General features: G+C 40.2%; 1 protein-coding gene and 1 long non-coding RNA gene across 2 annotated transcripts; both read left to right on the top strand.

Annotated features, from left to right (window-relative positions):
• The first annotated feature begins 12,164 nt into the window (after positions 1-12,164).
• On the top strand, positions 12,165-18,590 carry LOC311253750 (uncharacterized protein). The gene is made up of 5 exons (XM_084384231.1): positions 12,165-12,706; positions 14,418-14,551; positions 14,752-14,899; positions 16,683-16,950; positions 17,439-18,590. The coding sequence occupies exons 1-5, from the start codon at positions 12,477-12,479 to the stop codon at positions 17,634-17,636; spliced, it is 978 nt and encodes a 325-aa protein (XP_084240357.1). The 5' UTR covers positions 12,165-12,476; the 3' UTR covers positions 17,637-18,590.
• Positions 18,591-37,482: 18,892 nt separating this feature from the next.
• LOC311253746 lies at positions 37,483-40,584 on the top strand. The gene is made up of 3 exons (XR_014621859.1): positions 37,483-37,606; positions 38,733-38,882; positions 40,167-40,584. It is a non-coding gene; the product is annotated as an uncharacterized lncRNA (long non-coding RNA).
• Positions 40,585-72,089: the final 31,505 nt, after the last annotated feature.

Raw genomic sequence — 72,089 nt, 5'->3', positions numbered from 1 at the left:
TTTTGAAATTTTGTCCATGAAAATGTGTGGGAACCCTGTATAGCGCTTTTCCAGTCCTCTTGGACAGCTCAAAGTGCTTTACAACACATGCCACATTCACACACACACATTCATACAATGATGCCGGAGGCTGCTATGCAAGGTACCAGCTGCTCATCAGGAGCAATTTGGGGTTTAGTATCTTGCTCAAGGATACTTTGACATGTAACTCGGGGGAGCTGGGATTCGAACCAGTGACCTTCCGATCACTAGACGACTTGCTCTACCTCCTGAGCTACAGCCGCCCCTACAGGCATCAAAAATAGCTTGACAATAGTCGGAAAATAGCCGATCTACAAGTTTACAACGCGTTGGTCACTATCAAAGCATAATGGGCTTCTAGAACACCTCAGCAGTACCACAGGCTGATCAGTTCCGTACCACACCCAGTGATGCAGTAATTTTTTATAAAACAGGCCTCAACAAAGTATTGAGTGCAAAAATGAACATATTTATCAGAAGGTTGACACTTTTGTATTTTAACCCATTTGGACCTGATTCTATGAGGTTGACTCTAAAGAAGTCTTCTAAATCTACAAAGCATTTGCGGCCCACCTATCTGACCACCTAACCTGGCCTGACCTAACCTGGCTGCCTATCGGCCAGATAGGATGGTCAGATAGGTGGGCCGCAGGCATTTTCAGAGCATGTTTATTATAATGATAAATCATCAATCGATTTGTGGCTTCTTAGGTCAGTTCAGGTCTGAATCCTTTTTTAAATTGTTTTCTGTAATGTGAGCTATATGCCATAACCATCCAGACTTAAACAAAAAAGGTTTGGAATATTTCGTGATGTGCAATGAAAGGTAGACTATTAAAGTTCAACTTTTTGAATTAGAGATGCACTGAATCTTTTCCAAATTGTAAACCTAACTAGACTTTATCATAAAACAATCATTTCTCTAGTGAGGACCAGGAAAAAGGTCCTCACAATGCCTATTTTTTAATTCTACTATACAAGTTGGTAGACATTTGTTCCTTACTCACTCACACTCTCTCACTTGCTCTCTTGCATTCTTTCTTTGTTTCTTTTTTAGCCTGGAACAAACATGGTGGAGTACCTCCATGAGGCCAAGGCATCCAGACCATACCCCTACATCCTAACACTGGGAAATGACAATCATAATACATCTCAGGCCTTTGTCATTGTTGCTGGACAGGCTTTGGAATACGACGCACTGCTTCAGGCCATCGATGTCAGCTTCAAGGCATTCTTTATCTTCGATATTAAATACCCGAAGCAGTGTGAACATGTGTGGGAATTCATACAGAACGTAGTCTATGAAATGCCAGGAGGGGAGTCCAAACTAGTAAAGTTTCTTGAAACTAGAATACTTGCTTGCAAGTAGAGCTAATGGCGTCAAGGACAGCTTTTTTCTAGCTTTTATTTGAAGAATGTACTATAGGCCTGTTGACTGTTAGTCAATGTGAGAACAATTTAACTATTGTGGATATTTTCTATTAATACATTTTTTCAAAGATTCCAATATTGTTTTAAGTGTTTCAGGCCATCGATGTCAGCTTCAAGGCATTTTTTTTCTTCGATATTAAATACCCGAAGCAGTGTGAACATGTGTGGAATTCAAACAGAGCATAGTCTATGAAATTCCAGGAGGGGAGTCCAAACTAGTAAAGTTTCTTGAAACTAGAATACTTGCATGCAAGTAGAGCTAATGGCATCAAGGGCAGCTTTTTTCTAGCTTTTACTTGAAAAATGTACTATAGGCATGTTGACTGTTGACTGTCAATGTGAGAACAATTTAACTATTGTGGATATTTTCTATTAATACATTTTTTCAAAGATTCCAATATTGTTTTAAGTGTTTATTGCATAATATAAGCTTTGCATGACCAAATCTAGCATGTATTTTGTTATAGGTTTGGAGTTTAACAGTTTTATAGCTATGGGTAGTCTATCGCAATTTACTTTCTTATAGATTGTACTGTAATGTGTTAGAATTAATCTGGCATATTGGTTAATTTGACCCAGCATTTGGATAGATTACTGAACAAATGTGTAGTTGAATGAACCCAGAATTGTAGTTAATTTGACCCAGCATTTGGGTAGAGTATATGACACATATATGTAGTTGAAACAACCCAGAATTGTACTATACTGTCTTACACACACTATTATAGTCATACACACACACTATTATACTCATACGCACACTATTATAGTCATACGCACACACTATTATACTCTTACACACACTACTATACTCATATGCACACACTAGTATACTCATACACACTACTATACTCATGCACACACTAGTATACTCATACACAGTATAGTGGTGTGTGTGCTTGAGTATACTAGTGTGTGTAAGAGAGTATACTAGTGTGTGCGTATGAGTATACTGGTGTGTGTAAGAGAGTATAGTGGTGTGTGCGCGTGTGTATGAGTATAGTGGTGTGTGTGAGAGCAAATATGAATAATTTCCTAAACGGCCTGTCATGTATTTCTACTGTGATCTATATCTCTACTGTGTATTTCTATTGTGATGTGTATTTCTATTGTGTATTTCTATTGTGATGTGTATTTGTGTATTTCTATTGTGATGTGTCTTTATGCGCATGCGCCGCAGTGTATGCAGCCTGTTCCAGTCGCTCCTGCTAACTTTAACTTTGTGTTCAACTTTCTCCTTTTTTCTTTATCTTACTTGTTCTGTTGAACAATGGGGGAATAAGATGGACGAACTTTCAGCGCTAACCCGGAATCATCAGGAATACCGGGAATGTAGTCTGATGATTTTCTCGGAGTCATGGCTATACACGGATGTTCATGACCACAATGTTTCCATGGAGGGTTTCCACACTGTCTGGGCTGACAGGGACTGCACTATGAGCGGTAAGCGCATAGGATGGGGGCTTGCTGTTTATGTGAACAACAGGTGGTGCAATCCTGGTCACATCACTATCAAAGACCCCATCTGCAGCCCGGATATTGAACTGTTAGCTGTGGGTCTCCGTCCCTACTATGTAGGCTACCCGGTGAATTCTCACATGCTATTGTCGTGGCTTCAGACCCCCCCCAACTTCTTGAGCACCTCACACCCATCCCCCACTCCTCACACCTCCTCTGGCTCCCATGCTACCTGGCCTCCTCTCATTATGGACTCCAACTCTCCCCCTCCTCGACCTGCACTGTTTACACCGCTTCATGTCAGGAGACAGCTGAGCAAACTCCCCACCGGTAAGGTTGCAGGCCCTGACGGTGTCAGCCCACGGGTTCTCAGAGCCTGCGCCGAACAGCTCTGTGGAGTGCTTTATCGTGTCTTCAACATGAGCCTTAGCCTCTAGAAAGTCCCTGTGATATGGAAGACGTCCTGCCTCGTTCCAGTGCCAAAGACGCCGTAGCCCAGTGGTTTCTCGGACTACCGACCGGTGGTACTGACGTCACATATCATGAAGACCCTTGAGAGACTCGTCCTGGAGCAGCTCAGGCCTATGGTCAGGCCGCACCTGGATCCCCTCCAGTTCGCCTACCAGCCCCGGATTGGAGTCGAGGATGCCATTATCTTCCTGCTGAACCGTGTCTACGCCCACCTGGACAAGCCGGGGAGCACTGTGAGGGTCACGTTCTTTGACTTCTCCAGTGCTTTCAATACCATCAGGCCTGCTCTACTGGGTGACAAGCTGACGGCCATGCTGGTGGATCCCCCCCGTGTCCTGGATTGTGGATTACCTCACTGGCCGACCACAGTACGTGCGCTTGCGGCACTGTGTGTCAGATGCTGTGGTCACCAACACCGGGGCCCCACAAGGGACTGTCCTCTCTCCTTTCCTCTTCACCCTTTACACCACGGACTTCAGCTACCAGACAGAGTCGTGCCATCTTCAGAAGTTTTCTGATGACTCTGCTGTTGTTGGATGTACCAGCAAGGCTGAATACAGGACTGTGGTGGACAACTTTGTCACATGGTGTGAGCTGAACCACCTGCAGCTCAACACAACAAAGACTAAAGAGCTGGTGGTGGATCTGAGGAGAACCAGGAAACCAGTGACCCCAGTTTCCATCCTGGGGCTTATGCCACATTATTGTGGACATTGTTGAACACTACAAATATCTGGGGGTGTTCATAGACAATAAACTGGACTGGACTAAGAACACTGATGCCCTTTTCAAGAAGGGACAGAGCCGCCTATATTTTCTGAGGAGGCTCGCTCCTTTAACATCTGCCGGACTATGCTGAGGATGTTCTATGAGTCTGTGGTGGCCAGTGCTATTCTGTTTGCTGTTGTGTGCTGGGGCAGCAGGCTGAGAATAGCAGACGCCAACAGACTCAACAAGCTGATCAGGAAGGCCAGTGACGTTGTGGGAGCATCTTCAGCGAGAGACTAATTGCTCCAAAGTGCACCACTGAGCGCCACAGGAAGTCATTCCTACCTGTGGCCATTAAACTTTACAACTCCTCCCTCTGATCGGACTCAAATGGCTATGTATATATATATATATATATATATATATATATATATATATATATATATATATTTATATATGTATATATATGTGTATCTATGTATATTTCACATATGCCATATTTTTTATTGCACTGTATATATGTACATACTTGGAGTGGTCATTGTACACTTGAGATTGAGATTGTCTACTATATTTTTCTATTTTATTTTATTTTATTTGTTGTCTACTTTACTATTGCATTTATATCTATCTCTTGTTCCATTCATGCTGTATTTTATCTCTGCTTTGCATGGAGCATCTGGAACTACAACAATTTCCCCCCAGGGATTAATAAAGTATTCTGATTCTGATTTCTACTGTGATTTGTATTTCTACTGTGTATTTCTATTGTAATGTGTATTTCTACTGAGATGTGTATTTCTACTGTGTATTTCTATCGTCTGCTCTTTATTTCTACTGTGTATTTTGACTGTGTGCTATGTGTTTCTTTTGTTTTTGCACTGTGTGCTGTGTATTTCTACTGTGATGTGTATTTGAACTGTGATGTGTATTTCTACTGTGTATTTCTATTGTGATGTGTATTGCTACTGTGTATTTATCTTGTCTGCTCTGTATTTCTACTGTGTATTTCGACTGTGTGCTATGTATTTCTAGTGTATTTGTACTGTGTGCTGTGTATTTCTACTGTGTATATCTACTGTGATGTGTATTTCTATTGTGATGTGTATTTCTACTGTGTATTTCTATTGTCTGCTCTGTATTTCTAAAGTGTATTTTGACTTTGTGCTGTGTATTTCTACTGTGATCTATATCTACTGTATATTTCTACTGTGATGTGTATTTCTAGTGTATTTCTACTGTGTGCTCTATTTCTACTGTGTATTTCCACTGTGTGCTATGTATTTCTAGTGTATTTGTACTGTGTGCTGTGTATTTCTACTGTGTATTTCTACTGTGTATTTCGATTGTGATGTGTATTTCTACTCTGTATTTCGACTGTGTGCTATGTATGTCTAGTGTATTTTGACTGTTCTATGTATTTCTAGTGTATTTGTACTGTGTGTTGTGTATTTCTACTGTGTATTTCTATTGTGATGTTTATTTCTATTGTGAAGTGTATTTCTACTGTGTATTTCTATTGTGATGTGTATTTCTACTGTGATTTGTATTTCTACTGTGTATTCCTATTGTGATGTGTATTTCTACTGAGATGTGTATTTCTACTGTGTATTTCTATTGTCTGCTCTTTATTTCTACTGTGCACAATAGACATACACAGTAGAAATACACATCACAGTAGAAATACACAGTAGAAATACACAGCACACAGTACAAATACACTAGAAATACATAGCACACAGTCGAAATACACAGTAGAAATACAGAGCCAACAATATAAATGCACAGTAGAAATACACAGCACAGAGTCAAAATACACTTTAGAAATACAGAGCAGACAACAGATATACACAGTGGAAATACACATCACAGTATAAATACAGAGCAGACAATAGAAATACACAGTAGAAATACACAGCACACAGTACAAATACACTAGAAATACATAGCACACAGTCGAAATACACAGTAGAAATACACATCACAGTAGAAATCCATTGTAGAAATACACAGTAGAAATAAACATCACACAGTGGAAATATACAGTAGAAATACACATCACAATAGAAATACACAGTAGAAATACATAGCACACAGTCGAAATACACAGTAGAAATACACATCACAGTAGAAACACACATCACAATAGAAATACACATCACAATAGAAATACACAGTAGAAATATACAGTAGAAATACACATCACAGTAGAAATAGACATCACAATAGAAATACACATCACAATAGAAACACACATTAGAAATACACGGCAAACAGTACAGATACACAATAAATACATAGCAAAGAGTCGAAATACACTGTAAAAAAACACATCACAATAGAAATACACAGTAGTAATACACATCACAATAGAAATACACGGTAGAAATACACATCACAATAGAAATACAGAGCCAACAATAGAAATACACAGTAGAAATACACATCACAATAGAAATACACAGTAGAAATAAACAGCACAATGGAAATACACATCACAGTAGAAATACATTGTAGAAATACACATTACACAGTAGAAATACACACTAGCTGTGCATAGCACACAGTGGAAATATACAGTAGAAATACACTTCACAATAGAAATACACAGCCAAAATACACAGCACACAGTACAAATACACTAGAAATACATAGCACACAGTAGAAATACACATCACAGTAGAAATACACATCACAATAGAAATACACAGTATAAATATACAGTAGAAATACACATCACAGTAGAAATAGACATCACAATAGAAATACACATCACAATAGAAACACACATTAGAAATACACGGCAAACAGTACAGGTACACAATAAATACATAGCAAACAGTCGAAATACACTGTAGAAAAACACATCACAATAGAAATACACAGTAGAAATACACTGCACACAGTACAAATACACTAGAAATACATAGCACACAGTCGAAATGCACAGTAGAAATACAGAGCAGACAAGAGAAATACACAGTAGAAATACAGAGCCAACAATAGAACTACACAGTAGAAATACACATCACAATAGAAATACAGAGCCAACAATAGAAATACGCAGTAGAAATACACATCACAATAGAAATACACAGTAGAAATAAATAGCACACAGTGCAAATACACTAGAAATACATAGCACACAGTTGAAATACACAGTAGAAATACACATCACAATGGAAATACACATCACAGTAGAAATACATTGTAGAAATACACAATAGCTGTGCATAGCACACAGCAGAAAAAAACAGTAGAAATACACAGTAGGAATAAACATCACACAGTGGAAATATACAGTAGAAATACATATCACAATAGAAATACACAGTAGAAATACACAGCACACAGTACAAATACACTAGAAACACATAGCACACAGTCGAAATACACAGTATAAATACACATCACAGTAGAAATACACAACAATAGAAATACACAGTAGAAATATACAGTAGAAATACACAGTAGAAATATACAGTAGAAATACACATCACAGTAGAAATAGACATCACAATAGAAATACACATCACAATAGAAACACACATTAGAAATACACGGCACACAATACAGATACACAAGAAATACATAGCAAACAGTCGAAATACACAGTAGAAAAACACATCACAATAGAAATACACAGCAGAAATACACCGCACACAGTACAAATACACTAGAAATACATAGCACACAGTCGAAATACACAGTAGAAATACAGAGCAGACAAGAGAAATACACAGTAGAAATACAGAGCCAACAATAGAAATACACAGTAGAAATACACATCACAATAGAAATACACAGTAGAAATAAACAGCACACAGTGCAAATACACTAGAAATACATAGCACACAATCGAAATACACAGTAGAAATACACATCAAAATGGAAATACACATCACAGTAGAAATACATTGTACAACTTGTTTGAAAAACCTTTATTCATTGAAATACAACATAGTCTACTTCACAGTTCAAAAACACACGTCTCTCGCTCTGAAATGCTCAAAGTTGACAGAAGTGAGTTTTCACCATAATTGCCATGATATTTATCCAAATTCAACTATTCCTGACAAAGAAAAATCCTTGAAAACAGTCCCTGTATGGTCCATGTCAGGCCCGTGCAGAGACCTTTGGAGGGGCAGATGCTCAAGAAAAAAAAAGGCATAAAAACTATATATATATATATATATATATATATATATACATATATAGCAGTAATCATCATGATGATGAGAAAAGAAAAGACATTAACTTACAGTAAGGTACTACCTATGCTGAGGATGAATTTACTTGCTGAGGGAGCTACTCTATCAGGTGAGCTATAGGCCTACATCAGCCATAATGCTGCGCCGTGTCTACCGTTTTAAGAGTTGTCTGCGGTAAAAAAGCTGGCCCCAACCGACTTTTAGCTTTATCACATCAGCTATGGAGGACTAAACATGACTTAAGTATAAATAAATAAATAAATGCATGAAGAAATGTATACATAAATGTTGAAATAAATACATAAATAAATAAATGCAGGAATAAATAAATACATGCATAAATAAATAAATGAATAAATAAATAAATGCTGAAATAAATGAATAAATAAATAAATGCTGAAATAAATGTGTCAATAAATAAAAAAATAAAAGAATAAATAAATAAATGCTTTATATTTATTTCTACATTTCTGTACACCTACATTTATTTATTTCTGTATTTCTGTGTCCATATGTTAATGAGGTAGGAGGTCCTAACCTCAGTCAGCAGCATGATTGGTTACAGGAGTGTGCTCGATGCGGTCGACTACTTCTGCCTTACTAGCAGCGCTGATGTTGTTGGCTACCAGCCCGCCCGCTCAGCTAACCCTTAGCTGCAGTTCTGATTTAGTTATGGCAGTTTTTGTACGAGCAATTGCGAATGAATTGCGATCATTAGCGAACCATGCAATCAACGACTATGTTCAGTTTCGTCTGGATAGATTGATGGATGACTTGGCTCAGCTCAACGCCGGTACCCAGCAAACATTTTCTCGACCTGCGTCTAGATGAAGACGTCCAGTCAACGTCGCGTCACGTCGTGACTTTAATTCGACTGTTTTTCAACATCATAAAATAATATCATGGCAAATATGACCTGATTAAATATGCATTTTAGAGCGGTTTAACTGAATAAACACTGCCAGAAAACGCTTTCTCGACCTGCGTCTAGATGTAGACGTCCAATCGACGTCGCGTCACGACGTGACTTTAATTCGACTTTTTTTTGACATGTTAACATTAGGGGGAATACGATCTCAAAGAAAACATATTTAACTGAAACAACACTGTCAAGAATGATTTCCTCTATCTACTGCTGTGTCGAGATGCAGATATCCAATCATGTCGGGACGTCTGATTAACGTCGGGCAGGCAGGTTGATGTGACGTCTATCTGAGGGGCTGAAATGACCAACGTCATTTAGACGTTGTTTCAACGACCTATCAACGCACGAATGTTAAAAACTATTCGAAATAATGGAAATATGTTCGTGAATTTAAGAAAATAATGTAGTATCATATTGGCAATGTGGGCTGAAATGTTTGTGATTCTAGCATCCATCTAGGAACTATTTTTCCTCGCGTAGTCAGCGCACCTAGTGGTTTCCTACGCATGCGCAAGAAGAACTTTGCAGTGTCAGTTGACGAGGAGGAGACACAGACACCTGTGAAAGGTGAGTTACTAAAAGTACTGTAATTTAAAATGAAACCGTGTTTGGTAAGACATTATACGTTTATCAGTTGCATGTTAGAGTTTTGATTTTGTTGCTGCATCGTGTATTGTTACAGATAGCTGGTTTTTTTTTGCTTTTATTCGTAACCGAGCGACGGCTAGCAGCCGAGTTAGCTGCCGTGTGAAACTAGCCCTGAGTTAGCTCACAGGCTACGTGAGGTGCTCGATGCTAAACCGAGCCGAACATCTGTGCAACTCTCGGTTTAGCATCGTTACAGAACCAAAACACTTTAAGGGGCCGTCCAGACGGGCGAAAACGTTATTTTTTCTCCGTCTTCCTCGGCATTGTTTCAAGAATATTTGCATCTAGACGGATCAACCGAAAACGTTGTAGTTCATATGCCAGGCCTATAGGTGTCGCTTGACATACACCAAAAACGGGACGGACCATACGGTCCATACCAGCTCCCGAAAACTATCTGGTCCACGGACATTGATATGTGGCCAGAAATCGTCTTATAACCGGGGTCTAACCGTTGACACATGCTGATAGTTGTCTGGTGTCGCTACACGACCGCAACGGCAGAGGGCGCCATCTTATTGTAGAGACGTGACTGACAGTGTGGCCGGTCACAGCGTAGGTGTAGAATGGTCATACTTTGTGCCATCTTCTTCAAATTTGAAACAAGTGTTCACTGATAGTGTGGCTACAGCCCCATAATGCCATTGACATGCTCAGATGAAGCCACAAGCAGTTATTCATCCTTACAGTTTTTTTTTATTTTAGGCGTACTAAAATTTTTACATTTTTATTGACTTCAGAGGTTAATCAATGTCACTATCTCTCTACATATAAAAGTAATCTATTTGTGTGTCTCTGTCCCTTGCATAGGCCTGTTTTGATAACTATTTGTCCAATTTACCTCACTTCACAGGTTTATTGTGAGACGCACACCAGGTGAGATACACACACACACACACACACTTGAATGGGGGGGCTTGAATGAATATGAATATTTGGATACAGCCTCAGAGCCGTCCGCCACTGTTTTATGCTGTTGTGATGATGCTTGGACAGAGGTGCTAATGCATAACAGCAGCAACAGTGAGGAATATCTTCAAATTCATTCTTTTAGAGTAAATGTATTCCGAAACTGTAGCACGTTTGAAATGAAATGGAATTGTCCTTTAAAAGAAAACCTCTAATGTGCTATTGTGCTCCCTGTGTGAACAGCCAGGCACCTGCATGAAAGAGAAGTTATGCTTAGTGTTGCATCTCTGTGTTGTGCCTTTTAAAGCCACAAAGATGTTCCATGTCATCAAGTGTAAGAAACTAAGATTGATATAATTGAAATTACTGAATGGGCTTCATGTGCATGTGGCTATCCTGGGCTAAGCTGGGCTACCATAGCACAGACTGTTAATGCCTACTGGCTTTATTAGGAACCATCAGATTCAGGCTACTGAGTGGCTCTAAGAAGTGGTTCTTTCATTACTCTTTCAACTCCCAAACCAATTTGTTCTTGCCATCTATAAAGTGCATTTAACATCTGAATAGGCGCTCTGTAAAAATGTTTATTTTTTTCTTATGCCCTCTCTCCAGCTGCTGTGAAGAGATGGAGTCCAAAGGCCACAGATGCAGAAATAGAGAGTGTGATTCAGAACCAACTTAAACATGCCCCACCAAGAAGCGGGGGCAAGGGGCAGACCCCCAAAGGACTGCAATAAAAAGAAAGTCAATAAAACATTTGTTCCCATAAACATGTTCGTTTTTTATTCAATTATTCAATATATAGATAACTCGTTACATATATCTGGTCCTGAATGCTGTCTTTTTTTTCTTTCTTTTTTTTCTTTACCTGAGATTTGTCCATGTACTACTTGTATTTTACAGTATGGGTGAACATTATTCGAGTATTTTTAACTTTATCACAGCTGAGTTTATTTACTATGAAAGTTTTAACCAGGTTCACCATTCCTGTGATATTTTAAGTTGGCAAATGTGAAATTTGCTGGTGTTGTCTATTGGACTTTTTGACCTCTTTGCATTTTAAGGATTTTTTTGCTGAAATTGATAAATTAATTTAAATAGTTGCAGATTAGAGCATTGAGAATTGCACATGTAGACTACAGGCTACAGCACAAGAGCTGTGCTTGTAATAGAATGTATGGATGTGGTAATGCCAGTTATGTAGGCACTAGTTGAAACTCGATTTAGGTAAACATATTTTTAAATGCAATACATTACATGTGTATTTTGACAAAGGTTGATATGCCGTCAAAACGACGTTGAAACGACGTGAATTGATGCCGTCTTAGAGCCGTCGAAATGACGTCGGTCATGAAAACGACGTCAGAAAAACTTTCATTTCAGCACCTCTGCTAGACGTCGAATCGACCTGCCTGACCGACGTTGATTAGACGTCAGATAGACGTCACGTAGAGACGTTGAAAAGTCGTCTATACGACGTAATAATGACATTGATTGAAGTAGCCTGCTCTGTGAGCCGTTGATATGTCGTTGAAACGACGTGAATTGATGCGGTCTAATAACGGTCGAAATGTGGTCGGTCATAAGACCGACGTCAGAAAAACTTTCATTTCAGCACCTCTGCTAGACGTCGAATCGACCTGCCTGACCGACGTTGATTAGACGTCAAATAGACGTCAAAATGTTTGCTGGGTATGGATGTGCAAACTGAGCTATCAGTGTTAGACGGTCTGGAAGAAGTCGCCCGCCAACTTTACATCCTGTCAGAGACAGAAGAAGGGACCCTTGGACGTCCGTCGTACAATATACCCCCCACTTTAATCGAAGCACACCTTCTCTGGGGGCACACCGCTAAGGAAATAGCACAGGTGTTCGGAGTGTGCGAGAGAACAATTCGTCGGAGGATGGCACAGTACGGAATAAGGTACTCCGGATTGTCTTTTTGTCTGGTTTCCCGTTTAGCTTCTTTTAAAGGTGGCAATATATGTGTGCAAATTCACAGAGATATTTAACTAGCTAGTGTTTATTGATGGTAAAGTTGCTCACCTTATCTCCAAATACCACTGGGAAATATACTGTGTTTATCTTATATAGTCTAACATTAGGTGCCAGTTGAGCATAAAATGTGTGTTAGTCTAAGCTTTTAGTATAAATTGTTCATGATATTGTAGCGTCCCTAAATGAGAAGCTACGACACGTTCATATGGGTTTTCTTTTCCTTTATTTGTCACTTGAACACAGGCTACTGTGGGCCGTAGCCAACGCCAAAACAATAAAACTCGCTGCCTCAAAAGTGCACACACACGCTAACATCGCTCCTTCCTGCATTCACCCGCAGACCTCTCAAACAACCCTGACCTCTCTCACTCTCAGCCAATCACAGACAAGCTATCTCACACACTCCCTGTCATAGGTAGCTGAAAATGACTGACAGGCTTCACAGTTTCTAAACGCGGAACACGTTTACTGACATTAAGGAAAACTCAGTAACTGCCTCAACAAACCTTGGTTTAACACACAGTATCACACAGTGACCTACACATCACTTTATCAACCCAGTCCGTTACAGTATTATAGAACATTTATCCCTACAATAATGTCTCCTTGCACTGCTCTGTAATCTGAGTTTAAGTTAACTAAAAATTAACTAACGTTACTGATATTAACTTACATTAATATGCACTGGGAGTAGGTCTAACAATACTTGATGATATAGGCCTATATGCTTTGGTTTTCAATGACAGATGGACTGGTGACTAACATGCTTATATTACTGACAAACTTAGTGTAGGAGCCAAAATGGGTTTGGCCTGTATTATTAATTGTTTATCCTGCACATGCTCTTTGGTTACTATTATTTCCGGCAATTAACACCTGGGTGTAGATTCACGGCATTTTACCTGTTTCAGTTGCACGGCGGTTCTGGTTAGACAAAGAGGGTGAGTGGGGCTCGATATTTTCTGTTGACCGTTTCGTTTTATTTCCATAACGTATCGTTTTGTTTCCATATACTTATATCATTTTTTGTGTCAATAAACACTTTAAAAAAGTCACTTTGAGTCAAGAATGGATTTATTCGAGCGTGTCGCAGACAAGACCCCACTGAGTCTCTTAGCGGCCTTTTAAATTGGACAATTAGTCGCTACACTTAGTTTATCATATGTACTCCTTACAGGTAGTGGATTTGTGCTGCTGCATTTGTTGATACTGTACATGGGTGCCATTAATTAACATCTTCAGTTTGTCGGATAATCTGTAACCCTATTTCTGGAGGAAAAGTGAACAGAGTCAGATGTGACATTTCAGCACAATTGCATTAGTTTGATACATGATAGTGTTGCATTTATAAACTCATACAATATGAAAGATTTTAACTTAAATTATAAATAAAATTAATAAACTGATAGGTATTTAGGTTATTTCTACAGGACACAGCAGCTGAGTTTAGACTAAACAGGAATGAGGTTTGTTTTAGGTGACATCGATTTAAAATAATCTAAACCTTTCACTGCAGCTAACGACAGAGCAACAGACTCCTTGTGATCATTGTTTTGTTTGTACTGTGAGATAGGTGACATTACTTTTTTGCCTCTTGTGACTTTTTTCTTTCATTTCATTTCATTTTTGATGATCAGAGTCCACAATCTATTAACTCCAATAGAGGACAACAGTCTGGATGAAACTGTGACCCAAATTCTGCAGCAGCATCCCATGTCTGGATACAAAATGATGGTTGGGCACCTGAATGCACAAGGCATACGCATACAAAGTAAGGAATTGTATTTATTACCCATTCATTTGTTCGGGGGTTATTTTATGTTGGGATTTGGCCTACCTGCTGATTTACTCACAATGTGAGGAAACTGCTTTATTTAGTGCTAGTCTGGATTTGTGAATTCACTGCCAGATTGGGGAATGCTTTTTTTTTTTTCAGTACACCATATCTGTGCATTGTTTTGCCTATTATAGGACAGCGTGTCCAGGAATCCATGCGGCGAGTGGATCCTGGTGGAGTTTTGATGCGCACCCTTCAGCTGAACCCAAGAAGGCATAGGAAGTATTCTGTTAGAGCACCGAACAGTTTATGGCACATCGATGGAAATCACAAACTGATAAGGTATCAAAAAAACATTCCATCTAAAAAAAAAACATCTCAAGCATCCACTTTATTGTAGATTGTACTAATGTAAGATACTTACTACCCAGTTTAGTGTATATCCAGAGCAGTTTCAAAAGCCCATCTATCTATTTTAATTAACCTACCAGTGTCACTGAAAGCCAGACTAGGATTTATCAATGGTGGATGGATCAAATTATTTAATTCATCAATGTTCTTGTGCATGCAAATCAGTTTTACTGACTTCTGCCAGCACCAAAATTAAGAGTTACGCTGGTTGGTTCTTTTAACTTTTCACAGTACTCCATTGTAGATTGTACAATGTAGAAATTGTAATCTGACAGGGGCTAAAATGGCTACGACTCCCACACTGTGCACCCAGTATTGATGTCAATATTCCCAAATTAAAGTTGCACTCAACAGTTTAACCTCAGCCATTGTCTTCTTTGAAATCTAATATGATGGAGTACAGTGCTAAAAACAGAAAATGTCAGTGACCAAAGACTAAAAGCTCTACAACATGCAGCTGGCCTCAAAGGCTATTTTTAATCTAAATACTCACCAGAACCTTGTATAAATTCACTTTGCCATGTGTGGGTGTAAATTTTGTGAGCTGGAAATAAATACAAAGAAATGTTGACCTAGAAGTATATCAGGATTTTTATTTATGCTTGTGTGTTAAAGATTTCAGATAGAGAAGTTCTGTTCAAATAGGCTTATACAGTATGCTCTGTGTAAATCTGGCCTAAACTTGCACATAAAGAGATGCATGATGCACGTAGTGGTATTGATCTTAGTCTGTTCTCATACGTATCTATTTCAGATGGCATATTGTTGTGCATGGTGGTATTGACGGCTTTAGTCGTTTGATTGTATACTTGAGTGCCGCCACCAACAATCGTGCAGCAACGGTCCAATAAAGCTTTCTGGAAGCTGTCGGTGTCTATAGTGTGCCATCACATGTGAGGTCAGATAAAGGCAGGGAAAATGTTGATGTTGCACGCTACATGGTGATTAATAGAGGACTGAACAGGAATTCACACATTGCTGGCAGGAGTGTCCATAACCAAAGGTAGCATAATCTTCCATTCAAACATTTATCAAAATAACACTTTGTAAAAGATGGCCATATAAACTGACTTAACCTGTCTCCTCAAGTCTATCTTAATACAATCAAGCTTTGTGGCAGCAGATTATGAGCTTTTCAACATTAACGTTAGTGTAAATATTGAAAGAGTTGTTCTCCTATTGTCTCTCTGTAATCTATTCTGACCAGGAGAAGATTACTATTCTAGTGTGATTCCAATGTAAGTGATGACAAATCTACAGTCCTCATTCTGTAGTTCAGCTGAACTTCATTCTGAAGCTAATATGAGGCTTCAGCAGTCACAGAACAAGGCGACCCATCACTTACAATAGAATGGTTAGCATTAGATTTTCCACAGCCAGTATAGATGGACAGAGGAACAACTACAGCGACCAGAAACTCTTTCATCATACATGTGGGCATGTGAGCATTGTTTGAAGACAAACTTAAAAAAAAATCAACTTATCCTTTTAAGAGATTAAAATTAAACTTTGTCATTAACTGTTATTTAGACTGAATATTGAATACATCACTTATTACCTATTTAATTCAGTTCTAATTTACTGTGCTTATCATTGATGGGAGTGTTGTCATACACCAACAGTAGGTAAAAGTATTGGGTAAAGGTATTTTCCTGTATGTTGTGTCTTTGTTCATTGTAGGTAGAATTAACAGTTTTTCCTTTATACCCATCAGAATTGAAAGGCTCTGGAGAGACGTTTATGTGGGAGTTCTTGATCTCTTCTACACCATCTTTACCAACCTTGAGAGAGAAGGCCTTCTCAATCCTGACAATGAAATGCATCTCTATGCTCTGCACTGGTGCTTCGTGCCCCACATACAGAAGCACCTTCAGTTTTTCCAGCATGGCTGGAAAGGCCACAGACTACGCACTGAGGGCAACCACTCACCGCTGCAACTGTGGACTCGCCATGAGCATGAGGCGCAGCAGGGCCCCATACAGGTTTGAATTTATTCAGTAATTCTGTTTTACTTTAACTTTTAACTTCCTACATGGGATATTGTCAACATTATCTCCACTTTATGTCCATTATAAAGTGCATGTATCAGTAGCAAAATGTAACTAATCGTGGCTTGTTGTTCAGGAACTAAATGTGATGGATTTATATTGCCTATCATTGGCACTTTCAACACAATAAGGTATTGCTACAATGTTGTGGTCAAACAAGGAGCAGTGATTTAGAGAGAAAATAATACATATTAGCTCTCAAAATTAATGTATTGGCTCTTGGAAATCGTAGTCAAGCTCTTTCTGATGCCATAGCTGTTTTTGGGGCATATACAGAATCCCAGATGATAAACAAGTGATATTTTAAACTAGGTTCTGTAAAATGAATGAATATGGCTTACAGTCCTGTAGACATATTTACCATAAAAATCTTTAAGACTTTGATTTTGATTGACCCTTAACCTCAGCTCTCGCAATTGCAGGTTGACATGGAGTTTGGAGTTGACTGGACTGGACCGAGTGGTCACCGTCAGCCTGGTGTTGTGGTCCCTGAAGTTCAGCTGCAGCGCTCACTGACTGACCAGGAAGTTGCAAGTCTACCAGACCCTGATGTCCCTCTGTCCAATGTGATGGATGCGTATGTACAAAGTGTGAGCTTATTGTCAGAAATGCTCCAGTAAATCCATATTGCTCAAGTTCTGATAAAGAAGCCGGTATTGTGGTTTAGCAGTTCTGATATTTGTGTTGAATCGCATTCTTATTTGCCAAAAACATCTTTGTTTCAAGTGTCTAAAATGATTTTTTTTTTTTTTAAGTAAAAAGAATGGTAATGACAGCATTTTTATTTTATACCAGATGTCAAAACTTACATTGTACAATATGACTGCAAACAAACACTTTTTGCAATAAGCAATTTTTTTTAACCATTAAGTTTAAAGCAATAGTTCACCCTTAAAACGAAATTCAGTCATTATCGACTCACCCACATGCTGATTACAAATCCGGTGTAGTTTTTTATTCCTCAAAGTCCAGTTGGAGCACGGCGCTGGTACCCTCCGGCAGTAAACATGGATGTAACGGCTGCAAAAGGCGCCCGAGAGAAAAGGTCCATAAAACTACACAACAACGTCGTACACGTTAGTACACTTTTATAGCCTAAGCCGTCGTTTCGAGTAAACTCTGGATGTCGCCACTTCAGGACACTTGGATTGCAGCGGACGAGCAGTATGGAGGAATATTACAACGTTTTTGTGTAGTTTTATGGACCTTTTCTCTCGGGCGCCTTTTGCAGCCGTTACATCCATGTTTACTGCTGGAGGGTACCAGCGCCGTGCTCCAACTGGACTTTGAGGAATAAAAAACTACACCGGATTTGTAATCAGCATGTGGATGAGTCGATAATGACTGAATTTCGTTTTAGAGTGAACTATTCCTTTAAACATTGAAAACCATTATGATTATGTAACAGAGCCTTGTACGACAAACTGTCCTGTAGTTATCAAAATAACTTGTTTTTAAGTATTCATTTCACATGTGATTGGAGACTAACAGTCTCTGAATCAGAAGGCTCAAGAAACTGCAACATGTATCCTGTTTCAGAACAATTCCACAAATAAAGAACAGCAACAACTCAATTTGTCTCTGTAACTGTCTCCTGAGCTTTAAAACAATTATTAACAGTGAGATTAAACCTAAAAGACAATGGTATAGACATGAAACAAATAACAAATATGCTTCACCACATCACAAGCATGCAGACCTTTTTACTGCACCAGTGTCACACACACTGGCAGAACTAGGCACTAGTTGCTATCACTCTTTCAAATGCTTTTATGCTGCAATCCAAATTTTGTTGCTGGCCAAGCAAGACAACAAATGTACACTAAGGTATACAGTGATATATTGATGTGTCCTTAGACCATTCCAAACCCAGTGTCAGTGCTACAAATAGCAGCAAGAATGTCTCTTTCAAAGTTAGAGTACTCTTTGTAATGTCCTGGAAGTTTAAGCAGGTGGAAGCAGGTAGAAGAACTGGGAAAGTTGCTCTCCACCACGTTAACATCCAAGTGTCGGGGCAGCACATTCCACCCTATCCAGAACTGCAGGATGTTTCCCAAGGACGCTTGGGATGCTACCAAAATAGAGAAGAAAGTCAACATTTATTTTATTGCCTGAAATGATTTTGTATCATCAATCATAAATGAAGTTGAAAAAATAACGTAATTTTACTTAATTTGTGCTTTGGGTTATTCATGTAGCTGATAATCCACGGGTAATAAAAAAGTGGAGGAAGCAAAGACTTGTGTTTTTGACCAACATTCATTCATTTGCACCCAATACGGACTTTCAGTTAAATAACCTGAGGAACTGTTAAAAGTACATATTTACCGTTCTCAATAAATGTGCGAAGGAATCCTGTGATCCTACATGTATCCTCCAAAGAGACATCACTGTCTTCATCCTCATCCTGTGTTGGCCAGTTTATCTTTTCCAAGACTATCTGACAGATAATTTTTTCAAATCAGTTAACACTTCCCAACAGCCCAGAGAATATAAAGCGCAATAAACCAAAGAACAGAAGATATGAGAAATTGTCAATCCTAATAATCCAAATTGTAATGTGGTTAGGGCATGGTTGTAGTCAGTTTTAAGAACCATAGTAGAGTACTTTCCAGTCCTGTTGAGCATTTTCTAAATCATCCATCAGTTTTTTGATTGGTTTCCTTCTTTTAAGGCAGCAATTAGTATCAGTTCATGTCATTTGAAAATCAACTTGCAAGGACTTAAGGACAACCATGTTTTTCCAGTAGCTAATCACTCGTGCAGTGATATGATGTAGGATTAACTTTAAAAAAGAAAAAGTGATCAAATGCTGACTGGTTATTTGCAAAAGGTTTCCATCTCTCCAGGTTAATGTTTGTTTTGGAAAATAAACATAATTTCTGGGAAGGTAATTCTTATGAGTTAGGAGGAGTGTTTTTTACTTGGCAGCATGAGTCACTTACCCTTGGTGTGCACTGTAAATCAGATGCTCTTGGAAAGAGAAGGGGAATTGTGTCTTTCCTCTAAGTTAGCAAAGGCCAGATCAGTGTCTCTTTGAAACCCCTTCGTAACTGTTTGACTTGTCTGGAGGTTCTTCCAAGTACCTGCAAAATATTTGCATCAAAATAGAAAAGCCAAGCAGCATTACAAATCTTCTACAGATAGCCATATTAGTATTAATAACCTCATCAACATCCATCTGTGAAAAGCAGCCATCTCCAGTTCTCAGATGTGACTAGAGGCAAATCCCAGGACAGTGCCAACTCATTGATGATGGACTTTTCTTCTGATGATAATTCTGCTGTACCCTCAAGCTAAAAATGACAATTAGAATTAATTATAATTAAAAGTTTTGACTTCATTACTAGCATAAGTATTCATATATGATACAACAAACAGGGATAGGACAAGTTATTGATAATTAGCAATCATGCAGTTGACACCACCAACTGGTCTGGTACAGGGGGTTGCTGCATAGACTGTAAAAGTCAGGCCAAAACATTTGGATCGCCTCGTAGTGGTACAGTATAGTACATAAGCCCCACCCCCTCCATGTTAGCAGATGGGACATGGACCAAACCAAAAAATCAAAGTACATGTCAAAAAAAGATGCCAAAGATGGTTTCTGTCATTTTTAGGTATAATTTTATCACACTGATGTTTGTTCAAGTGTTCATTTTTCTGACAAGTTTGTTTTTTATTAGTTATTTTATGCTATAAAAACAGACTGAAATGTCATGATTGACAGCTGTGATTGACTCACTACTGCACAGACTCTGGCTCCAAATTGACAAGATGGCTGCGCTCATATCTGTAATATTTAGGCTTCACTTTTGTACAGTGGGAGTATCTATAAAGTTGATCAAGTTGAATTATCAGTATTTAAATTGAATGAATTAATTACAAAAATATATTTATTTTTTTCCCTGACATCATCTATTATTTTTGTAGCACACTTGAATGATCCACAGTGTGTTTGGAGTTGTATGTTTTTTTTATTTCCTCCTGCAAACATAAACGTGATGCAGCATTGTAAATCATGCACTGCTCTCTGAGCTTCATCTGAACAACACAATGCATGTATTGACCTGCCTTGACAAAGAGCGACCCTAAACCACAAACTCCCTCTTGTGGTGAAACTCTGGAATTACAATGCCTTACTCTTGTCCTTTGAGCCACAACTATTACCAAACAGTCCATGTCAAAACAAATAAACAAATATATAGGGGGTGTCCTTTTAAGCCACTGTCCCACATTTCTATCGTCCTAGCCCCAATTTGTATCAATAAAATCATACTTGAAAAATCGTACCAACTTGATTTTCTCACGAATATCAAGGTCAGCACAGTCCTTAATATCGATTGTGGCTTCTTCTGGGGATCCACCAAAGAGCACATGCAGGATAGCTGGGCTCAGTCCACCAAAGCATGGCCCATCATGTAGAAATGAATGACCGATCATTCGACCAGCAACAACAAAGAAGTCACTCTCCAAAAGCAGATGGGAAGTGGAGGGAATCCGATGATCTTGTTCCCCTCAAAAAGAAGAGTTCCCCCTGGCACTTGAATACAAAGAGAAAAGCAAAGCATATAGACAGTAATGTAAAGGACATAGATATTTAACTATCATACAGAATTAGTTAAGGAAATATCAATCAGCCACTGAAGATTCTGGTTGATCCTGTAGAAACCTAAAGGTTCACAGCAGTGACATTCACATTTACGAAAAAGGTTAGTATTCTCTGGGTATACGTAAAGGTCTGGGAAGACAGATCTGTTTTCAGTCTGGAACTGGTACCAACCAAACACCAAAGTGAATATTTACTTACCAAAATTTATCTCAAACCCATACTGAACATTTTTGACATGATGGTTGCAAAGAAATGGTGAGTCACACCATCACCAATTGCTGGATCTCCTGAAAAAGCAGAACACACGGTACAGACATCAGTTAAATGAAAACTGTAAAAAAAAAATATATTTTTTATCTTTAGTTTTGTATGTGTAAGCAATTTACCCTTAAGTGTGCATGTCAAGGGGCAAGCCCACTCAACATAAGCCATCTTATAAAAAGAAAGGAGTGCCCTTTCCCTGTCCACTGCACTGTCTCGAAGATCCATGGTAAGACTTAAACATTTTCCAGTTGCGTGCTGACTTAAAATGGCTTCTTTGAATCTCTTTGCTGACTCTGTAGGATTTGGTGCAATTTGCCAATCTAAAAGTAGTTGTTCAAATGCTCAAATTAATACTGGATCAATTAATTTACAGAGTGCAACAAGTTATTGAAATAAATTATGTAATATTTAATAACGTAACAAACCAGGGAAGCCTCTCTCTTCAGTGGGATCTAGATCAACCATCTCAGGAGCAGGCACACAACCCTGAGGTGGCACCGAGTAGTTTGAGTTGTTGGCCCTTGATGTCTCCCTCACCTGTGGTCTCGTCAACATGCTGACAAATCTACCTTCACTTCAGGAGGAGTTGGCACTTTCTGTGGAAACCTCAACCTCTACCTCACCACTGCTCTGTGATGGTCTTGAGTAAAAAGAGGTAATTTTTGTTAGTTTGGCTAGTATATTTTATATTGCATAACACACTCACAAAAACACTGCAATCTAGTAAAACTAAAGTTTAAAAGTAGAAAAGGATGGCCATATATATATAATCAATCAAACTCAAGACTTTCCCTCAAGACCAATATCCAGGATCTATATCCTCCACATTTGGATGCACAACAATGTATGTACAATATGGCTTTTCAGAGGGATTGTTGGCATCAAAATAACTAATATTTGGGCCCACAATAATGAAACATTAGATGTGCGGATCTGTCATGTCTGCCCTGCACTTAGACATGTATAGTTACAATTGTTTAACACACACACACACACACACACACACACACACACACACACACACACACACATACACTCACTCAAAATGCTTTACACCTTATGGCTGACTACACATGCAGCATGATTTACAAATGTGATATTTTAGTTATGTAGAGCATACCTCATGCATTCATCACTATGAGCTTTTATGCGTGAAAAAGGGAACTCCTCTCCACACCCGACACATTTCTGAGGTGGTCCAATTAGCTCATTACTACAGTCTGGTCGACTGTCCTATAAACAAGATCATTTTAAAAATCATCAAAAGCAATAACTATGTGACTGTCATTCACAGTCTGCATTTTTAAAATGGGAACACCAGTCAAAAAGTGAGGAACTTACAGGGTCCAGATTCAGGTTCCTTTGGAGTGGTCGTATGAAAAGAGTGGCATGACCAATCTGGGTTTGGGGATCTTTCAGGTGTCTTACATGATAACCCTCATTGGGACAGGGAATGAGGATCAGGTGGCGACTGCGTGTTGTTCCAGAGATTTTGAGCAACTCAAATCCACCCCCTAGTTTTGGATAGGCTTTATACAGAAATTCTTTAAATTCGTTTGCATCTGTATGGCTACCTGAAAAGAGAAGATAATAATAAAATAACAGGTCTAGAAATTACTTATTTTTAAAAAAAAAACCTTTAGCATTTGGAGCATTATTAAGACAAGTTTTTGACAAGCATGTCATGGCTGATACCAACGGATTCCTTAGATTTTCTAATTTCATGACATAACAATATCCTCATGCTAGCTTTAAAATTGAGCCCTCTACAGCCTCTGAAAGACAAAATGCCGGACGAGGAAGAGGCAGGCAATCTCAATTCGAATTAATTCAGTTTGAATCCCAAATTCATATAGGCTACACTACCCAGCAAACATTTTCTCGACCTGCGTCTAGATGAAGACGTCCAGTCAACGTCGCGTCACGTCGTGACTTTAATTCGACTGTTTTTCAACATCAAAAAATAATATCATGGCAAATATGACCTAATTTAAATATGCATTTTAGAGCGGTTTAACTGAATAAACACTGCCAGAAAACGTTTTCTCGACCTGCGTCTAGATAAAGACGTCCAATCGAAGTCGCGTCACGACGTGACTTTAATTCGACTTTTTTTCGACATGATAACATTAGGGGGAATACGATCTCAAAGAAAACATATTTAACTGAAAAAACACTGTCAAGAATGATTTCCTCTATCTAGCCTACTGCTGTGTCTAGATGCAGATATCCAATCATGTCGGGACGTCTGATTAACGTCGGGCAGGCAGGTTGATTTGACGTCTATCTGAGGGGCTGAAATGACCAACGTCATTTAGACGTTGTTTCAACTACATATCAACGCACGAATGTTAAAAACTATTCGAAATAATGGAAATATGTTCGTGAATTTAAGAAAATATTGTAGTATCATATTGGCAAATGTGGGCTGAAATGTTTGTGATTCCAGCATCCATCTAGGAACTATTTTTCCTCGCGTAGTTAGCGCACCTAGCGGTTTCTTACGCATGCGCAAGAAGAACTTTGCAGTGTCAGTTGACGAGGAGGAGACACAGACACCTGTGAAAGGTGAGTTACTAAAAGTACTGTAATTTAAAATGAAACCGTGTTTGGTAAGACATTATACGTTTATCAGTTGCATGTTAGAGTTTTGATTTTGTTGCTGCATCGTGCATTGTTACTGTTTTTTTTTGCTTTTATTCGTAACCGAGCGGCGGCTAGCAGCCGAGTTAGCTGCCATGTGAAACTAGCCCTGAGTTAGCTCACAGGCTACGTGAGGTGCTCGATGCTAAACCGAGCCGAACATCTGTGCAACTCTCGGTTTAGCATCGTTACAGAACCAAAACACTTTAAGGGGCCGTCTAGATGGGCGAAAACGTTATTTTTTCTCTGTCTTCCTCGGCATTGTTTCAAGAATATTTGCATCTAGACGGATCCACCGAAAACGCTGTAGTTCATATGCCAGGCCTATAGGTGTCGCTTGACATACACCAAAAACGGGACGGACCACCATCTGGTCCACGGACATTGATATGTGGCCAGAAATCGTCTTATAACCGGGGTCTAACCGTTGACACCATAGACATATATACATAGACGGCGCATTGACTGCTGCCGCCCACTAGAGCGACGTGCCTACAGGGCGGCCATCTTGGAACAGGACCACTCGCTCCTACAGTGCATTACGTCTATGGAGAAATGATGTGTCTACACAATAAAAATGATCATAAATCGCTCATTTGTCAAGCTATTTTCACAGGGTTTGTTTGTCAAACATCAGACCAGATAGACAGACAGACACACACACATAAATAGAACAAAAATAACCCAAAAAACGTTCAGGTGTGTTCAGGTCTTTATTGCTTGAAGGCTATTACATTTGAGTATCTTCTTCTTTGTCTTCTTCTTCTTCTTCTTCTTCTTATTATTATTTTATATTAATATTACTACTGTTATTTTTATTATTGTTATTCCAATCATTATATTATTATATTATTGCTATTATTATTATTATTGTTATTATTATAATTACATCACTATCATCATCATTATTATTATTATTATTGAAGACATAGGATCTGCTGTCTACCCTTTGTGAAAAGCAGACCGTCAGAACAGCTTGCAGGAGCTTACAGGACTCATCACGTTCTGTTCCATTTTTTTGAGTGGCTCCCCTGAGGATTCAGACTTTGCTGCATGCTGCAGGACACAGAGGAAAACTTTGTTCCTCGTGGCTGTCCAGCTCCTAAACTACCACCACCCCCTGATCAGTTTTATCATCTCTATGAATAAAGTGATTTGATTGATTCCAAATATTCAAACTAAACAGGCACTTTGAATTATCAGAGGGTTAAGTAGTAAAACTTAGAAAATATTCAAGGAAAGAACAAAAACATTAACACACCCCTCCAAACAAACTATTTATAAGAGTATTTACAACCTGTCATGAATTGGAGCTAAAACCCCTGAAAGAGAACTGTTTTGCACAGTTTCTTTCTTGTGCTGCCACTCTGGTATTTGAGTGATGTAAGTTTTGCAATGTGGTGCAGCCTAATTTTGAGGAACACAGACACCACTAGTTTCAGTAGGTCAGAATGGTGGTTGTCAATGCCAAATTGTGTGTCTTCAGTGTGTTCCCCGAGCAAAAATACATCATCCGTACCAATCTCCTCACGGACCACATGCATGACCACTGACACCTTGGGAGCTTGCTCTGAGTGGACCTGGCGAATCACCCGCTCTGCTGCTCTCACTACTTTGACTGTGCCCTCTTAGGGAATCATGAGCCCGCCATTATTTTTGAGCACAAGTAGGTGGTAGCTCTCATCATGTGAAGAGGGTACGGCATCTGCCACCAGGCTGGCACGGCACACATGGCAAGAGAGCCTTTTTAGAACCTGCCGAACAACAAACCCTGCAATGTAGACTAGAGCATTGTCTACAAGCCCACCAAAGCGCGTGGGCAGGTAGCTGTGGTCACACACAAGGGCTGCAAAGTTAACAAACGGGGGAGGGAGTTCTTCTGCAGTGACACTGTGTCATCCTGTGCTGCCACGTTGCCTAGCCCACTTGGTGAGACACCACACCAGACCATCAGATGCCGGAAGATGCCCTGGAACTGGCCGGCAGAGGGATTGTTGTTCCAGCCCCCTAAAGGAAAAAAACAACAACACACACACACTACAATTACACCAAAGATATTTTCTGTTTGTTTTTTAAAGGCTTTAAAATGTGAACTTTACCTGATGCTCTGATCGAATTAAAGAGAAGCTCCAAGTGATCTTGGCTGAACCGGTAGGTGCAGACATACCGCTGGACTTGGAGCAGCTCAGGAATCATGAGCATGAGGGTGTCAATGTTGATCACAAACCCGATGACAGACAAGTATCTTCAAAAGAAAATTTTTTATTTCCCTAATTGTATTGAGACAAAGACACCTTGAGGAAGCACCTAGGAATTTTGTAAAGAGGTAAATTGATTTTGCCAGCAAATCCATCAGATGTGAAACAGCAAAGGGTGACAGGGATAGACAGACAGACAGACAGACAGATAGATAGATAGATAGATAGATATCTTATCTTCTTTTAGGAAGCTGAACCAACAATAGGAACATTATTAAACCAGAACAGGGACAGCTTGAAACAAGAACTTGCCATACCTGACACCTGCATGACGTTAACATGTATCATACATACCATTGTCACTATTTTTAAAAGACCTCTTAGATTTGTGAAGCGATGTGCCATCTTTAATTGACAATTTGATCAGAAACTCCCTTGCTCTCATCAAGAACACCACTCTCTCCTCCCAATTCAAAGCCCCAAGGGGAGCTTTAAATCCTTTCGCGCGGGGATTGTGGCTGTTCATGACATCAAAGAGCCTGTCAATCATCTAAAAACAAATATCTGCATTAACTTTAAGCATCTAAAACCATCTCCATAACAGTGTTTCAACACGTATCATATCAAATGAATACTTATATATTAAAAAAAACAATTCATTTCAGTATGTAAACATGCAAGTATTTGGAACTTGACTCTACTCCATCTATGGCCCTATGCACATCCCTAATCATTTTACCTCAATGAATTCCGCTGTCGCTTCACAGTCTCTGAACTGCGAGTAGCCCAGGTCCCTCAGCGTGCGGAGAGCCACTGCAACAGACAGACTCAATGTCTGGGCAGCCAGGGACACCTTCATTTTTTTGGTTTTCAAAGTGGACATGCTTTTGAGTGACTTTATTTGCAGCATGCAGTCCGTCTTTGGTTTGAACATCGTTGAGATGGATGATGTATCTCCAGCTGATCAGGCCTGTGGTGTTCTTAAAGGATAAGTACCGTTTTTTACAACCTGGACCTTATTTCTGGCAAAACATATGGTCATTTACTCACCCAGATAACTTTGGTGTCATTCGGCGTCGTTCGGACGAAATTAGATCCAGTGTAGCGGCGATATATCCATATAATGGGAGAGACGGGGCAGCGACACACAGCCTCTATATAACGCATTATCTGCCACGAAACTAGTTAATTTCATCAATATTTTGTTATGAAATGCTAGTGCTATTCCCCTCTGAGTCCGGGCTCGTCCGTTATCAACATCCGGGGTCAAACTAGCAGTAGCAGCTACAGGTAAACAAACCGCGCTGTCGCGGGTGCGCGCGCAGCTCAGAGACGACATCTTCCAGGTCAGAGGTAGTAGATCAGCCTACAGACCCCGGATGTTGACAATAGACGAGCCCGGACCATGGCCCGGACTCAGAGGCTAATAGCGCTAGCATTTCATAACAAAATATTGATGAAATGAACTAGTTTCGTGGCAGATAATGCGTTATATAGAGGCTGTGTGTCGCTGCCCCGTCTCTCCCATTATATGGATATATCGCCGCTACACTGGATTTAATTTCGTCCGAACGACGCCGAATGACACCAAAGTTATCTGGGTGAGTAAATGACCATATGTTTTGCCAGAAATAAGGTCCAGGTTGTAAAAAATGGTACTTATCCTTTAACTGGGCTGTAAGCCTTCAAAATCAAAATCAGAATTAGAATCTTTATTAGTCACAGCTGAGCTCATCAAAGTACAGACAGGAAAATGTAATGCATCATCACATGCAGTCATAACTATGTAAATAAAACACGCAACAATAAAATAGAATAAAAAAGCAAATAAGCCTAGAACAACAATCAGCACTTACCTGTAGCATGTTAGAGATAGATAGACAGATAGACAGATAGATAGATAGATAGATAGATAGATAGATAGATAGATAGCACTTACCTGTAGCATGTTACGTGCCAGTTTCAGCATGTGACAGGCATCCATTGTAACAAACACTCTCTCACCAGTCACTGGATGGGGGAAAAAGGTCTTCAGGGGCTCAAGAGGGTTTGCTTTAAGGTCACAACCAAGTTGGTTGCACATGCTGAGGTTGGTTGCATGCCCGTCCATCGTCACGCAGATCACTCTCAAACCATGAGCATGAAGTTCCTCTATGGCATGGACAACCAAGACCTTCTGTGTTTCTGGTGAGAGAGTCTTGGTAAAATAGTAGCCAACTGGAGCTTTCCAGTGCCCTAGAATGCCTACCACCATAAGAACGAGAGCCTCAGAGGCAACATCGGTCTCGTTTAATCCATCCCCCAAATCCACAAACCCTGACATTTTTTGAGTTTGTGGATTGTAGTGCACATGCTTTTTAATAGCCATGGCATCCAAAATCAGTGTCACCAATCCATATTTAGCTTGGTCTTCTGTGCACCTTCCTCCTAGCATCTCCAACATCATTTTGTTGAGGCCAGGCTTTGCATCCACTGAAGTCAGCCACCTTTGAAAAATAAAATGTAGTAATTTGACCACCCTAACCCATTCAGAAAAAAACAAAATAAACAGAAACTAGCATTCTCCCCACACATTCCCCTCATAGACATCATGCATATGCACTCACAGACACACACGGACACACACACTCACACACTAAAGGGACCACAATGGAAATAAGCTGTCAGCTTTTTTGTGTTTTTATCCCTTTGGCAGCATTTGTGTCGATGTATGTTTCTCAATCTCAATCAATCAATCAATCAATATCTGAAAGCTCAAAATGTATCAGAACACAGTGTGTGATGTGATGTGAGCTTTTTAAATCAGTAATTTTTACTGTCTTGTTTAGATTACATTTACATTTTTTGAGCACATTATGAATAAATACCACACACTAGTCTTGTTTTATACAATGTACACACTTTATTTAACATTTTGGCAGTAACTAAGTTCTATTTGTAGCGCTCACATTTAGTTACTTTTGTACAGTCAATTCTTAATTTCTTTGTATGGGTTGTTTGTATTGGTTGTTATATGTTTTTTGAAATAAAATATTTTCAAATGTACTTATTTTGGGTATAGAACACCCATTTTTCAGAATTTTCCTGCCAGCTCGGTCCCTCACAATATATTTAACAATCAGGCAACATGGAGAAAACCTTTGCAATGTATGGGGATGTGGGAGAGGAAGATGTTGAGACTCTCTCAGGAAACTATATGCCTTTGGACCATGAAGTTGTAGCGTCAGGGCAAACTCCCTCTGCTCTCTGGTGTACTCATGGCCCTTCTTTGCCAAGAGGTCTACCCGAAGATCTGAAATTCAGTAAGCATAAACTTATTAGTAAGACCCCTTTAAATAAAAAGGAAGAGAGTTTAACACAGACTATAAACAAAAAATACCTATATAAAATATTCAAATTAGTATTTCCATTTTACCTGAGTAGCATTCAAGCTTGTCTTTCAGCTCTTCATTTATGAGGTTTTTCTCCCTCAGATCCTCGAGAAGAGTGTGTACATTTTTCTTCGCCCTTAGCTCCCGGAGCTTGCTATTTCTCTTCTCGCGCTCATGGAAATGCTGAGGCAACTCCACTGGCAGGATTTCTTCTGCTTTCCTTGAAGCTTTTGTTGTCCTTGATGGTACTTGCTAAAATTTAAGAAACATAATACAACATTTTTTAAAAAGTTTTTAGCATCGGAAAGTGGACTGTACTTTATTCCTAAACATGCAGACAGAAAAAAAGTTTAGAAAAGTGTGGTATTAAGTAGCTATGGAATGCTTACATGGACATATGAATCATAGAAATTAATGAATTCATTAGCCAAATGGCACATATACCTTTTGTAAATGAGATGGGAAGTTAAACACAGATGGTTTGACTCCATGTCTCAGCCGAACAATTTGTCCTGTTCTGTCAAAGTCATCTGGCTGGAAGCGCTCACTGCAGAGCAAGGACCTCTCAGTTGCCACAAAACCTTCCCGTTTCACTGCCAGTTCCCATTGTCTCTTTAAACTACTGTCTTTGGGAAACCTTAAAAATATGAGAAAAGTAGCGAGAGATGAAGAATTGTCTACAACAAAAAATTATTCCATGTAATCCCTTCCCATGAACCAGTCTGCCACCCAGTCCTCCCATTAAGCTGGCCAGCTCTCCCTGCCTTTCCTCCCACCAGAAGCTGCCTTCATCAGTTCTTGTTAACATTTCCATGTATCCAACATTCTGTGTTATAAACTGTTTTCTTGTCTGTAACAACATCTATTGCACGTCTGCCCGTCCTCGGTGAGGGATCCCTCCTCTGTTGCTTGATTTTTCCCTGTTAAAAGGGTTTTCCATGGAGTTTTTCCTCAGTGGATGTGAGGGTCTAAGGGCAGAGGATGTTGTTATGATGCCATGTAAAGCCCTTTGAGACAAACTGTTTGTAAAGACGGGCTATACAAATAAAATTGCCTTGCACATAGAGCTAATGATGATCAATATACTGTATTAGCTATATTAGACCGATCACTGCAGTCTGTTTTTTCTGTGTAAAGGGGAGTTGCTAGGGACGCTGCTTCTTTAACGGTTTCTGGTAGTTTTTTGTTTTTTTTACAGAGATAGTTTATAGATTCATAACACCGCATTTAGACCAAAATTTTGTCTCAGATTAGTTATTTCACTGGGGGCGGCTGTAGCTCAGTGGGTAGAGCAGGTGACCAGCCACCAGAAGGTTGCTGGTTCGAACCCCGGCTCCCCTGGGCGGAACTGAGCTACATGCCGAAGCATCCTTGAGCAAGATGCTGAACCGCTCCTGATGTGCAGTTGGCACCTTGCAAGATGCAAGGCAGCCTCTGCCATCAGAGGGCCCTGGATGAACTGGCGTCTCATTCAGGGGTGTGCCCTGGCCTTCGACCTGGGCACACCCCTGGGCCAAGATGGCCACCCTGTAGGCACGTCGCTCCACAGTCGATGCGGCGTCTATTTATATATGTCTATGGTAGACACATGCTGATAGTTGTCTGGTGTCGCTACACGACCGCAACGGCAGAGGGCGCCAGCTTATTGTAGAGACGTGACAGATACTGTGGCTGGTTATCTGTCAATCACAGCGTAGGTGTAGAATGGTCATACTTTGTGCCATCTTCTTCAAATTTGAAACAAGTGTTCACTGATAGTGTGGCTACAGCCCCATAATGCCATTGACATGCTCAGATGAATCACTATCTCTCTACATATAAAAGTAATCTATTTGTGTGTCTCTGTCCCTCGCATAGGCCTGTTTTGATAACTATTTGTCCAATTTACCTCACTTCACAGGTTTATTGTGAGACGCACACCAGGTGAGATACACACACACACACACACACACACACACACACTTGAATGGGGGGGCTTGAATGAATATGAATATTTGGATACAGCCTCAGAGCCGTCCGCCACTGTTTTACGCTGTTGTGATGATGCTTGGACAGAGGAGCTAATGCATAACAGCAGCAACAGTGAGGAATATCTTCAAATTCATTCTTTTAGAGTAAATGTATTCCGAAATGGAATTGTCCTTTAAAAGAAAACCTCTAATGTGCTATTGTGCTCCCTGTGTGAACAGCCAGGCACCTGCATGAAAGAGAAATTATGCTTAGTGTTGCCTCTCTGTGTTGTGCCTTTTAAAGCCACAAAGATGTTCCATGTCATCAAGTGTAAGAAACTAAGATTGACATAATTGAAATTACTGAATGGGCTTCATGTGCATGTGGCTATCCTGGGCTAAGCTGGGCTACCATAGCACAGATTGTTAATGCCTACTGGCTTTATTAGGAACCATCAGATTCAGGCTACTGAGTGGCTCTAAGAAGTGGTTCTTTCATTACTCTTTCAACTCCCAAAACAATTTGTTCTTGCCATCTATAAAGTGCATTTAACATCTGAATAGGCGCTCTGTAAATTTTTTTATTTTTTTCTTATGCCCTCTCTCCAGCTGCTGTGAAGAGATGGAGTCCAAAGGCCACAGATGCATAAATAGAGTGTGATTCAGAACCAACTTAAACATGCCCCAGCAAGAAGCGGGGGCAAGGGGCAGACCCCCACAGGACTGCAATAAAAAGGAAGTCAATAAAACATTTGTTCCAATAAACATGTTCGTTTTTTTTTTTTTTTTACCTGAGATTTGTCCATGTACTACTTGTATTTTACAGTATGGGTGAACATTATTCGAGTATTTTTAACTTTATCACAGGTGAGTTTATTTACTATGAAAGTTTTAACCAGGTTCACCATTCCTGTGATATTTTAAGTTGGCAAATGTGAAATTTGCTGGTGTTGTCTATTGGACTTTTTGACCTCTTTGCATTTTAAGGATTTTTTTTGCTGAAATGGATAAGTTAATTTAAATAGTTGCAGATTAGAGCATTGAGAATTGCACATGTATACAGCACAAGAGCTGTGCTTGTCATAGAATGTATGGATGTGGTAATGCCAGTTATGTAGGCACTAGTTGAAACTCGATTTAGGTAAACATATTTTTAAATGCAATACATTACATGTGTATTTTGACAAAGGTTGATATGCTGTCGAAACGACGTTGAAACGACGTGAATTGATGCCGTCTAAGAGCCATCGAAATGATGTCGGTCATGAGACCGACGTCAGAAAAACTGCCTGCCTGACCGACGTTGATTAGACGTCAAATAGACGTCAAAATGTTTGCTGGGTATTAGAAATACACTGACAGGACAAATGTGTGTCAATCATAGACTTTAGATGTATGACATACCTTGAAATGTAAGACGTTTTTCCCCTAAACCTGCTGCAGCAAGTCTGTCTTTGGCGTTTCGGTTGGGGACCAAGTCCGCGTTTTTGTCCACAAGACAGCAGAATGAATGTGTGTAGGAATAAAGTTGGGTGGGCCCAGCAATGGATCGCCGTCTTGCTGTCCTTGTCCCTCCCATGTATGGCCCAAACAGTCTTGAAACCTAGGCTAGGATCAAGTGAAGAGGACATGCTCAATGTTAGAAAATAATATAAAAAGATTGCAGGGGAAATATGTTGGTAGGGATGGGCGATATGGCCTATCACCTTAGAAGAAAAGCTTGTATTTGACTCTCTTTTTAGATTTTTGTGCTGGCATCAACACTGAGTGTTTTATTTGAAAATTAACCGGATGTCATGTTGTTCTTTCGTGTCTGACTTCCTGTCTGCTCTGTGCTGAATTCGGCTGAATTGCTCCACACACTCTACAGAGTATAGTTTGCTGCTGCTTGTCGGACAGCTTAAATCCGAACCACGTCCAAATAATGGATGTCGCAACGGTCTTTTTCACCAGCTCCTCCGTTTCCCTTTCAGCCATGTTTACTCAAGATGACGATGATGCGTTGCAGCCGCGGCTCTACATTTCGCAGGTGGATTGCGTCATCAACATGCATTATTGCGATAGTGCAATAGAATTAAAATCTCTATTGTAGGCCAATTTTGTATCGTTTATATTGCATATCGTTTGTATCGCCCATTACTGTTGGCTAATGTTGATGTTAGCATCGCACACTATAGCAATGTGATCTGTTAAAGCTAATGCACAGCGCCACTGAAAAAAAATCACACATCACTGGCGATAGTAGTTTTGTCCACAGATGGGAGTTAGAATCAAAAACTGTTCCCTGTAGACACCTACCGTCCACTGGGTGTCTGGGTGTCATGCTATGTGACGGCGGAGGTGGTGAACTTGGCTCGTTGGGGTCCTCGGTGCTGTACAGAAAATATCAAAGCAGTGAAAATCATATGGGTACCAAGCTCAATTATTATTAAACTCAACAACTGCTGTTTACCTATACTTGTTACAGGCCTAAACAGAAGAAACTCACAATTTTCAAGCTGGTCAGCCACATCCCAAAGCAGGTCTGCCAGTGGCCTCCTGGTCGAGGCCATTTTCGAGCTGGTTTACAACTTCACAGGGAGGAAGGCTTGGGATCGGGAATCGTTTGCTTTTGTCTGGCTCTCCAATTTGACCAATCATGCTGTTGACTGAGGTTAGGACCTCCTACCTCGTTAACATATGGACACAGAAATACAGAAATAAATAAATGTAGGTGAACAGAAATGTATAAATAAATATAAAGCATTTATTTATTCTTTGATTTATTCTTTTATTTCAGCATTTATTTATTTATTCATTTAGTTCAGCATTTATTTATTAATTAATTTATTTACACATTTATTTATTTATGCATTCATTTATTTATACTTAAGTCATGTTTAGTCCTCCATAATCAGCAGGACTGCATCTTCACGCAGCAGTCGCAGTCACCTCGGTCGTTTTGGCATTTGCCCTCATCTATCTATGGCCAGACCGTCACTACTCCTGTTTCATAGCGCAAATGCAATATTGTTGCTGTAACGTGCGATCTGTCGGATTTTGGGCCGAGCCCGTCTCTCGCTGCAGCGGGGGGCACGTCGGGGCACGTCTTGGTGGATGATGTTACCCAGGGGAGCCAGGTCATTTCATTTAGGCTGCATAAATTATTATTATTATTTGCTATTTATTATTCTTTAAGGGCTACTGACAGGCCTTCACAAAAACACACACACGCAAAAAAAAAAAAAAAAAAAAAAAAAAATAGTACCGAGACAAAAGGGCACTTTGGGCATCAAGGAGCAAAGGGGCAGGTGCCTTAGTAATTAAAGTTGTACTTTATTTTACTTATTTGAAGTGTACTTTATTGTAAGTCTATTGTAAATTGTTCTTAGGTGTACTTTTAAAAAGTATACTTTGTTTCAAAGCACTTATAGTAGAAGATTAATATTCTTATTAAAAGTGGACTTATTTTTGAGTCATTTGTAATATACGGTTAATATACTTTATTAAAGTGCACTTAATTTGCACTTCTTTGGAAGTGAATTTAGGTACACTTATGAAAAGACTGTAAGTCTGTTTTAAATTGTTCTAAAATATACTTTTACAAAGTATACTTTATTTCAAAGTACTTACATTAGTCGAATAGTATTCATAAGATAAGTATGCTTATTTGAGTCATTTGTAATATACTGTTAGGATACTTCATTAAAGTGCACTTAGTTTCACTCTGTACAGAGACGACACCCTCTGTCCTTCAACTCTCGATTCGAGTGAGGAAAAACTTGCCCCCAAAAAATACCCTTTTAACAGGGAAAAAATATGCGGAAGAAACCTCAGGAAGAGCCACAGGGGAGGGATCCCTCTCCCAGGACGGACAGACGTGCAATAGATGTCGCATGTACAGAGCAGATCAACGAGACCACAATGTATACAATTATAATAGATGGTTGACAGGAATGAAAGTACATAAAGAAGTATTACAGCAATAATAATGAAATGCACATAATGGAAATGTGACTACTAGTAATAACAGTAGTAGTGGTTAACGGTAAGGATAAAATGTAGTAATGCATTACAATAATAGTAGTGAAGCGTATGTAACAGAGATATGGCTAATATTAGCAACAGTAGTGGTGGGTGTCAGGCAGGGCCATGGCAGTAGGCGCATCCACGATCCACGACCCGGGCACGGCCAGGATCCATGAGAGCCTGTAGGACTAGAAAGCACAACTCTGGAGAAGAAGTGAAGTCAGTGACATGCAGAGATGGGGCATGTATACAGGCATAATGTATACAGATGGAGAGGAGAGGAGGAGAGAGAAGCTCAGTGTATCATTTGTCCCCCGGACTGGGCCTATAGCAGCATAACTAAGAGCTGGTCCAAGACAGGCCTGGGCAAGCCCTAACTATAAGCTATATCAAAAAGGAAGGTCTTAAGTCTACTCTAGAGAGGGTGTCCGCCTCCCGGACCAAAACAGGAAGATGGTTCCACAGAAGAGGAGCTTGATAACTGAAGGCTCTGTCTCCAATTCTGCTTTTGGAGACTTTAGGAACTACAAGTAATCCTGCGTTCTGGGAGCGTAATGCTCTAGTTGGGTAATAGGGTAGTATGAGCTCCTGGAGATATGATGGTGCCTGACCATTAACAGCTTTGTAAGTGAGGAGAAGGATTTTAAACTCTATTCTTGATTTTACAGGGAGCCAGTGCAGAGAGGCCAATACAGGAGTAATATGATCTCTTTTCTTAGTTCCTGTCAGTACATGTGCTGCAGCATTCTGGACCAGCTGGAGACTCTTTAGAGACTTGTGAGGGCAGCCTGATAATAGAGAATTACAATAGTCCAGCCTGGAAGTAACAAATGCATGGACTAGCTTTTCTGCGTCATTTTGAGACAGGATGGGCCTGATTTTTGCAATTTTACGTAGATGAAAAAATGCAGACCTTGAAATTTGTTTTATGTGGGAAGTTGAAGGACATCTCTTGATCAAAGATAACTCCCAGATTCCTGACGGTGGTGCTGGAGGCCAAGTTAATGCCATCCAAACTAGCTATATCATTAGACAATAACTTAATTGGAAGTGAATTTAGGTACACTTAAAAAAGTGCAAATGAAGTTGAGTTTGTTTTAAGCCGTTTTTCTTCATTATTCAGTATATTAAATAGTTCTAGCAGTAGTTATTTAGTGTACTTATGAAAGGAGTTATTACTTAGCAATACACTTTCTACATATTACATGTATGTGCTAGTACATTTGTTTTCATTTCATTCCCAGTTATGATACAGCAATTTGTAGGAAGTCGCAAAATGAAACGGGTTGTAATTTATATATATATATGCATTTATTTCACATTTGATATACAGTCTATAGTACAGGCCCTGGAAAGAAAGGCGCCTAATTCAAATAGCAACGTTTGCATCTTTGCCATCCAATCAGCGCATTGCGCTCAGCTCAGCCTCTTTGAGCTCCACGATTCACGGCGCTTCATTCTGGTCAACGTTGCTGTTGAATGACATTGACCAGCTAAAGTCTCCGTCGCGAGGCGAAGCAAGCCCAAGCCTACTTCTGATTCACAGTAAGTACATTCAATGTTTTTAATTTCTGATTGAATGGTCATACATTCTATATTTCCATTCATCACACCGGCTAATTTTATGATTTCGTTGGCGGGTCATGATGTGTTTCAGCAACTTCAGTCATCGTAGCCAGATAACCAACGTTAATGTTAGCTAACGTCAGTCTTACAGCTACTGTAACTGTAAGTTAACCTATTATTACTGCTCTTGGTAGCGGCAGCGTTACGCCTGTGTGTATGTGCTTCAGTAACACAGTGTAATATTACATGATGAAGCGTGGTGTGGTTTCTTTAAGGGGTAGAGCAGTGCGTGTGCGCGTAGGGTCTGTGTGTGTGTAGTGAAGCGAGCGGCAGGTGAGGTTGGAGCAGACATTAGCAGAGCAGAGGAAGAGGTTAGCCGTGCATGTACAGTTCATTATGTGGCCAAATAAACGCACAAGCTTCTCCAGACCACGTAATGTCTCTCCTATTGTTTTACCAACTACTGTCTGACAGCAAAGTGAAGTGAAGCGTGTTAGCCCTGAAGCTAACCGGCTTCAGCCCAGGAGGAAAACGTACTCCCCTGCGCTCTGCCACTACGGTCTTAGCCTACTGTACATGTTAACCGGTCGTCTAGCTGCTTAGTTTATGACTTTAATTTAAACTACTTCCAAGAAATAACGGACCTTATCAGCCAACCTGAAGCTTATGTATGACAGCTATTCATGTCTGCAGTCAGATACAGTATAGTCATGTCAGTACAGTATCTGAATGCAAAAACGTCAAAATAACGTGACCTCTATTGTTCCTACACCAGTAACTTGTAATAGCAGCTCAAGAATCGTAAAAGTAGAGGAAAAGATTGATTAATTGATTGATAAATAAAATCAAAATAAATAAATGTATACGTGATATACACCTCTTACTGCTAGATATGACCATGGTTGGAAAATTGCACAGTACACGTGAGCACATCTTTGTAATATAAAGATAAAATGCTGTGTAGCATTAATAAAACAAATTGCCTGTAAATGTGGTAATTGGACAGAGGCTGTAATTTCAAGGACTTACACACTTGTTCAGCACACTATGTTTATGCTGTGATTCATAGTTATAACCACTGTTATTATTTCTATGTTGTCCTCAGATGAGCACTAAACCAAAGAGCCACAAGGCAATGTGAGAGGGGGAGTGGATGGTGAGACTGAGGACATTTACCAGCTCTGGGGTTTGGCCTGCTGGAGAACGCAACAGACCAGCCCCGAGGCAGCGCTAATGGCATGATCTCTACCAGAAGGTAAAGTACATCAAAATATCCACCTATTACTCATGACCATTGTTTTGAGTTACATGTAGTCTATTTAAAAGCTTCTGTGATTTCTATAGCAGCTAGATCACACGGAAACTGACCACCAGTAATTACTAAATACATGTTGGACTATTTACTGGTAGCAGTATTGGTATACCATACTGATAAAATTTCTCAGTTTCCAGAAAGCAGGTTAAAACGTAAGTGAACCCTGAGATGAGGGAAACTCTGGGGTTTTGTTTTTTTTCCGTAAATGAGAGGTATCTTAAACTCTGTGTCAGTCACCATGGTAACTGACTCTGGGAACCTAATGTGCTCTCTAGCAGGTTTACTTAAAGAAACCCTGAGTCTTACGGAGCTGTCTGACAGGGCCCTTTTCTTTTCTTCTCAACAGCATCATGTTGAAGCAGAAATAATTCACATAGTTTTACAACAGGGGGATTATTTAGATTCGTTTAGATTAGCTCCCATTCCCTGAGCCGAACGGTACCACTCCTCATCAGTCCGTCATTTATCTGAACAATATTCTCAGTCTGGCTGCACATGGAATATCAGACTACACGTCTGATATTCTAGCTGACGTGCTCTCAGACGTCTAGCTGACGTGCTCTCAGATCTTGACCTCTTCATTTTTATCACTTTGCAGGTTAATCAATCACCTTCCAGCAGTCAGAAAAAGAGGAATCATTCACATTTCATTTGGCTTCTTTTTTTCCCACAGATAGCTACAAAACCCATCAGCCTGCATTGCCTCCAACAACGCAATTTCAAAGTACATGTTTCTAATTATCTGCCGCATTTAGGATAATGTTAAATAACTTCAAGTGCTATCTGTAGATAAAAGTGAGTGTCTGCCTCTTGGGTCCTGGGGGTGAGTGACGCCCTTAGCCTCTGGCCACCCAGCGACCTGACTCAGGACCAGCTCCTCTGCCTCTGTCAGACGTGGTGGAGGTGGAGGTGACCACCACCTCTGCCTTCTTCCACATGTTCATTTACTCAGCAGGATGTTAGGAGACAGGATGTGTGTTAATCAGTAGGTATCTGTTGGTGGTAAAAGCTGCTACTAGCTGAAATATCCACTGAATTAACTCACAAGACTGTTTTTATAGTCTATACTCAGAGTTTCACTTCACAGATTAAGTCAACTCAGAGTTCAGGGTTAGGCTTCGAGTTTGTTGAACCTCCTTTCTGGAATACCCCTTTGATGTACTGTTCAAAATAATATGATTATGCTGCGTGACTTACATTATCTCTTGTCTATTTGGTCAACAGACGCTGTTCTTCTGGAGTTTCCACAGACAAGTGTCTCTGATGTGTGCGCGGCCATCAGACAAAAGTGTAACAATGAGCAGTTCAGCCGAAAAAAAAGGAACATAATGTGTGGTGTGTGTTTCTGTATGGTGGGAGGGGTTAGGCGTGCAATAATAAGGAATATTGTTTTTCATTGTTCACTATTTCTCAGTGTTCTGTAAAGTTTATGTGTAATGTTTAGGTCTTGCTGACTGAAATGGACCTATTTCTACAAGGTGTACTAAAGTACCAATAGTTAAAAATGTTTAAAAGCCATAATGTAAATGTTCATACATTTGTTGTATAAATGTTAAGAGACAGTACAAGTTTTTTGTATTTACAATGTATTATTCTAATTTGGATATGGTACGAATAGATTAAAGACTATTTTTTCAACTGGAAGTAGTCCCACAAGTTTCACTTTCACAGCCTTTAGTATGCTGGTAATACATTTGCAAACATGTGCAAGGTAGATAGTAATATAGCAAAGTAAAGAGAAAGTATATTGACTATTATGCAAAGTATGCTTTTTTAGCAATTGGAATAAGCCAAACATATAATTAAGCATATTAGCACAGTAAGAATATATTAAAGTATAAAGCTTATATATTTTTGAGACACTAACAAATCATTTTTAATGTACTTATGATACAAACAAAGTACTAGTATAGAACAAGTGTAACTTTAATTTGACTAATTAAGCATATATAAAGCCATATGCTTAAAGTATACAAAATATACTTTAAGTTGTTCCACTTTAGCACATAAAAGTACACTAAATACACTTCAAGTTGAGCTTTTCTACAATGACTTACAATTAAAATATATTTAGTACAAAATTAGTTGTTCCAAAATAGCATGCTTCAAGTTAACTAATCATGAACACACTTGAAGTATAATGATGATTAGTGTGACTTCAAGTACACAAAAGTATGCTAAATTTTAGTACATTTAGCACATTTATTTTTCAGCTGGGCAGTTCAGGCCAGAAAACTTTTTGGAAAGACCTCTTTTTCACTGAAATGCAGCTTAGGCTACTGTACAGTGCAATAACACGCTCCTATCGCTCTGAAAGGCTAATTTTTGACATAAACCAGTTTTCACCCTTAATGAATTAAATTCCAGGTAAACACTCGTTTGCCATGAAGAAGATCCAAATTCAACCAGTTCAGGCCAGAAAACTTTTTTGAAAGACCTTTTTTTCACTGAAATGCCGCTTAGGCTACTGTACAGTGCAAAAACATGCTCCTATCGCTCTGAAAGGCTAATTTTTGACATAAACCAGTTTTCACCCTTAATGAATTAAATTCCAGGTAAAAACTTGTTTGCCAGGAAGAAGATCCAAATTCAACCAGTTCAGGCTAGAAAACCTGTTTGAAAGACCTTTTTTCAGTGAAATGCAGCTTAGGCTACTGTACAGTGCAGAAACAGGCTCCTCTCGCTCTGAAAGGCTCATTTTTGACATAAGCCAGTTTTCACCCTTAAAGAATTAAATTCCAGGTAAAAACTCCTTTGCCATGAAGAAGATGCAAATTCAACCAGTTCAGGCTAGAAAACCTGTTTGAAAGACCTTTTTTCAGTGAAATGCAGCTTAGGCTAGCCTACTGTACAGTGCAAAAACAGGCTCCACTCGCTCTGAAAGGCTCATTTTTGACATAAGCCAGTTTTCACCCTTAAAGAATTAAATTCCAGGTAAAAACTCCTTTGCCAAGAAGAAGATGCAAATTCAACCAGTTCAGGCTAGAAAACCTGTTTGAAAGACCTTTTTTCAGTGAAATGCAGCTTAGGCTACTGTACAGTGCAAAAACAGGCTCCTCTGGCTCTGAAACGCTCATTTTTGACATACGCCAGTTTTCACCCTTAATGAATTAAATTCCAGGTAAAAACTCCTTTGCCATGAAGAAGATCAAAATTCAACCAGTTCAGGCTAGAAAACCTGTTTGAAAGACCTTTTTTCAGTGAAATGCAGCTTAGGCGACTGTACAGTGCAGAAACAGGCTCCTCTCGCTCTGAAAGGCTCATTTTTGACATAAGCCACTTTTCACCCTTAATGAATGAAATTCCAGGTAAAAACTCCTTTGCCATGAAGAAGATCCAAATTCAAACAGTTCAGGTTAGAAAGACCTTTTTTCAGTGAAATGCAGCTTAGTGCAAAAACAGGCTCCTCTCGCTCTGAAACGCTCATTTTTCACATAACCCACTTTTCACCCTTAATGAATGAAATTCCAGGTAAAAACTCCTTTGCCATGAAGAAGATACAAATTCAACCAGTTCAGGCTAGTAAACCTGTTTGAAAGACCTTTTTTCAGTGAAATGCAGCTTAGGCGACTGTACAGTGCTAAAACAGCCTCCTATCGCTCTGAAACGCTCATTTTTGACATAAGCCACTTTTCACCCTTAATGAATGAAATTCCAGGTAAAAACTCCTTTGCCATGAAGAAGATCCAAATTCAACCAGTTCAGGCTAGTAAACCTGTTTGAAAGAACTTTTTTCAGTGAAATGCAGCTTAGTGCAAAAACAGGCTGCTCTCGCTCTGAAACGCTCATTTTTCACATAAGCCACTTTTCAGCCTTAGGCGACTGTACAGTGCTAAAACAGCCTCCTATCGCTCTGAAACGCTCATTTTTGACATCAGCCACTTTTCACCCTTAATGAATGAAATTCCAGGTAAAAACTCCTTTGCCATGAAGAAGATCCAAATTCAACCAGTTCAGGCTAGTAAACCTGTTTGAAAGACCTTTTTTCAGTGAAATGCAGCTTAGTGCAAAAACAGGCTGCTCTCGCTCTGAAACGCTCATTTTTCACATAAGCCACTTTTCAGCCTTAGGCGACTGCACAGTGCTAAAACAGCCTCCTATCGCTCTGAAACGCTCATTTTTGACATCATCCCCTTTTCACCCTTAATGAATGAAATTCCAGGTAAAAACTCCTTTGCCATGAAGAAGATACAAATTCAACCAGTTCAGGCTAGTAAACCTGTTTGAAAGACCTTTTTTCAGTGAAATGCAGCTTAGGCGACTGTACAGTGCTAAAACAGCCTTCTATCGCTCTGAAACGCTCATTTTTGACATAAGCCACTTTTCACCCTTAATGAATGAAATTCCAGGTAAAAACTCCTTTGCCATGAAGAAGATCCAAATTCAACCAGTTCAGGCTAGTAAACCTGTTTGAAAGACCTTTTTTCAGTGAAATGCAGCTTAGTGCAAAAACAGGCTGCTCTCGCTCTGAAACGCTCATTTTTCACATAAGCCACTTTTCAGCCTTAGGCGACTGTACAGTGCTAAAACAGCCTCCTATCGCTCTGAAACGCTCATTTTTGACATCAGCCACTTTTCACCCTTAATGAATGAAATTCCAGGTAAAAACTCCTTTGCCATGAAGAAGATCCAAATTCAACCAGTTCAGGCTAGTAAACCTGTTTGAAAGAACTTTTTTCAGTGAAATGCAGCTTAGTGCAAAAACAGGCCGCTCTCGCTCTGAAACGCTCATTTTTCACATAAGCCACTTTTCAGCCTCAGGCGACTGTACAGTGCTAAAACAGCCTCCTATCGCTCTGAAACGCTCATTTTTGACATCAGCCACTTTTCACCCTTAATGAATGAAATTCCAGGTAAAAACTCCTTTGCCATGAAGAAGATACAAATTCAACCAGTTCAGGCTAGTAAACCTGTTTGAAAGACCTTTTTTCAGTGAAATGCAGCTTAGTGCAAAAACAGGCTGCTCTTCTCTGAAACGCTCATTTTTCACATAAGCCACTTTTCAGCGCTAAAACAGCCTCCTATCGCTCTGAAACGCTCATTTTTGACATCAGCCACTTTTCACCCTTAATGAATGAAATTCCAGGTAAAAACTCCTTTGCCATGAAGAAGATACAAATTCAACCAGTTCAGGCTAGTAAACCTGTTTGAAAGACCTTTTTTCAGTGAAATGCAGCTTATAGGCGACTGTACAGTGCTAAAACAGCCTTCTATCGCTCTGAAACGCTCATTTTTGACATCAGCCACTTTTCACCCTTAATGAATGAAATTCCAGGTAAAAACTCCTTTGCCATGAAGAAGATACAAATTCAACCAGTTCAGGCTAGTAAACCTGTTTGAAAGACCTTTTTTCAGTGAAATGCAGCTTAGTGCAAAAACAGGCTGCTCTCGCTCTGAAACGCTCATTTTTCACATAAGCCACTTTTCAGCCTTAGGCGACTGTACAGTGCTAAAACAGCCTCCTATCGCTCTGAAACGCTCATTTTTGACATCAGCCACTTTTCACCCTTAATGAATGAAATTCCAGGTAAAAACTCCTTTGCCATGAAGAAGATACAAATTCAACCAGTTCAGGCTAGTAAACCTGTTTGAAAGACCTTTTTTCAGTGAAATGCAGCTTAGTGCAAAAACAGGCTGCTCTCGCTCTGAAACGCTCATTTTTCACATAAGCCACTTTTCAGCGCTAAAACAGCCTCCTATCGCTCTGAAACGCTCATTTTTGACATCAGCCACTTTTCACCCTTAATGAATGAAATTCCAGGTAAAAACTCCTTTGCCATGAAGAAGATACAAATTCAACCAGTTCAGGCTAGTAAACCTGTTTGAAAGACCTTTTTTCAGTGAAATGCAGCTTATAGGCGACTGTACAGTGCTAAAACAGCCTCTTATCGCTCTGAAACGCTCATTTTTGACATCAGCCACTTTTCACCCTTAATGAATGAAATTCCAGGTAAAAACTCCTTTGCCATGAAGAAGATACAAATTCAACCAGTTCAGGCTAGTAAACCTGTTTGAAAGACCTTTTTTCAGTGAAATGCAGCTTAGTGCAAAAACAGGCTGCTCTCGCTCTGAAACGCTCATTTTTCACATCAGCCACTTTTCAGCCTTAGGCGACTGTACAGTGCTAAAACAGCCTCCTATCGCTCTGAAACGCTCATTTTTGACATCAGCCACTTTTCACCCTTAATGAATGAAATTCCAGGTAAAAACTCCTTTGCCATGAAGAAGATACAAATTCAACCAGTTCAGGCTAGTAAACCTGTTTGAAAGACCTTTTTTCAGTGAAATGCAGCTTAGTGCAAAAACAGGCTGCTCTCGCTCTGAAACGCTCATTTTTCACATAAGCCACTTTTCAGCGCTAAAACAGCCTCCTATCGCTCTGAAACGCTCATTTTTCACATAAGCCACTTTTCACCCTTAATGAATGAAATTCCAGGTAAAAACTCCTTTGCCATGAAGAAGATACAAATTCAACCAGTTCAGGCTAGTAAACCTGTTTGAAAGACCTTTTTTCAGTGAAATGCAGCTTAGTGCAAAAACAGGCTGCTCTCGCTCTGAAACGCTCATTTTTCACATCAGCCACTTTTCAGCCTTAGGCGACTGTACAGTGCTAAAACAGCCTCCTATCGCTCTGAAACGCTCATTTTTGACATCAGCCACTTTTCACCCTTAATGAATGAAATTCCAGGTAAAAACTCCTTTGCCATGAAGAAGATCCAAATTCAACCAGTTCAGGCTAGTAAACCTGTTTGAAAGACCTTTTTTCAGTGAAATGCAGCTTAGGCTACTGTACAGTGCAAAAACAGGCTCCTCTGGCTCTGAAACGCTCATTTTTGACATACGCCAGTTTTCACCCTTAATGAATTAAATTCCAGGTAAAAACTCCTTTGCCATGAAGAAGATCAAAATTCAACCAGTTCAGGCTAGAAAACCTGTTTGAAAGACCTTTTTTCAGTGAAATGCAGCTTAGGCGACTGTACAGTGCAGAAACAGGCTCCTCTCGCTCTGAAAGGCTCATTTTTGACATAAGCCACTTTTCACCCTTAATGAATGAAATTCCAGGTAAAAACTCCTTTGCCATGAAGAAGATCCAAATTCAAACAGTTCAGGTTAGAAAGACCTTTTTTCAGTGAAATGCAGCTTAGTGCAAAAACAGGCTCCTCTCGCTCTGAAACGCTCATTTTTCACATAACCCACTTTTCACCCTTAATGAATGAAATTCCAGGTAAAAACTCCTTTGCCATGAAGAAGATACAAATTCAACCAGTTCAGGCTAGTAAACCTGTTTGAAAGACCTTTTTTCAGTGAAATGCAGCTTAGGCGACTGTACAGTGCTAAAACAGCCTCCTATCGCTCTGAAACGCTCATTTTTGACATAAGCCACTTTTCACCCTTAATGAATGAAATTCCAGGTAAAAACTCCTTTGCCATGAAGAAGATCCAAATTCAACCAGTTCAGGCTAGTAAACCTGTTTGAAAGAACTTTTTTCAGTGAAATGCAGCTTAGTGCAAAAACAGGCTGCTCTCGCTCTGAAACGCTCATTTTTCACATAAGCCACTTTTCAGCCTTAGGCGACTGTACAGTGCTAAAACAGCCTCCTATCGCTCTGAAACGCTCATTTTTGACATCAGCCACTTTTCACCCTTAATGAATGAAATTCCAGGTAAAAACTCCTTTGCCATGAAGAAGATCCAAATTCAACCAGTTCAGGCTAGTAAACCTGTTTGAAAGACCTTTTTTCAGTGAAATGCAGCTTAGTGCAAAAACAGGCTGCTCTCGCTCTGAAACGCTCATTTTTCACATAAGCCACTTTTCAGCCTTAGGCGACTGCACAGTGCTAAAACAGCCTCCTATCGCTCTGAAACGCTCATTTTTGACATCATCCCCTTTTCACCCTTAATGAATGAAATTCCAGGTAAAAACTCCTTTGCCATGAAGAAGATACAAATTCAACCAGTTCAGGCTAGTAAACCTGTTTGAAAGACCTTTTTTCAGTGAAATGCAGCTTAGGCGACTGTACAGTGCTAAAACAGCCTTCTATCGCTCTGAAACGCTCATTTTTGACATAAGCCACTTTTCACCCTTAATGAATGAAATTCCAGGTAAAAACTCCTTTGCCATGAAGAAGATCCAAATTCAACCAGTTCAGGCTAGTAAACCTGTTTGAAAGACCTTTTTTCAGTGAAATGCAGCTTAGTGCAAAAACAGGCTGCTCTCGCTCTGAAACGCTCATTTTTCACATAAGCCACTTTTCAGCCTTAGGCGACTGTACAGTGCTAAAACAGCCTCCTATCGCTCTGAAACGCTCATTTTTGACATCAGCCACTTTTCACCCTTAATGAATGAAATTCCAGGTAAAAACTCCTTTGCCATGAAGAAGATCCAAATTCAACCAGTTCAGGCTAGTAAACCTGTTTGAAAGAACTTTTTTCAGTGAAATGCAGCTTAGTGCAAAAACAGGCCGCTCTCGCTCTGAAACGCTCATTTTTCACATAAGCCACTTTTCAGCCTCAGGCGACTGTACAGTGCTAAAACAGCCTCCTATCGCTCTGAAACGCTCATTTTTGACATCAGCCACTTTTCACCCTTAATGAATGAAATTCCAGGTAAAAACTCCTTTGCCATGAAGAAGATACAAATTCAACCAGTTCAGGCTAGTAAACCTGTTTGAAAGACCTTTTTTCAGTGAAATGCAGCTTAGTGCAAAAACAGGCTGCTCTTCTCTGAAACGCTCATTTTTCACATAAGCCACTTTTCAGCGCTAAAACAGCCTCCTATCGCTCTGAAACGCTCATTTTTGACATCAGCCACTTTTCACCCTTAATGAATGAAATTCCAGGTAAAAACTCCTTTGCCATGAAGAAGATACAAATTCAACCAGTTCAGGCTAGTAAACCTGTTTGAAAGACCTTTTTTCAGTGAAATGCAGCTTATAGGCGACTGTACAGTGCTAAAACAGCCTTCTATCGCTCTGAAACGCTCATTTTTGACATCAGCCACTTTTCACCCTTAATGAATGAAATTCCAGGTAAAAACTCCTTTGCCATGAAGAAGATACAAATTCAACCAGTTCAGGCTAGTAAACCTGTTTGAAAGACCTTTTTTCAGTGAAATGCAGCTTAGTGCAAAAACAGGCTGCTCTCGCTCTGAAACGCTCATTTTTCACATAAGCCACTTTTCAGCCTTAGGCGACTGTACAGTGCTAAAACAGCCTCCTATCGCTCTGAAACGCTCATTTTTGACATCAGCCACTTTTCACCCTTAATGAATGAAATTCCAGGTAAAAACTCCTTTGCCATGAAGAAGATACAAATTCAACCAGTTCAGGCTAGTAAACCTGTTTGAAAGACCTTTTTTCAGTGAAATGCAGCTTAGTGCAAAAACAGGCTGCTCTCGCTCTGAAACGCTCATTTTTCACATAAGCCACTTTTCAGCGCTAAAACAGCCTCCTATCGCTCTGAAACGCTCATTTTTGACATCAGCCACTTTTCACCCTTAATGAATGAAATTCCAGGTAAAAACTCCTTTGCCATGAAGAAGATACAAATTCAACCAGTTCAGGCTAGTAAACCTGTTTGAAAGACCTTTTTTCAGTGAAATGCAGCTTATAGGCGACTGTACAGTGCTAAAACAGCCTCTTATCGCTCTGAAACGCTCATTTTTGACATCAGCCACTTTTCACCCTTAATGAATGAAATTCCAGGTAAAAACTCCTTTGCCATGAAGAAGATACAAATTCAACCAGTTCAGGCTAGTAAACCTGTTTGAAAGACCTTTTTTCAGTGAAATGCAGCTTAGTGCAAAAACAGGCTGCTCTCGCTCTGAAACGCTCATTTTTCACATCAGCCACTTTTCAGCCTTAGGCGACTGTACAGTGCTAAAACAGCCTCCTATCGCTCTGAAACGCTCATTTTTGACATCAGCCACTTTTCACCCTTAATGAATGAAATTCCAGGTAAAAACTCCTTTGCCATGAAGAAGATACAAATTCAACCAGTTCAGGCTAGTAAACCTGTTTGAAAGACCTTTTTTCAGTGAAATGCAGCTTAGTGCAAAAACAGGCTGCTCTCGCTCTGAAACGCTCATTTTTCACATAAGCCACTTTTCAGCGCTAAAACAGCCTCCTATCGCTCTGAAACGCTCATTTTTCACATAAGCCACTTTTCACCCTTAATGAATGAAATTCCAGGTAAAAACTCCTTTGCCATGAAGAAGATACAAATTCAACCAGTTCAGGCTAGTAAACCTGTTTGAAAGACCTTTTTTCAGTGAAATGCAGCTTAGTGCAAAAACAGGCTGCTCTCGCTCTGAAACGCTCATTTTTCACATCAGCCACTTTTCAGCCTTAGGCGACTGTACAGTGCTAAAACAGCCTCCTATCGCTCTGAAACGCTCATTTTTGACATCAGCCACTTTTCACCCTTAATGAATGAAATTCCAGGTAAAAACTCCTTTGCCATGAAGAAGATCCAAATTCAACCAGTTCAGGCTAGTAAACCTGTTTGAAAGACCTTTTTTCAGTGAAATGCAGCTTAGTGCAAAAACAGGCTGCTCTCGCTCTGAAACCCTCATTTTTCACATAAGCCACTTTTCAGCCTTAGGCGACTGTACAGTGCTAAAACAGCCTCCTATCGCTCTGAAACGCTCATTTTTGACATCAGCCACTTTTCACCCTTAATGAATGAAATTCCAGGTAAAAACTCCTTTGCCATGAAGAAGATCCAAATTCAACCAGTTCAGGCTAGTAAACCTGTTTGAAAGACCTTTTTTCAGTGAAATGCAGCTTAGTGCAAAAACAGGCTGCTCTCGCTCTGAAACGCTCATTTTTCACATAAGCCACTTTTCAGCCTTAGGCGACTGTGCAGTGCTAAAACAGCCTCCTATCGCTCTGAAACGCTCATTTTTGACATAACCCACTTTTCAGCCTTAATGAATTAAATTCCAGGTAAAAACTCATTTGCCATGAAGAGGATCCAAATTCAACCAGTTCAGGCTAGTAAACCTGTTTGAAAGACCTTTTTTCAGTGAAATGCAGCTTAGGCGACTGTACAGTGCTAAAACAGCCTTCTATCGCTCTGAAACGCTCATTTTTGACATCAGCCACTTTTCACCCTTAATGAATGAAATTCCAGGTAAAAACTCCTTTGCCATGAAGAAGATACAAATTCAACCAGTTCAGGCTAGTAAACCTGTTTGAAAGACCTTTTTTCAGTGAAATGCAGCTTAGGCGACTGTACAGTGCTAAAACAGCCTTCTATCGCTCTGAAACGCTCATTTTTGACATAAGCCACTTTTCACCCTTAATAAATGAAATTCCAGGTAAAAACTCCTTTGCCATGAAGAAGATCCAAATTCAACCAGTTCAGGCTAGTAAACCTGTTTGAAAGACCTTTTTTCAGTGAAATGCAGCTTAGTGAAAAAACAGGCTGCTCTCGCTCTGAAACGCTCATTTTTCACATAAGCCACTTTTCAGCCTTAGGCGACTGTACAGTGCTAAAACAGCCTCCTATCGCTCTGAAACGCTCATTTTTGACATCAGCCACTTTTCACCCTTAATGAATGAAATTCCAGGTAAAAACTCCTTTGCCATGAAGAAGATCCAAATTCAACCAGTTCAGGCTAGTAAACCTGTTTGAAAGACCTTTTTTCAGTGAAATGCAGCTTAGTGCAAAAACAGGCTGCTCTCGCTCTGAAACGCTCATTTTTCACATAAGCCACTTTTCAGCGCTAAAACAGCCTCCTATCGCTCTGAAACGCTCATTTTTGACATCAGCCACTTTTCACCCTTAATGAATGAAATTCCAGGTAAAAACTCCTTTGCCATGAAGAAGATACAAATTCAACCAGTTCAGGCTAGTAAACCTGTTTGAAAGACCTTTTTTCAGTGAAATGCAGCTTAGGCGACTGTACAGTGCTAAAACAGCCTTCTATCGCTCTGAAACGCTCATTTTTGACATAAGCCACTTTTCACCCTTAATGAATGAAATTCCAGGTAAAAACTCCTTTGCCATGAAGAAGATACAAATTCAACCAGTTCAGGCTAGTAAACCTGTTTGAAAGACCTTTTTTCAGTGAAATGCAGCTTAGTGCAAAAACAGGCTGCTCTCGCTCTGAAACGCTCATTTTTCACATCAGCCACTTTTCAGCCTTAGGCGACTGTACAGTGCTAAAACAGCCTCCTATCGCTCTGAAACGCTCATTTTTGACATCAGCCACTTTTCACCCTTAATGAATGAAATTCCAGGTAAAAACTCCTTTGCCATGAAGAAGATCCAAATTCAACCAGTTCAGGCTAGTAAACCTGTTTGAAAGACCTTTTTTCAGTGAAATGCAGCTTAGTGCAAAAACAGGCTGCTCTCGCTCTGAAACCCTCATTTTTCACATAAGCCACTTTTCAGCCTCAGGCGACTGTACAGTGCTAAAACAGCCTCCTATCGCTCTGAAACGCTCATTTTTGACATCAGCCACTTTTCACCCTTAATGAATGAAATTCCAGGTAAAAACTCCTTTGCCATGAAGAAGATCCAAATTCAACCAGTTCAGGCTAGTAAACCTGTTTGAAAGACCTTTTTTCAGTGAAATGCAGCTTAGTGCAAAAACAGGCTGCTCTCGCTCTGAAACGCTCATTTTTCACATAAGCCACTTTTCAGCCTTAGGCGACTGTACAGTGCTAAAACAGCCTCCTATCGCTCTGAAACGCTCATTTTTGACATCAGCCACTTTTCACCCTTAATGAATGAAATTCCAGGTAAAAACTCCTTTGCCATGAAGAAGATCCAAATTCAACCAGTTCAGGCTAGTAAACCTGTTTGAAAGACCTTTTTTCAGTGAAATGCAGCTTAGTGCAAAAACAGGCTGCTCTCGCTCTGAAACGCTCATTTTTCACATAAGCCACTTTTCAGCCTCAGGCGACTGTACAGTGCTAAAACAGCCTCCTATCGCTCTGAAACGCTCATTTTTGACATCAGCCACTTTTCACCCTTAATGAATGAAATTCCAGGTAAAAACTCCTTTGCCATGAAGAAGATACAAATTCAACCAGTTCAGGCTAGTAAACCTGTTTGAAAGACCTTTTTTCAGTGAAATGCAGCTTAGTGCAAAAACAGGCTGCTCTCGCTCTGAAACGCTCATTTTTCACATAAGCCACTTTTCAGCGCTAAAACATTCTCCAATCGCTCTGAAACGCTCATTTTTGACATAAGCCACTTTTCACCTTTAATGAATGAAATTCCAGGTAAAAACTCCTTTGCCATGAAGAAGATCCAAATTCATCCAGTTCAGGCTAGTAAACCTGGTTGAAAGACCTTTTTTCAGTGAAATGCAGCTTAGTGCAAAAACAGGCTGCTCTCGCTCTGAAACGCTCATTTTTCACATAAGCCACTTTTCAGCCTTATAGGCGACTGTACAGTGCAAAAACAGCCTCCTCTCGCTCTGAAACGCTCATTTTTCACATAAGCCACTTTTCAGCCTTAGGCGACTGTACAGTGCTAAAACAGCCTCCTATCGCTCTGAAACGCTCATTTTTGACATAACCCACTTTTCAGCCTTAATGAATGAAATTCCAGGTAAAAACTCCTTTGCCATGAATAAGATCCAAATTCAACCAGTTCAGGCTAGTAAACCTGTTTGAAAGACCTTTTTTCAGTGAAATGCAGCTTAGTGCAAAAACAGGCTGCTCTCGCTCTGAAACGCTCATTTTTCGCATAAGCCACTTTTCAGCCTTAGGCGACTGTACAGTGCTAAAACAGCCTCCAATCGCTCTGAAACGCTCATTTTTGACATAAGCCACTTTTCACCTTTAATGAATGAAATTCCAGGTAAAAACTCCTTTGCCATGAAGAAGATCCAAATTCAACCAGTTCAGGCTAGTAAACCTGTTTGAAAGACCTTTTTTCAGTGAAATGCAGCTTAGTGCAAAAACAGGCTGCTCTCGCTCTGAAACGCTCATTTTTCAGATAAGCCACTTTTCAGCCTTAGGCGACTGTACAGTGCAAAAACAGGCTGCTCTTGCTCTGAAACGCTCATTTTTCACATAAGCCACTTTTCAGCCTTATAGGCGACTGTACAGTGCAAAAACAGCCTCCTCTCGCTCTGAAACGCTCATTTTTCACATAAGCCACTTTTCAGCGCTAAAACAGCCTCCAATCGCTCTGAAACGCTCATTTTTGACATAAGCCACTTTTCACCTTTAATGAATGAAATTCCAGGTAAAAACTCATTTGCCATGAATAAGATCCAAATTCAACCAGTTCAGGCTAGTAAACCTGTTTGAAAGACCTTTTTTCAGTGAAATGCAGCTTAGTGCAAAAACAGGCTGCTCTCGCTCTGAAACGCTAATTTTTCACATAAGCCACTTTTCAGCCTTATAGGCGACTGTACAGTGCAAAAACAGCCTCCTCTCGCTCTGAAACGCTCATTTTTCACATAAGCCACTTTTCAGCCTTAGGCGACTGTACAGTGCTAAAACAGCCTCCAATCGCTCTGAAACGCTCATTTTTGACATAAGCCACTTTTCACCTTTAATGAATGAAATTCCAGGTAAAAACTCCTTTGCCATGAAGAAGATCCAAATTCAACCAGTTCAGGCTAGTAAACCTGTTTGAAAGACCTTTTTTCAGTGAAATGCAGCTTGGTGCAAAAACAGGCTGCTCTCGCTCTGAAACGCTCATTTTTCACATAAGCCACTTTTCAGCGCTAAAACAGCCTCCAATCGCTCTGAAACGCTCATTTTTGACATAAGCCACTTTTCAGCCTTAGGCGACTGTACAGTGCTAAAACAGCCTCCAATCGCTCTGAAACGCTCATTTTTGACATAAGCCACTTTTCACCTTTAATGAATGAAATTCCAGGTAAAAACTCCTTTGCCATGAAGAAGATCCAAATTCAACCAGTTCAGGCTAGTAAACCTGTTTGAAAGACCTTTTTTCAGTGAAATGCAGCTTAGTGCAAAAACAGGCTGCTCTCGCTCTGAAACGCTCATTTTTCACATAAGCCACTTTTCAGCGCTAAAACAGCCTCCAATCGCTCTGAAACGCTCATTTTTGACATAAGCCACTTTTCACCTTTAATGAATGAAATTCCAGGTAAAAACTCCTTTGCCATGAATAAGATCCAAATTCAACCAGTTCAGGCTAGTAAACCTGTTTGAAAGACCTTTTTTCAGTGAAATGCAGCTTAGTGCAAAAACAGGCTGCTCTCGCTCTGAAACGCTCATTTTTCACATAAGCCACTTTTCAGCGCTAAAACAGCCTCCCATCGCTCTGAAACGCTCATTTTTGACATAAGCCACTTTTCACCTTTAATGAATGAAATTCCAGGTAAAAACTCCTTTGCCATGAAGAAGATCCAAATTCAACCAGTTCAGGCTAGTAAACCTGTTTGAAAGACCTTTTTTCAGTGAAATGCAGCTTAGTGCAAAAACAGGCTGCTCTCGCTCTGAAACGCTCATTTTTCACATAAGCCACTTTTCAGCGCTAAAACAGCCTCCAATCGCTCTGAAACGCTCATTTTTGACATAAGCCACTTTTCACCTTTAATGAATGAAATTCCAGGTAAAAACTCCTTTGCCATGAATAAGATCCAAATTCAACCAGTTCAGGCTAGTAAACCTGTTTGAAAGACCTTTTTTCAGTGAAATGCAGCTTAGTGCAAAAACAGGCTGCTCTCGCTCTGAAACGCTCATTTTTCACATAAGCCACTTTTCAGCCGTAGGCGACTGTACAGTGCTAAAACAGCCTCCAATCGCTCTGAAACGCTCATTTTTGACATAAGCCACTTTTCACCTTTAATGAATGAAATTCCAGGTAAAAACTCCTTTGCCATGAAGAAGATCCAAATTCAACCAGTTCAGGCTAGTAAACCTGTTTGAAAGACCTTTTTTCAGTGAAATGCAGCTTAGTGCAAAAACAGGCTGCTCTCGCTCTGAAACGCTCATTTTTCACATAAGCCACTTTTCAGCGCTAAAACAGCCTCCAATCGCTCTGAAACGCTCATTTTTGACATAAGCCACTTTTCACCTTTAATGAATGAAATTCCAGGTAAAAACTCCTTTGCCATGAAGAAGATCCAAATTCATCCAGTTCAGGCTTGTAAACCTGGTTGAAAGACCTTTTTTCAGTGAAATGCAGCTTAGTGCAAAAACAGGCTGCTCTCGCTCTGAAACGCTCATTTTTCACATAAGCCACTTTTCAGCCTTATAGGCGACTGTACAGTGCAAAAACAGCTTCCTCTCGCTCTGAAACGCTCATTTTTCACATAAGCCACTTTTCAGCCTTAGGCGACTGTACAGTGCTAAAACAGCCTCCTATCGCTCTGAAACGCTCATTTTTGACATAACCCACTTTTCAGCCTTAATGAATTAAATTCCAGGTAAAAACTCCTTTGCCATGAAGAAGATCCAAATTCAACAAGTTCAGGCTAGTAAACCTGGTTGAAAGACCTTTTTTCAGTGAAATGCAGCTCAGTGCAAAAACAGGCTGCTCTCGCTCTGAAATGCTCATTTTTCACATAAGACACTTTTCAGCCTTAGGCGACTGTACAGTGCTAAAACAGCCTCCTATCGCTCTGAAACGCTCATTTTTGACATAACCCACTTTTCAGCCTTAATGAATTAAATTCCAGGTAAAAACTCATTTGCCATGAAGAAGATACAAATTCAACCAGTTCAGGCTAGTAAACCTGTTTGAAAGACCTTTTTTCAGTGAAATGCAGCTTAGGCGACTGTACAGTGCTAAAACAGCCTTCTATCGCTCTGAAACGCTCATTTTTGACATAAGCCACTTTTCACCCTTAATGAATGAAATTCCAGGTAAAAACTCCTTTGCCATGAAGAAGATCCAAATTCAACCAGTTCAGGCTAGTAAACCTGTTTGAAAGACCTTTTTTCAGTGAAATGCAGCTTAGTGCAAAAACAGGCTGCTCTCGCTCTGAAACGCTCATTTTTCACATAAGCCACTTTTCAGCCTTAGGCGACTGTACAGTGCTAAAACAGCCTCCTATCGCTCTGAAACGCTCATTTTTGACATCAGCCACTTTTCACCCTTAATGAATGAAATTCCAGGTAAAAACTCCTTTGCCATGAAGAAGATACAAATTCAACCAGTTCAGGCTAGTAAACCTGTTTGAAAGACCTTTTTTCAGTGAAATGCAGCTTAGTGCAAAAACAGGCTGCTCTCGCTCTGAAACGCTCATTTTTCACATAAGCCACTTTTCAGCCTTAGGAGACTGTACAGTGCTAAAACAGCCTCCTATCGCTCTGAAACGCTCATTTTTGACATAACCCACTTTTCAGCCTTAATGAATCAAATTCCAGGTAAAAACTCCTTTGCCATGAAGAAGATCCAAATTCAACCAGTTCAGGCTAGTAAACCTGTTTGAAAGACCTTTTTTCAGTGAAATGCAGCTTAGTGCAAAAACAGGCTGCTCTCGCTCTGAAACGCTCATTTTTCACATAAGCCACTTTTCAGCGCTAAAACAGCCTCCAATCGCTCTGAAACGCTCATTTTTGACATAACCCACTTTTCAGCCTTAAAGAATGAAATTCCAGGTAAAAACTACTTTGCCATGAAGAAGATCCAAATTCAACCAGTTCAGGCTAGTAAACCTGTTTGAAAGACCTTTTTTCAGTGAAATGCAGCTTAGTGCAAAAACAGGCTGCTCTCGCTCTGAAACGCTCATTTTTCACATAAGCCACTTTTCAGCCTTAGGCGACTGTACAGTGCAAAAACAGGCTGCTCTCGCTCTGAAACGCTCATTTTTCACATAAGCCACTTTTCAGCGCTAAAACAGCCTCCAATCGCTCTGAAACGCTCATTTTTGACATAAGCCACTTTTCACCTTTAATGAATGAAATTCCAGGTAAAAACTCCTTTGCCATGAAGAAGATCCAAATTCATCCAGTTCAGGCTAGTAAACCTGGTTGAAAGACCTTTTTTCAGTGAAATGCAGCTTAGTGCAAAAACAGGCTGCTCTCGCTCTGAAACGCTCATTTTTCACATAAGCCACTTTTCAGCCTTATAGGCGACTGTACAGTGCAAAAACAGCCTCCTCTCGCTCTGAAACGCTCATTTTTCACATAAGCCACTTTTCAGCCTTAGGCGACTGTACAGTGCTAAAACAGCCTCCTATCGCTCTGAAACGCTCATTTTTGACATAACCCACTTTTCAGCCTTAATGAATGAAATTCCAGGTAAAAACTCCTTTGCCATGAATAAGATCCAAATTCAACCAGTTCAGGCTAGTAAACCTGTTTGAAAGACCTTTTTTCAGTGAAATGCAGCTTAGTGCAAAAACAGGCTGCTCTCGCTCTGAAACGCTCATTTTTCGCATAAGCCACTTTTCAGCCTTAGGCGACTGTACAGTGCTAAAACAGCCTCCAATCGCTCTGAAACGCTCATTTTTGACATAAGCCACTTTTCACCTTTAATGAATGAAATTCCAGGTAAAAACTCCTTTGCCATGAAGAAGATCCAAATTCAACCAGTTCAGGCTAGTAAACCTGTTTGAAAGACCTTTTTTCAGTGAAATGCAGCTTAGTGCAAAAACAGGCTGCTCTCGCTCTGAAACGCTCATTTTTCAGATAAGCCACTTTTCAGCCTTAGGCGACTGTACAGTGCAAAAACAGGCTGCTCTCGCTCTGAAACGCTCATTTTTCACATAAGCCACTTTTCAGCCTTATAGGCGACTGTACAGTGCAAAAACAGCCTCCTCTCGCTCTGAAACGCTCATTTTTCACATAAGCCACTTTTCAGCGCTAAAACAGCCTCCAATCGCTCTGAAACGGTCATTTTTGACATAAGCCACTTTTCACCTTTAATGAATGAAATTCCAGGTAAAAACTCATTTGCCATGAATAAGATCCAAATTCAACCAGTTCAGGCTAGTAAACCTGTTTGAAAGACCTTTTTTCAGTGAAATGCAGCTTAGTGCAAAAACAGGCTGCTCTCGCTCTGAAACGCTAATTTTTCACATAAGCCACTTTTCAGCCTTATAGGCGACTGTACAGTGCAAAAACAGCCTCCTCTCGCTCTGAAACGCTCATTTTTCACATAAGCCACTTTTCAGCCTTAGGCGACTGTACAGTGCTAAAACAGCCTCCAATCGCTCTGAAACGCTCATTTTTGACATAAGCCACTTTTCACCTTTAATGAATGAAATTCCAGGTAAAAACTCCTTTGCCATGAAGAAGATCCAAATTCAACCAGTTCAGGCTAGTAAACCTGTTTGAAAGACCTTTTTTCAGTGAAATGCAGCTTGGTGCAAAAACAGGCTGCTCTCGCTCTGAAACGCTCATTTTTCACATAAGCCACTTTTCAGCGCTAAAACAGCCTCCAATCGCTCTGAAACGCTCATTTTTGACATAAGCCACTTTTCAGCCTTAGGCGACTGTACAGTGCTAAAACAGCCTCCAATCGCTCTGAAACGCTCATTTTTGACATAAGCCACTTTTCACCTTTAATGAATGAAATTCCAGGTAAAAACTCCTTTGCCATGAAGAAGATCCAAATTCAACCAGTTCAGGCTAGTAAACCTGTTTGAAAGACCTTTTTTCAGTGAAATGCAGCTTAGTGCAAAAACAGGCTGCTCTCGCTCTGAAACGCTCATTTTTCACATAAGCCACTTTTCAGCCTTAGGCGACTGTACAGTGCTAAAACAGCCTCCTATCGCTCTGAAACGCTCATTTTTGACATAACCCACTTTTCAGCCTTAATGAATGAAATTCCAGGTAAAAACTCCTTTGCCATGAATAAGATCCAAATTCAACCAGTTCAGGCTAGTAAACCTGTTTGAAAGACCTTTTTTCAGTGAAATGCAGCTTAGTGCAAAAACAGGCTGCTCTCGCTCTGAAACGCTCATTTTTCGCATAAGCCACTTTTCAGCCTTAGGCGACTGTACAGTGCTAAAACAGCCTCCAATCGCTCTGAAACGCTCATTTTTGACATAAGCCACTTTTCACCTTTAATGAATGAAATTCCAGGTAAAAACTCCTTTGCCATGAAGAAGATCCAAATTCAACCAGTTCAGGCTAGTAAACCTGTTTGAAAGACCTTTTTTCAGTGAAATGCAGCTTAGTGCAAAAACAGGCTGCTCTCGCTCTGAAACGCTCATTTTTCAGATAAGCCACTTTTCAGCCTTAGGCGACTGTACAGTGCAAAAACAGGCTGCTCTCGCTCTGAAACGCTCATTTTTCACATAAGCCACTTTTCAGCCTTATAGGCGACTGTACAGTGCAAAAACAGCCTCCTCTCGCTCTGAAACGCTCATTTTTCACATAAGCCACTTTTCAGCCTTAGGCGACTGTACAGTGCTAAAACAGCCTCCAATCGCTCTGAAACGCTCATTTTTGACATAAGCCACTTTTCACCTTTAATGAATGAAATTCCAGGTAAAAACTCCTTTGCCATGAAGAAGATCCAAATTCAACCAGTTCAGGCTAGTAAACCTGTTTGAAAGACCTTTTTTCAGTGAAATGCAGCTTGGTGCAAAAACAGGCTGCTCTCGCTCTGAAACGCTCATTTTTCACATAAGCCACTTTTCAGCGCTAAAACAGCCTCCAATCGCTCTGAAACGCTCATTTTTGACATAAGCCACTTTTCAGCCTTAGGCGACTGTACAGTGCTAAAACAGCCTCCAATCGCTCTGAAACGCTCATTTTTGACATAAGCCACTTTTCACCTTTAATGAATGAAATTCCAGGTAAAAACTCCTTTGCCATGAAGAAGATCCAAATTCAACCAGTTCAGGCTAGTAAACCTGTTTGAAAGACCTTTTTTCAGTGAAATGCAGCTTAGTGCAAAAACAGGCTGCTCTCGCTCTGAAACGCTCATTTTTCACATAAGCCACTTTTCAGCGCTAAAACAGCCTCCAATCGCTCTGAAACGCTCATTTTTGACATAAGCCACTTTTCACCTTTAATGAATGAAATTCCAGGTAAAAACTCCTTTGCCATGAATAAGATCCAAATTCAACCAGTTCAGGCTAGTAAACCTGTTTGAAAGACCTTTTTTCAGTGAAATGCAGCTTAGTGCAAAAACAGGCTGCTCTCGCTCTGAAACGCTCATTTTTCACATAAGCCACTTTTCAGCGCTAAAACAGCCTCCCATCGCTCTGAAACGCTCATTTTTGACATAAGCCACTTTTCACCTTTAATGAATGAAATTCCAGGTAAAAACTCCTTTGCCATGAAGAAGATCCAAATTCAACCAGTTCAGGCTAGTAAACCTGTTTGAAAGACCTTTTTTCAGTGAAATGCAGCTTAGTGCAAAAACAGGCTGCTCTCGCTCTGAAACGCTCATTTTTCACATAAGCCACTTTTCAGCGCTAAAACAGCCTCCAATCGCTCTGAAACGCTCATTTTTGACATAAGCCACTTTTCACCTTTAATGAATGAAATTCCAGGTAAAAACTCCTTTGCCATGAATAAGATCCAAATTCAACCAGTTCAGGCTAGTAAACCTGTTTGAAAGACCTTTTTTCAGTGAAATGCAGCTTAGTGCAAAAACAGGCTGCTCTCGCTCTGAAACGCTCATTTTTCACATAAGCCACTTTTCAGCCTTAGGCGACTGTACAGTGCTAAAACAGCCTCCAATCGCTCTGAAACGCTCATTTTTGACATAAGCCACTTTTCACCTTTAATGAATGAAATTCCAGGTAAAAACTCCTTTGCCATGAAGAAGATCCAAATTCAACCAGTTCAGGCTAGTAAACCTGTTTGAAAGACCTTTTTTCAGTGAAATGCAGCTTAGTGCAAAAACAGGCTGCTCTCGCTCTGAAACGCTCATTTTTCCACATAATCCACTTTTCAGCGCTAAAACAGCCTCCAATCGCTCTGAAACGCTCATTTTTGACATAAGCCACTTTTCACCTTTAATGAATGAAATTCCAGGTAAAAACTCCTTTGCCATGAAGAAGATCCAAATTCAACCAGTTCAGGCTAGTAAACCTGTTTGAAAGACCTTTTTTCAGTGAAATGCAGCTTAGTGCAAAAACAGGCTGCTCTCGCTCTGAAACGCTCATTTTTCACATAAGCCACTTTTCAGCGCTAAAACAGCCTCCAATCGCTCTGAAACGCTCATTTTTGACATAAGCCACTTTTCACCTTTAATGAATGAAATTCCAGGTAAAAACTCCTTTGCCATGAAGAAGATCCAAATTCAACCAGTTCAGGCTAGTAAACCTGTTTGAAAGACCTTTTTTCAGTGAAATGCAGCTTAGTGCAAAAACAGGCTGCTCTCGCTCTGAAACGCTCATTTTTCAGATAAGCCACTTTTCAGCCTTAGGCGACTGTACAGTGCAAAAACAGGCTGCTCTCGCTCTGAAACGCTCATTTTTCACATAAGCCACTTTTCAGCCTTATAGGCGACTGTACAGTGCAAAAACAGCCTCCTCTCGCTCTGAAACGCTCATTTTTCACATAAGCCACTTTTCAGCGCTAAAACAGCCTCCAATCGCTCTGAAACGCTCATTTTTCACATAAGCCACTTTTCACCTTTAATGAATGAAATTCCAGGTAAAAACTCATTTGCCATGAATAAGATCCAAATTCAACCAGTTCAGGCTAGTAAACCTGTTTGAAAGACCTTTTTTCAGTGAAATGCAGCTTAGTGCAAAAACAGGCTGCTCTCGCTCTGAAACGCTAATTTTTCACATAAGCCACTTTTCAGCCTTATAGGCGACTGTACAGTGCAAAAACAGCCTCCTCTCGCTCTGAAACGCTCATTTTTCACATAAGCCACTTTTCAGCCTTAGGCGACTGTACAGTGCTAAAACAGCCTCCAATCGCTCTGAAACGCTCATTTTTGACATAAGCCACTTTTCACCTTTAATGAATGAAATTCCAGGTAAAAACTCCTTTGCCATGAAGAAGATCCAAATTCAACCAGTTCAGGCTAGTAAACCTGTTTGAAAGACCTTTTTTCAATGAAATGCAGCTTGGTGCAAAAACAGGCTGCTCTCGCTCTGAAACGCTCATTTTTCACATAAGCCACTTTTCAGCGCTAAAACAGCCTCCAATCGCTCTGAAACGCTCATTTTTGACATAAGCCACTTTTCAGCCTTAGGCGACTGTACAGTGCTAAAACAGCCTCCAATCGCTCTGAAACGCTCATTTTTGACATAAGCCACTTTTCACCTTTAATGAATGAAATTCCAGGTAAAAACTCCTTTGCCATGAAGAAGATCCAAATTCAACCAGTTCAGGCTAGTAAACCTGTTTGAAAGACCTTTTTTCAGTGAAATGCAGCTTAGTGCAAAAACAGGCTGCTCTCGCTCTGAAACGCTAATTTTTCACATAAGCCACTTTTCAGCCTTATAGGCGACTGTACAGTGCAAAAACAGCCTCCTCTCGCTCTGAAACGCTCATTTTTCACATAAGCCACTTTTCAGCCTTAGGCGACTGTACAGTGCTAAAACAGCCTCCAATCGCTCTGAAACGCTCATTTTTGACATAAGCCACTTTTCACCTTTAATGAATGAAATTCCAGGTAAAAACTCCTTTGCCATGAATAAGATCCAAATTCAACCAGTTCAGGCTAGTAAACCTGTTTGAAAGACCTTTTTTCAGTGAAATGCAGCTTAGTGCAAAAACAGGCTGCTCTCGCTCTGAAACGCTCATTTTTCACATAAGCCACTTTTCAGCGCTAAAACAGCCTCCCATCGCTCTGAAACGCTCATTTTTGACATAAGCCACTTTTCACCTTTAATGAATGAAATTCCAGGTAAAAACTCCTTTGCCATGAAGAAGATCCAAATTCAACCAGTTCAGGCTAGTAAACCTGTTTGAAAGACCTTTTTTCAGTGAAATGCAGCTTAGTGCAAAAACAGGCTGCTCTCGCTCTGAAACGCTCATTTTTCACATAAGCCACTTTTCAGCGCTAAAACAGCCTCCAATCGCTCTGAAACGCTCATTTTTGACATAAGCCACTTTTCACCTTTAATGAATGAAATTCCAGGTAAAAACTCCTTTGCCATGAATAAGATCCAAATTCAACCAGTTCAGGCTAGTAAACCTGTTTGAAAGACCTTTTTTCAGTGAAATGCAGCTTAGTGCAAAAACAGGCTGCTCTCGCTCTGAAACGCTCATTTTTCACATAAGCCACTTTTCAGCCTTAGGCGACTGTACAGTGCAAAAACAGGCTGCTCTCGCTCTGAAACGCTCATTTTTCACATAACCCACTTTTCACCCTTAATGAATTAAATTCCAGGTAAAAACTCCTTTGCCATGAAGAAGATCCAAATTCAACCAGTTCAGGCTAGTAAACCTGTTTGAAAGACCTTTTTTCAGTGAAATGCAGCTTAGTGCAAAAACAGGCTGCTCTCGCTCTGAAACGCTCATTTTTCAGATAAGCCACTTTTCAGCCTTAGGCGACTGTACAGTGCAAAAACAGGCTGCTCTCGCTCTGAAACGCTCATTTTTCACATAAGCCACTTTTCAGCCTTATAGGCGACTGTACAGTGCAAAAACAGCCTCCTCTCGCTCTGAAACGCTCATTTTTCACATAAGCCACTTTTCAGCGCTAAAACAGCCTCCAATCGCTCTGAAACGCTCATTTTTGACATAAGCCACTTTTCACCTTTAATGAATGAAATTCCAGGTAAAAACTCATTTGCCATGAATAAGATCCAAATTCAACCAGTTCAGGCTAGTAAACCTGTTTGAAAGACCTTTTTTCAGTGAAATGCAGCTTAGTGCAAAAACAGGCTGCTCTCGCTCTGAAACGCTCATTTTTCAGATAAGCCACTTTTCAGCCTTAGGCGACTGTACAGTGCAAAAACAGGCTGCTCTCGCTCTGAAACGCTCATTTTTCACATAAGCCACTTTTCAGCCTTATAGGCGACTGTACAGTGCAAAAACAGCCTCCTCTCGCTCTGAAACGCTCATTTTTCACATAAGCCACTTTTCAGCGCTAAAACAGCCTCCAATCGCTCTGAAACGCTCATTTTTCACATAAGCCACTTTTCACCTTTAATGAATGAAATTCCAGGTAAAAACTCATTTGCCATGAATAAGATCCAAATTCAACCAGTTCAGGCTAGTAAACCTGTTTGAAAGACCTTTTTTCAGTGAAATGCAGCTTAGTGCAAAAACAGGCTGCTCTCGCTCTGAAACGCTAATTTTTCACATAAGCCACTTTTCAGCCTTATAGGCGACTGTACAGTGCAAAAACAGCCTCCTCTCGCTCTGAAACGCTCATTTTTCACATAAGCCACTTTTCAGCCTTAGGCGACTGTACAGTGCTAAAACAGCCTCCAATCGCTCTGAAACGCTCATTTTTGACATAAGCCACTTTTCACCTTTAATGAATGAAATTCCAGGTAAAAACTCCTTTGCCATGAAGAAGATCCAAATTCAACCAGTTCAGGCTAGTAAACCTGTTTGAAAGACCTTTTTTCAATGAAATGCAGCTTGGTGCAAAAACAGGCTGCTCTCGCTCTGAAACGCTCATTTTTCACATAAGCCACTTTTCAGCGCTAAAACAGCCTCCAATCGCTCTGAAACGCTCATTTTTGACATAAGCCACTTTTCAGCCTTAGGCGACTGTACAGTGCTAAAACAGCCTCCAATCGCTCTGAAACGCTCATTTTTGACATAAGCCACTTTTCACCTTTAATGAATGAAATTCCAGGTAAAAACTCCTTTGCCATGAAGAAGATCCAAATTCAACCAGTTCAGGCTAGTAAACCTGTTTGAAAGACCTTTTTTCAGTGAAATGCAGCTTAGTGCAAAAACAGGCTGCTCTCGCTCTGAAACGCTAATTTTTCACATAAGCCACTTTTCAGCCTTATAGGCGACTGTACAGTGCAAAAACAGCCTCCTCTCGCTCTGAAACGCTCATTTTTCACATAAGCCACTTTTCAGCCTTAGGCGACTGTACAGTGCTAAAACAGCCTCCAATCGCTCTGAAACGCTCATTTTTGACATAAGCCACTTTTCACCTTTAATGAATGAAATTCCAGGTAAAAACTCCTTTGCCATGAATAAGATCCAAATTCAACCAGTTCAGGCTAGTAAACCTGTTTGAAAGACCTTTTTTCAGTGAAATGCAGCTTAGTGCAAAAACAGGCTGCTCTCGCTCTGAAACGCTCATTTTTCACATAAGCCACTTTTCAGCGCTAAAACAGCCTCCCATCGCTCTGAAACGCTCATTTTTGACATAAGCCACTTTTCACCTTTAATGAATGAAATTCCAGGTAAAAACTCCTTTGCCATGAAGAAGATCCAAATTCAACCAGTTCAGGCTAGTAAACCTGTTTGAAAGACCTTTTTTCAGTGAAATGCAGCTTAGTGCAAAAACAGGCTGCTCTCGCTCTGAAACGCTCATTTTTCACATAAGCCACTTTTCAGCGCTAAAACAGCCTCCAATCGCTCTGAAACGCTCATTTTTGACATAAGCCACTTTTCACCTTTAATGAATGAAATTCCAGGTAAAAACTCCTTTGCCATGAATAAGATCCAAATTCAACCAGTTCAGGCTAGTAAACCTGTTTGAAAGACCTTTTTTCAGTGAAATGCAGCTTAGTGCAAAAACAGGCTGCTCTCGCTCTGAAACGCTCATTTTTCACATAAGCCACTTTTCAGCCTTAGGCGACTGTACAGTGCAAAAACAGGCTGCTCTCGCTCTGAAACGCTCATTTTTCACATAACCCACTTTTCACCCTTAATGAATTAAATTCCAGGTAAAAACTCCTTTGCCATGAAGAAGATCCAAATTCAACCAGTTCAGGCTAGTAAACCTGTTTGAAAGACCTTTTTTCAGTGAAATGCAGCTTAGTGCAAAAACAGGCTGCTCTCGCTCTGAAACGCTCATTTTTCAGATAAGCCACTTTTCAGCCTTAGGCGACTGTACAGTGCAAAAACAGGCTGCTCTCGCTCTGAAACGCTCATTTTTCACATAAGCCACTTTTCAGCCTTATAGGCGACTGTACAGTGCAAAAACAGCCTCCTCTCGCTCTGAAACGCTCATTTTTCACATAAGCCACTTTTCAGCGCTAAAACAGCCTCCAATCGCTCTGAAACGCTCATTTTTGACATAAGCCACTTTTCACCTTTAATGAATGAAATTCCAGGTAAAAACTCATTTGCCATGAATAAGATCCAAATTCAACCAGTTCAGGCTAGTAAACCTGTTTGAAAGACCTTTTTTCAGTGAAATGCAGCTTAGTGCAAAAACAGGCTGCTCTCGCTCTGAAACGCTAATTTTTCACATAAGCCACTTTTCAGCCTTATAGGCGACTGTACAGTGCAAAAACAGCCTCCTCTCGCTCTGAAACGCTCATTTTTCACATAAGCCACTTTTCACCTTTAATGAATGAAATTCCAGGTAAAAACTCCTTTGCCATGAAGAAGATCCAAATTCAACCAGTTCAGGCTAGTAAACCTGTTTGAAAGACCTTTTTTCAGTGAAATGCAGCTTGGTGCAAAAACAGGCTGCTCTCGCTCTGAAACGCTCATTTTTCACATAAGCCACTTTTCAGCGCTAAAACAGCCTCCAATCGCTCTGAAACGCTCATTTTTGACATAAGCCACTTTTCAGCCTTAGGCGACTGTACAGTGCTAAAACAGCCTCCAATCGCTCTGAAACGCTCATTTTTGACATAAGCCACTTTTCACCTTTAATGAATGAAATTCCAGGTAAAAACTCCTTTGCCATGAAGAAGATCCAAATTCAACCAGTTCAGGCTAGTAAACCTGTTTGAAAGACCTTTTTTCAGTGAAATGCAGCTTAGTGCAAAAACAGGCTGCTCTCGCTCTGAAACGCTCATTTTTCAGATAAGCCACTTTTCAGCCTTAGGCGACTGTACAGTGCAAAAACAGGCTGCTCTCGCTCTGAAACGCTCATTTTTCACATAAGCCACTTTTCAGCCTTATAGGCGACTGTACAGTGCAAAAACAGCCTCCTCTCGCTCTGAAACGCTCATTTTTCACATAAGCCACTTTTCAGCGCTAAAACAGCCTCCAATCGCTCTGAAACGCTCATTTTTGACATAAGCCACTTTTCACCTTTAATGAATGAAATTCCAGGTAAAAACTCATTTGCCATGAATAAGATCCAAATTCAACCAGTTCAGGCTAGTAAACCTGTTTGAAAGACCTTTTTTCAGTGAAATGCAGCTTAGTGCAAAAACAGGCTGCTCTCGCTCTGAAACGCTCATTTTTCACATAAGCCACTTTTCAGCCTTATAGGCGACTGTACAGTGCAAAAACAGCCTCCTCTCGCTCTGAAACGCTCATTTTTCACATAAGCCACTTTTCAGCCTTAGGCGACTGTACAGTGCTAAAACAGCCTCCAATCGCTCTGAAACGCTCATTTTTGACATAAGCCACTTTTCACCTTTAATGAATGAAATTCCAGGTAAAAACTCCTTTGCCATGAAGAAGATCCAAATTCAACCAGTTCAGGCTAGTAAACCTGTTTGAAAGACCTTTTTTCAGTGAAATGCAGCTTGGTGCAAAAACAGGCTGCTCTCGCTCTGAAACGCTCATTTTTCACATAAGCCACTTTTCAGCGCTAAAACAGCCTCCAATCGCTCTGAAACGCTCATTTTTGACATAAGCCACTTTTCAGCCTTAGGCGACTGTACAGTGCTAAAACAGCCTCCAATCGCTCTGAAACGCTCATTTTTGACATAAGCCACTTTTCACCTTTAATGAATGAAATTCCAGGTAAAAACTCCTTTGCCATGAAGAAGATCCAAATTCAACCAGTTCAGGCTAGTAAACCTGTTTGAAAGACCTTTTTTCAGTGAAATGCAGCTTAGTGCAAAAACAGGCTGCTCTCGCTCTGAAACGCTAATTTTTCACATAAGCCACTTTTCAGCCTTATAGGCGACTGTACAGTGCAAAAACAGCCTCCTCTCGCTCTGAAACGCTCATTTTTCACATAAGCCACTTTTCAGCCTTAGGCGACTGTACAGTGCTAAAACAGCCTCCAATCGCTCTGAAACGCTCATTTTTGACATAAGCCACTTTTCACCTTTAATGAATGAAATTCCAGGTAAAAACTCCTTTGCCATGAATAAGATCCAAATTCAACCAGTTCAGGCTAGTAAACCTGTTTGAAAGACCTTTTTTCAGTGAAATGCAGCTTAGTGCAAAAACAGGCTGCTCTCGCTCTGAAACGCTCATTTTTCACATAAGCCACTTTTCAGCGCTAAAACAGCCTCCCATCGCTCTGAAACGCTCATTTTTGACATAAGCCACTTTTCACCTTTAATGAATGAAATTCCAGGTAAAAACTCCTTTGCCATGAAGAAGATCCAAATTCAACCAGTTCAGGCTAGTAAACCTGTTTGAAAGACCTTTTTTCAGTGAAATGCAGCTTAGTGCAAAAACAGGCTGCTCTCGCTCTGAAACGCTCATTTTTCACATAAGCCACTTTTCAGCGCTAAAACAGCCTCCAATCGCTCTGAAACGCTCATTTTTGACATAAGCCACTTTTCACCTTTAATGAATGAAATTCCAGGTAAAAACTCCTTTGCCATGAATAAGATCCAAATTCAACCAGTTCAGGCTAGTAAACCTGTTTGAAAGACCTTTTTTCAGTGAAATGCAGCTTAGTGCAAAAACAGGCTGCTCTCGCTCTGAAACGCTCATTTTTCACATAAGCCACTTTTCAGCCTTAGGCGACTGTACAGTGCAAAAACAGGCTGCTCTCGCTCTGAAACGCTCATTTTTCACATAACCCACTTTTCACCCTTAATGAATTAAATTCCAGGTAAAAACTCCTTTGCCATGAAGAAGATCCAAATTCAACCAGTTCAGGCTAGTAAACCTGTTTGAAAGACCTTTTTTCAGTGAAATGCAGCTTAGTGCAAAAACAGGCTGCTCTCGCTCTGAAACGCTCATTTTTCAGATAAGCCACTTTTCAGCCTTAGGCGACTGTACAGTGCAAAAACAGGCTGCTCTCGCTCTGAAACGCTCATTTTTCACATAAGCCACTTTTCAGCCTTATAGGCGACTGTACAGTGCAAAAACAGCCTCCTCTCGCTCTGAAACGCTCATTTTTCACATAAGCCACTTTTCAGCGCTAAAACAGCCTCCAATCGCTCTGAAACGCTCATTTTTGACATAAGCCACTTTTCACCTTTAATGAATGAAATTCCAGGTAAAAACTCATTTGCCATGAATAAGATCCAAATTCAACCAGTTCAGGCTAGTAAACCTGTTTGAAAGACCTTTTTTCAGTGAAATGCAGCTTAGTGCAAAAACAGGCTGCTCTCGCTCTGAAACGCTAATTTTTCACATAAGCCACTTTTCAGCCTTATAGGCGACTGTACAGTGCAAAAACAGCCTCCTCTCGCTCTGAAACGCTCATTTTTCACATAAGCCACTTTTCACCTTTAATGAATGAAATTCCAGGTAAAAACTCCTTTGCCATGAAGAAGATCCAAATTCAACCAGTTCAGGCTAGTAAACCTGTTTGAAAGACCTTTTTTCAGTGAAATGCAGCTTGGTGCAAAAACAGGCTGCTCTCGCTCTGAAACGCTCATTTTTCACATAAGCCACTTTTCAGCGCTAAAACAGCCTCCAATCGCTCTGAAACGCTCATTTTTGACATAAGCCACTTTTCAGCCTTAGGCGACTGTACAGTGCTAAAACAGCCTCCAATCGCTCTGAAACGCTCATTTTTGACATAAGCCACTTTTCACCTTTAATGAATGAAATTCCAGGTAAAAACTCCTTTGCCATGAAGAAGATCCAAATTCAACCAGTTCAGGCTAGTAAACCTGTTTGAAAGACCTTTTTTCAGTGAAATGCAGCTTAGTGCAAAAACAGGCTGCTCTCGCTCTGAAACGCTCATTTTTCACATAAGCCACTTCTCAGCGCTAAAACAGCCTCCCATCGCTCTGAAACGCTCATTTTTGACATAAGCCACTTTTCACCTTTAATGAATGAAATTCCAGGTAAAAACTCCTTTGCCATGAAGAAGATCCAAATTCAACCAGTTCAGGCTAGTAAACCTGTTTGAAAGACCTTTTTTCAGTGAAATGCAGCTTAGTGCAAAAACAGGCTGCTCTCGCTCTGAAACGCTCATTTTTCACATAAGCCACTTTTCAGCGCTAAAACAGCCTCCAATCGCTCTGAAACGCTCATTTTTGACATAAGCCACTTTTCACCTTTAACGAATGAAATTCCAGGTAAAAACTCCTTTGCCATGAAGAAGATCCAAATTCAACCAGTTCAGGCTAGTAAACCTGTTTGAAAGACCTTTTTTCAGTGAAATGCAGCTTGGTGCAAAAACAGGCTGCTCTCGCTCTGAAACGCTCATTTTTCACATAAGCCACTTTTCAGCGCTAAAACAGCCTCCCATCGCTCTGAAACGCTCATTTTTGACATAAGCCACTTTTCACCTTTAATGAATGAAATTCCAGGTAAAAACTCCTTTGCCATGAAGAAGATCCAAATTCAACCAGTTCAGGCTAGTAAACCTGTTTGAAAGACCTTTTTTCAGTGAAATGCAGCTTAGTGCAAAAACAGGCTGCTCTCGCTCTGAAACGCTCATTTTTCACATAAGCCACTTTTCAGCCTTAGGCGACTGTACAGTGCTAAAACAGCCTCCAATCGCTCTGAAACGCTCATTTTTGACATAAGCCACTTTTCACCTTTAATGAATGAAATTCCAGGTAAAAACTCCTTTGCCATGAAGAAGATCCAAATTCAACCAGTTCAGGCTAGTAAACCTGTTTGAAAGACCTTTTTTCAGTGAAATGCAGCTTAGTGCAAAAACAGGCTGCTCTCGCTCTGAAACGCTCATTTTTCAGATAAGCCACTTTTCAGCCTTAGGCGACTGTACAGTGCAAAAACAGGCTGCTCTCGCTCTGAAACGCTCATTTTTCACATAAGCCACTTTTCAGCCTTATAGGCGACTGTACAGTGCAAAAACAGCCTCCTCTCGCTCTGAAACGCTCATTTTTCACATAAGCCACTTTTCAGCGCTAAAACAGCCTCCAATCGCTCTGAAACGCTCATTTTTGACATAAGCCACTTTTCACCTTTAATGAATGAAATTCCAGGTAAAAACTCATTTGCCATGAATAAGATCCAAATTCAACCAGTTCAGGCTAGTAAACCTGTTTGAAAGACCTTTTTTCAGTGAAATGCAGCTTAGTGCAAAAACAGGCTGCTCTCGCTCTGAAACGCTCATTTTTCACATAAGCCACTTTTCAGCGCTAAAACAGCCTCCAATCGCTCTGAAACGCTCATTTTTGACATAAGCGACTTTTCACCTTTAATGAATGAAATTCCAGGTAAAAACTCCTTTGCCATGAAGAAGATCCAAATTCAACAACTTCAGGCTAGTAAACCTGTTTGAAAGACCTTTTTTCAGTGAAATGCAGCTTAGTGCAAAAACAGGCTGCTCTCGCTCTGAAACGCTCATTTTTCACATAAGCCACTTTTCAGCCTTAGGCGACTGTACAGTGCAAAAACAGGCTGCTCTCGCTCTGAAACGCTCATTTTTCACATAACCCACTTTTCACCCTTAATGAATTAAATTCCAGGTAAAAACTCCTTTGCCATGAAGAAGATCCAAATTCAACCAGTTCAGGCTAGTAAACCTGTTTGAAAGACCTTTTTTCAGTGAAATGCAGCTTAGTGCAAAAACAGGCTGCTCTCGCTCGGAAACGCTCATTTTTCACATAAGTCACTTTTCAGCCCTAAAACAGCCTCCAATCGCTCTGAAACGCTCATTTTTGACATAAGCCACTTTTCACCTTTAATGAATGAAATTCCAGGTAAAAACTCCTTTGCCATGAAGAAGATCCAAATTCAACCAGTTCAGGCTAGTAAACCTGTTTGAAAGACCTTTTTTCAGTGAAATGCAGCTTAGTGCAAAAACAGGCTGCTCTCGCTCTGAAACGCTCATTTTTCACATAAGCCACTTTTCAGCCTTATAGGCGACTGTTCAGTGCTAAAACAGCCTCCTATCGCTCTGAAACGCTCATTTTTGACATAACCCACTTTTCAGCCTTAATGAATTAAATTCCAGGTAAAAACTCCTTTGCCATGAAGAAGATCCAAATTCAACAAGTTCAGGCTAGTAAACCTGTTTGAAAGACCTTTTTTCAGTGAAATGCAGCTTAGTGCAAAAACAGGCTGCTCTCGCTCTGAAACGCTCATTTTTCACATAAGCCACTTTTCAGCCTTAGGC

The sequence above is a fragment of the Pagrus pagrus genome, assembly GCF_965226575.1.
Source record: "Pagrus pagrus genome assembly, contig: HAP1_SCAFFOLD_41, whole genome shotgun sequence".
In the NCBI taxonomy this organism is placed as follows: domain Eukaryota; kingdom Metazoa; phylum Chordata; class Actinopteri; order Spariformes; family Sparidae; genus Pagrus; species Pagrus pagrus.
Note: the sequence above shows the minus strand (reverse complement) of the source record. Positions and strands in the feature narration are given on the sequence as shown.

Bases quoted from the DNA above. Each gene is read 5' to 3' on its own strand.
- LOC311253750 (XM_084384231.1), top strand. From the start codon at position 12,477: ATGGATGTGCAAACTGAGCTATCAGTGTTAGACGGTCTGGAAGAAGTC. The intron at 14,900-16,682 runs GTATCAAAAAAA...TATACCCATCAG, and splicing joins GGAAATCACAAACTGATAAG to AATTGAAAGGCTCTGGAGAG. The intron at 16,951-17,438 runs GTTTGAATTTAT...TCGCAATTGCAG, and splicing joins CGCAGCAGGGCCCCATACAG to GTTGACATGGAGTTTGGAGT.